The following is a 72,089-nucleotide window of genomic DNA, read 5'->3' as shown; positions in this document are numbered from 1 at the left end:
AGATCTTGGCAAATGGATTATAGTTGAGAATTGATACGTTGTACACTGTTGCAAACAATGTTAACTGTTTTTGTGGACTTCATAGATGTTATAGAACAGCTGTTTCCCTCCAATGGTGTCCTCCAGATATTTTGGACCATATCACTCCATCAGCCCCAGCCAGCACAGCCAAAACATCCACTGGGTGAAATTGGGGGAAGCTGCTATAGAGGACTGTATTATTATTATTCTTATTATTATTATTATTATTATTATTATTATTATTATTATTATTATTTTAAGACTACAATCATACCTCATGTTGAGTCTGCTGCAGGTTGCGTCTTTTCAAGATAAGAGTGCGGCAAACTCAGAAGTGTTTACTTCTGGGTTTCGCAGTGCGCGCATGCGCAGAAGTGTCCTGCGTGCTTTTACGCATGCGCAGAAGCGCGCTATCATGCTTTCACGCATGGATCGAGTCTGTAACTAGAGGTACCGCTGTATTAATAACTTCAAAGTTGACGACTTTTGCTCTGACCTCAGTGCAACTCAAAAGCCTGAACTAATTTTCATTACAGTTTAATACATCATATATATATAGCATTCAACAATAAAAAAATTAAAGTTACCTTCCAGAAATCCAATGATAATTCAATAAGACAAAGAAAATATTGGCCTCTCATATGGGACACTTTATGAAATGTTTTGATGATTGGAATCAAAGGTTGCGGGGATTACGTTAAGCTGCGTCTTGAGTGTTGCCTCTCCTTCTGTACCGGTGCGGCATGGTTCTAATACACGATTATACTCTTGGCTTTTAAATTATTCATGCCCTTTTTCATTAGCAAACCAAAAAGTCAATTGAAAAACTTAGTAAAAATTTCATGAAAGCTGTAGACCACAATAACTTTGACTTTGCATTCCAAGGTAACAACCTTGCGCCCGATACTTCCTGCTCTCAATAAAAGCAAATTTAAAAATTTACATCTCTTAAAGGAAGGCGCTGCCTGCAAACAAAACATAAGTATGCATAGAGCTCTTCCAGGTTGGGTGTCTGTCATTCAAATTATTGTCATGCCGCAAGCAAGCCTGATACAATCAGGAAGGAAAATGGAGTTAGTTAGATGGGTTTATAGGATGATGTCTGCATGAGTGACAGATGTTTTTGCTCCAGCAACATTTTGTGCATTCAATTTTTATTACAGAACAATTGCTTCTAATAGCTTTTTGTTTATGTTCAACATGTTGCAAATTCACCTTCGTTTCCTGCGCCCCAAATGAAGACTGAAATCCTAAGCCATTTTTTGCCTGACCCTTCCTCCCCGCACCTCCCGGCAACAATTGCAATTTTCTTAATGAAAAGTTATCTGGGCAGCTGGCGTATTTGGGTCTGGGCACCAGTCTGTGCACTGTCAAACTGCTACATATTGTGTCTTCATGGTTCAAGGAAGATATTCCATGACTCTTGCAAATTATGATCAATCATCAAGTGCACAATATCATCTGCTATAAATTGGGACGCCTGATTAATAACAGTGACTCAAGCATGTCCATGAAAAAGGGGATCTGTATTGATGATGCCAGGCTGGCGACTCTACTTTCATGTCATTTGGCACTAAATTTGTGCTTCTTTCACTTATTGACACAGTAGGCAACACTTATCTCTCCTTATGAATCTTTGGCACATTATATAAAGTCAATAGCCAAGCGTCAGATGAAGCAAGTAAGTGTTTTCATCCATTTTTCTACAGGTCTTCTACAACTCATTTCATTTTCACCTTTGCTTATCGGCAACCTGTTCTATTGAGAACATATTTGGGTATCTTGAGACAAAGCCCTACATTGTTCTTACACCTAGAAATCCATGGTAACGATTTAGCGCAAAGTTTAGCAATCTTAATACCATGGTGTTACCCAAGGTCACTTTTTTTTATTGCGCTGGTTCACCCCCCCCCCCGGATGAATGCATAATTTATTTATTTGTTTTGTTTTGGCTAATAACAATGAAAAAAATAATAATCTGGCTTGTGCTCTATCACAAATTTTAGTTTGAATCACCTGCCAACTGTCAAATGAGCATAAGAAGAGGTTTGTAACAGAAGATGTACTTTAATATTATCCCTCAGTCTCGGGTTATTGGGCCTGAAATAACCCCACTTTAAATTATTTTACTTGTTTTGGACCAATGAACCGTGAGAGGAAGGAGAAGAATTTTTCCTCTGCATGCTTTTGCTTGCACAAGATGTTTTAAGCTCTGGCACAAATGGAAGAGCATCTTAGATTTTAGTTTGAATTATTATTATTATTATTATTATTATTATTATTATTATTATTATTATTATTATTTGCACAACACTGTAGCACTGAAAGAATGGAAGGAGGACCATAGAAAAATGGTAGATGGTGTACTTTGTAGGTTGAAGGACCCACGTTCAGTCCCCAGCACCTCCAAGTATGGCTGTGGAGATGCCTGTCTGAAACCCTGCAGAGCCACTCCCAGTTGGTCTAGGCCAGGCATCCCCAAACTTCAGCCCTCCAGATGTTTTGGACTACAATTCTCATCTTCCCCGACCACTGGTTCTGTTAGCTAGGGATCATGGGAGTTGTAGGCCAAAACATCTGGAGGGCCGCAGTTTGGGGGTGCCTGGTCTAGGCTGTAGGCCAGGGGTCCCCAGACTTACCGGCGTTTGGGCCAGTTCCCACCGCGCCGATTGCGCGGTGGGCCGGAGGGCGGGGGAGCGTGCGCCTGTGCGGGCCGGCGGGCGGGGGAGTGCCGCCCGTGCGCATGCGCACGGGTGCTTACTGGCGTGGCGGCGCGCTTCCAGGGTGGGAAAAGCGCCGAAAATCTGTTGTGCGCATGCGCGTGGGCCTCCCCCGACCCGGAAGTGCACCAGAAATGACTTCTTCCGGGTCGGGAGAGGCCCATACGCATGCGCACAAAGGATTTTCGGCGCTTTTTTCCCAACCCGGAAGAGCGCTGTCGCGCTGCGCGCCGTAAGAGTGGGCGGCGGGGGTCGTCGCGGGCCGGATTGGCAGGCTAATTGGGCCGCATCCGGCCCCCGGGCCGTAGTTTGGGGACCCTGCTGTAGGCAATACTAAGCCAGATGAATCAATGACCTGATTTAGTACAAGTCCATTTTATTATTCTGTGATGTATGTTAGGCTGAAAGTTGGTGGCTAACTCAGCGTTGCTCAAGTCAAGTTGCTTCGTATCTGAAGAAGTTTTGAACCTGAAGTCCAACACGATAGTCACCACACCGTCTCTTCAGACTCATGGCTGTATCCTTCACACCATCTGGCCTCCCATTTTTCTGAGGCATCAGAGGATCAATTGGGGTTTGGGCTTGGACCTTATGGCACACAGCTCATGGAAGCTGAGGCCCTAGTCACAGGCCTGAAAGACTGAGGTGCAAACACCAAACTCCTGGCACCATATAACTTGACACAATTACAAATATGTGTAATATGTGCTCCACACCGGAAATGGCTTTTGATATAGCAGAGATGTCCACTAGTGTAAGAGATGTGGAGAATACTTTTCCCTGCTCCCTTTGCAAGCCCTTGCAGCCCATGAAATTCATTCCAGAGGGTCTGGGTTATTCTCCAGAACATCAAGAAAAGTGGCATGGTGAACTGTGAGGGAAAGGGGGAATCAAAGAAAATTGCCTCCTTTTACATTACTAGAAGCCCATGTTGGTTCAAAAGCTCCTCGACACAAGTAGAACAGCAACACTTGATTTCACCCAATGGATTATTTACTGTATATTCCAAACAATTCAAAATATTTCCCCTCCAAGAATGCTTAGCAAAAGGGATTTTATGCCCATACTCAAGTTTTAATTGATAGAACTGCATACTGACCCCATCGCAAAGGCTCTGCCCTCTTTTCCTCAGATGAAATGTGATAGTTCTAACAAGTTTTATTTACACTGAAAAAGACACAGAGAAGTTATAAAAATGTCAGTTGCTTTTGCCTTCCTGTGCCTTTGGGGTTACATTGTCATTGCTGTTGGGAAATAACTGAAACAACTGGATGATTTGGAGACAGCTAACAGTGGAACCCGTCCTGGGAGAGTGAAGAAAAGTTCCAGGGGTTTGAACAGAGATTTTGTGAAGAAAAACATGGCAACCTGCAAAATGAAGCTATATTTCCACCTGAGACAAGTCACGGCTTCACTGGAGAGCCTATCCATTTTATTCACTGCTTTTTTACAGTCTGTTGACAGCCACACACTGCTCAATGCATTTCTCCCCAAAATGCCCAAGACTCATCCTCCCTTTTGCCGTATCAGAAACTAAATGGTCCTTATGGCTTTTGAAAATCAGTATTGCCTTTTAAAAGTTATCTTAAGAGCTCGTTCCACACCGAACCCCCTAAGAGTAACCTCTCAACTTTTATTTTAAACTTTGGTAAAGTTTGGTAACATGCCACAAAACATTTTCCTCTAGCCAGTGGCACATGAGAAAAGTTAGACCAGTGTGAAATGCAATTCTTGTTTAAGGAATGTTCCAGGTCCAAATTCTGATTACATCCCTTGCATTCTTAAAATAATAATGTTCACCCTGGTACTGATTTTAATATCTCCTCTCATCTCCAATTTTCCCTGCCCCCACCATGTGCTATTGCCCCTCAGTTTTTCAGTATCCAGAATCCTTAGATATTCCTTTCAATCTCAACCCATTTTGTAAGTCAATGTGTTCTTAAATTCTTAGAATTCCTAATGGCCTTCTACACTGCAACCGGGTAAAGAAATTCACATGGGGTGGTATTCAGCTTTACTCAGAGTAGACCCTTTTAACTTAATGAACATGACTAAATTAGGTCAGTTCATTTGAATAGTTCTACTCTGAGTAAAATGTAGTTGTATACCACTCAGTGTGTATGCTCTGAATATGGAGTCTTTCAAGCCCAATGATATTGTTATCTAGTGGCACATTATTAACATTAAAAATACATTCAATTTTTAGTAGTGACAGCAATAATTTGAAGATAGTGTGTGCTTAACGCACAAAGACCCATTCGCACCTAATAACCACAGCCATTAAAGCTCTTAAACTTAGTGACAGGAATGGGAAGAAATGGATCATATCATTTTACAAGCCTATACCAAGTTCCAGTAATATCCTGACTCTATATGCTGCATTGTGGGATATGGTATACTACAACATTTACTAGGAAATAAGATCTCTATAAAATATTTAATCTACCCAATATGATATAATAAAGATACAATATCATAAATCCTCTCTGTGGAATTCTTTGTGATGGGTTACGGAATCTATACGGAGGAATTCATACTTTATTGAAATCCAGACAAGCATTTCTTTCCAACATAATTGCTTTCATCCCTGTTAAATTTGACAAGTTTTCATATACATTTTTCCTCAGAAGACACAAAAGTATTTAACATCTTCGCTGCTTCCTCCTTCTCTTCACCAGCTCCATGACTCTCTATGCTTTCACAAATGTGTGGATCTGCTGAGTAAACATATTCTTCCAACCAGTCTCTGATTCCCCCTCCCTCCCTCCCTCCTTCTTCTCCTTCTCCCTCCCCCTCCCCACTTCTTGCTATGTCTGTGCTGCTAGCAAACATAAGTAGTGCTGGGACAAAGCCTTTTCTTTCCTCTGCATGTAATTTAATAAGCTCCTTCTGGAAAATTTAGGATTTCTGGAGACAATTCTGTACAACAGATGTATGCCCTCCCAAATGAAAAACATGCATCTGCTTGTGAGAAATCTAAACACCAACAGAGAAGCAATCGCACAAACAAGTTGGGATTTGTTTTTCTACAGATGGTTCTTGTTTGGATATAAATGAAGTGGAGGGAATCCTCGGTGCTGGCAGATAAATTAGGTAATAAAGCACCATTGTACAAGAATTTTCACATGTTGAGAAAGGGAGGGGGTGAGATAATAGAAGGGTTTTGCTCCCAATAAAACCTCCACCGATTTATTTATCTGGTTCCACTTAGTCACCATTCTCAGATCACTTTATCAAGGTCTGCTTTACCTGAAGATAATTTGATTTGGTTCCAGTTGCTTGCCTTTCTGGTTAGTATCCAGGATGAGGTCTATTAATGGCATCTCCCAGACTCACATGCACCTGTGAGATCCTGCTTTCAAATTCCCAGAATGAGTCTGCTCTCGATTCTGGGGATATTTTACGCAGTGACAAAGAGGAGAGGCAACTCAATAAGGTTACCTTGAGGGTCAATACTTTGACAATTGCAAAAATATTGTAATGTAATTAAGCATTAGGATTAATTTCTTAATCCTTGCATTTGCCAGCACCCATTGGGGAGAGGGATCTCTAATTAAATTTCCCTTTGGTCCCAACTCATGAAAACAATATCATAGAGACCTCCAGCCATAGCCAGCAGGTGTGGATAACAGTGATAAGTTGGGATAATTGGAAGATTAATAACTGGTCTTTGATTTTGCCTGAAAGCTATGAAGCTCTGTGGATGTACCGTGAATTGCCTGAAATTGCAGCCATTCCTGAGTGAGGTTTTTTGTTTGCTGATCACATCTTTTTTTCTTGTGCTTAGAAGCATAAAAGCCACTGACTTACAAGTAGGATTCAACTTCATATAATATTGTTTTAACATGGGTAAAAAAACCCAACCGCCATACGTTTATGAAGAATACACATATCACGTCCATTATGAAGCATGCATCATTATATGCTTTTGGCCTATCAAAACTGTCCATGCTAATTGTGGGCAGAGAAATTGGTGCGCCCATGTTATGTGTGCTCTGCTTCTTTAAACGAGATGCTTCAGGGGCAGTACCATTCATGGTAGGAAAACATGAGAGACTTGCTATGAAAGCAAATGACAGACTCTGCTACAAGGCAGCAGACCCTATATCCCACATCCGATGAGGCCTTGTTTCTTTAGCAGATATGTATCTGACGCAAATTAAACAGAGTGAGCCTTTTCTGGTACTGTATGGAAATATAACTATAGGGAAATCTTCATGTGCTGATATTTATGTCGAACCTGGTCCTGAGTTGCTTGCTGCTTTATATGTAAAAAAGAAAGAAAGACCTTAACTATGGCCTTGCCAATAGGGTTTATTTGCATCCAAGCACGAGATCAGTTTCAAATACATTCACTTTCATATAAGAAGGCTGATCCTGGAATACAGAATACTGTATTTTCATGAAGCCGTTCATCAGAATAATCAAAGTATGAATCTACTGATCATGCAGAGAAGAAGTAGACCTTAGTACCAATGTTCTATTAAATATGAATACGTGCTTTCCATTTCTGAGACATATTCTATATGTTCAGTTCTTACATAATGTGTCCATGACTAGATTCAGAGAGCATAGCAGGGTGCCTTTGGGTAAATGTGTTCTTGCTAGCTTGACTCCTTATTGCATGAATGAGGCATTTTTATTTGGATTTGATTGCTCCTTGACAATACAAATGGATGTATTATAATTATTCCAGCCTTATAACTACAGAGTTGCTTCTTGTTGAATTCTGAACTCTCTTTTTTTAAAAAAAATATCCTTTTACCCCTTATCACAATGTTCTGTGGGGATTCCCCCTCCATACATCCCTTCTTCATCAGATTATGGACATTTGAGCAAATGACAGCTGCACTCTCTGATTGGCCTATCTCTTCTTTCTGATTAACCTATCCTATGATTCATGATGCACCAAGAGAACTCTTCATGAGTGATGGAGTAACTGAACATAAGAAGGGTTAGTTTCCTTCAGGAGCATAAATCATGCAGTTACAAGGTCAGCCGAGCCAGTTGCTTTGATAATGACCCATTGCCCCTACTACATATGTTATTAAAGCATGTCAGCTAAGTCGTGCGCTAGTCTGTTCATTTGTGAGTCATCAGTCTGTTGGTTTTACTTGCCCAGTGTTATCTGTTTAATTGCAGACCTTATTTAGAGCAATGGAGATACTTTGAACTTGTATGTATCTGTATATATCTGTACTGTATCTGCAAAACAACAACAACCACCACCCTTCAAGCTGCATGTAGTCCAGAACTGTTTTACTGAGCCTTATCTTTTGCAACAGTAAACTATCTAAACTTTAAGCTGGATCCATGTGATGACTGGTACTGGGTGGAAATTCTCTTGTGTGAGGATCTCACCTGAGATTGTGTGGCGAACCCCGATGCCTCCCCAGAATGAATAATGACACAGGACACATGGCGTAAGGTTAATGGGCATAATAGGCCACAACTTTATTGATTTCGGATGTAGAGAGGTATTGGCATAGGCATTGGATCTAACTGTCTATATCTGACTCCTGCCCGCTCTGCTGGCAGTCTGTGAAGGGTTAACCACCGTTGGATGAGCCCTGCGATGCACATCAACTAGGAACTCATCCTGGGGCCACCGCTAGGGGTCGTGCCTTTAGGCCCTCACCTACCACAGTTTCGGACTTGGCCACGCCCCGGACTCCTTAAGGGAGTACCCTTCAGCATTTTGGGGGAGGTGATGGCAGCAACCTCCCCCCCACCTGTAACCTTTCAGAGATAATCCAATGCCTACCACCAAAACCAAAGTTGTGACGAGTTGCTATGAGGTAGGCGAAAACCTGTTGTCTTTGTCCATGGAGTTTTCTTGGCAGGGATACTGGAGTGGCTTGCCAGTTCCTTCTCCAGGTGGATCACGTTTAGTCAAAACTCTCCACTATGACCTGTCCATCTTGGGTGGCCCTGCATGGCATAGCTCATAGATTCTCTTAGTTATTCAAGCCCCTTTGCCACGACAAGGCATTGATCCATGAAGGGGGGATTGGTCCATGAAGGGGGGATAGTTCGGATGACTATCATATCTACTACTGTGGGCAAGAATCCCGTAGAAGAAATGGAGTGGCCCTCATAGTCAACAAAAGAGTGGCAAAAGCTGTAATGGGATGCAATCTCAAAAATGACAGAATGATCTTGATACGAATCCAAGGCAGACCTTTTAACATCACAGTAATCCAAGTTTATGCACCAACTACCGGTGCTGAAGAAACTGAAATTGACCAATTCTATGAAGACCTACAACACCTTCTAGAAATGACACCAAAGAAGGATGTTCTTCTCATTACAGGGGATTGGAATGTTAAAGTAGGGAATCAAGAGATAAAAGGAACAACTGGCAGGTTTGGCCTTGGAGTTCAAAATGAAGCAGGGCAAAGGCTAATAGAGTTCTGTCAAGAGAACAAGCTGGTCATCACAAACACTCTTTTCCAACAACACAAGAAATGACTCTACACATGGAAGTGGTCCATGGGGTCACGAAGAGTCGGACACGACTAAACGACTAAACAACAACAGGCGAAAACCACCAGGCCAGAGCCAATTTGCCCAGTGGGAAAATTCCTACCAGGCCCCTCAATGGCGGCCAACTGATGTCCATAGCAATGTCAAATGACAGACCTGCCTAAAGGGAGGGAGGGTGGGTAAACGAAGCAGTTAGAGTTAAAATGAGAAGAGAGGCAGATTCCTGGCCGCGGGCTTGCTTAAATCAGCAAGCCGCGCCCCCTTGGAACGTTCTGATTGGACGCGCCAAGGGAGTGCCACGGCCGGGAGCCAGCCAATGGTCTGGGGGAATGGCAACCATTCCCCCCCCATGTGTTGGCCTCGTGGGCCCACAACCTCCACTCTTCCTTACAGCGGAATGGACTTTCCCAACAATAGGATCCTGTTTATGGGTCTAATCCCTGCACATATGCAATCCTCGGCCTAATTTCATATGCGTGGGGGATAGCTCGGCTGGTAATGTGGGCAAAGAAGGGTGGGAAGGCAGGAGCCCTCTGCAAGTGATCAGTTCAGACCTCTGCCATGCGTGATCTTCCCTTTCCTGGTGGCTGGCTGAGTGTGGAGGAGAAAGAGAAAGGAGAAATAGCAAAGAGAGTGATGGAAAGAGAAAGAGAGCAAGGGAGAAAAAGGAAGTGATTGAGAGGGGGTGGGAAATGGTGGCAGAAAGAGAAAGACTTTTAGATTTGGCTCCACCCATTGCTGGCTCTGATGCAGCCTCTGACAAATTACCTCCCAGGTCAAGGAACATGACCCTCAAGGCAAAAGGTTTCTATTCTGACATAGAGGGATTTATCAATCCCCAGTGCTAGACTTGATCCCAAGCCAAAACTGAGGGCTTATCCACACTTCCTTTCATCCCGTGATTTCTAGTCATGCTTTTAATTTTGTCCCACCATGGGAAAACCCACTGTTTACTGCTGAATGCAACAAACATCAATCCACAGAAATCCTGATTGACGTTTGTTCCAATTCAGCAGTAAAGAGCAGGATTCCTGGGGTAAGTGGTGGGACAATACTAAAACCTCTTGGAGTCGTGGCTAAAAATCATAGGGCAATCAGAAATGTGGATGATCCCTACTCCAGACCACCTGTGTAGTGTGCCATGAAAACAAGGAGTCCCTTCCACTGTATATCATTCCATGATGCATGTATATGTGTGTTTGGCCTCTAAAGTTTAGTGTCAATTAATTTACACCAATTGGTAAGGATATTCCTGGGAAGAGAGGATGAACCTCAGACAAAGCTGTGCAGGCTTCTCCTTGTCCTGCAATAGGTAAGAATATCCCATGGTAGGATCACACTGTTTTCTCTGAAAAAAAAATGTTATCTGAAAATTCTCTTTCTCTTATTTGACGAAGTCCCCACCCACTTAATAGCCATGCTTTTGTTGCTGCAGCAATTATTTTAAGAGACTTCCAGTTCCCTTTGTTAATTTTCATTTCACATCCACAGCTCTCTGTAGAAATAGTTTTGCACCTGGAAACAGCAATATAAAAAATATGTATCATCTTTACTCAAGAAAGAAAGCAGAATGCCACACTCCTAGCAACTGAGGCCTAAAATATCGCATGAGTGCTTTACAGAATAACTTTGAAACTACAATTTACTAAACAAATATTAAGTGTAAGCTCTGAAAATTGGCTAGGCTCTGATCTCAGCTGCATCATGGGCAAAGCTCCAAAGTAACTAAGAGCCAAACATAGCCCAGTATGCCCTGTAGTCATCATTCCCCCCACTTTTTAAAATCTTTTGGATAACTGAATAACAGCTTGATAACACATGCACTCTTCAGCCAAAGTTTAGTCATCAAAGTGCTTTCCAAAACAAATTGCCCCTCTCTTGCCTTATAAACATGGGAAGGTTTCATTTTTTACGATCATGCTAAAACGGTTCCGTTCTGGCTCCAAGCATCTCTGGAAAATGACCTATTGAAACACGTAGGAAATTAAGGCACTGTTGACTTCCTGGTAGACACCAAACAATTAAATGGCTCTCCTTGGAATGTACGGTCTGTACTCGCTGGCTATTTGTATAATACATTACCCTTTACAGCCAGCCTGCGTTAATCGACTCGATCTGGGGAACTCCACCCTTGGCAAAGGTTTTCTATGAAATAAAAATATGGAGCAAAGGATAGAAATGCAGTTTAGGAGGAACCGAGGGGACTGCCATCTCCCCCATGTTTTGTATCTCATGGGGTTGTTCCGCAGGAGGACTTGGGATATATTTAGTAAAAAGTATCCGAAAGCTACAGTGTGAAAGCAAGTATAGAGAAATTGTATGCATGTTTATTCAGAACATTATATAGCAGAACTGTAATCAAAACCTCAGCCAGGGAGCAGCAGGGCTAAGTACTGCACCCAAAGCCCTGCTGTTCACACCAGCTGGGGCAGAAAGAGGGGGAAGTCAAATCATTCTGGCAGCCTGGAGCTGATCCACCAATCATTTCTCTGATGACAATAGGGTCGTCCTAATGAAAAGCAGGACATTCCAGGATCAAATCAGAAACTGGGGTGGCTTCTCTAAATCAGGAACATCCCTGGAAAATAGGGACACTTGGAGGGTCTGCAACGAGGCTGTCCTGACATCCTGCACCTCCTTGACCAGCTCAGCCAATGACCTATTTGTAAGCTTTCTGTGGGCTGCTGGCGCTTCCCCCCTCCTGACTGTTCAGCAGGCAGAACAGGAAGTTTCATGCCAGCAGAGTGATTACTGGTATCCAGTGCTACTTTTCTAGAAAAAGAGGTGCATGGAACTCACCATGAACACCTCTCTTGTTCTCTTAGAAGGGCAATGGCACCCACCTGAGAGGTGCCGGAACTGAGTTCCAGTGAGTTCTGGCTGAAGAAAAGCCTTGCTGGCAGCAATCCCCAGGCTAAAAGGGCTAAGTGGAATACCATCACCACCTAATCCAACCCCCTTAGAGCCCAGTGCAAAAATAAATAACGCTTCAGTGTATTTAGATATTGTCAGGGGTTCTTGCGACTACTCTAGAGTAACAACGCTCTGCATGCTTGTCTTTAAACAGTTTTTATTAGTGCAGTCTATTTACAGTGAGACAGGTGTGTAAAACATGTCTGCTCATTCCGATGCAGAATCCGGCACTGCCCCCCCACGTGGTGTTCTCCAACATAGGAGTCTCGGGATAGTGAATCTCCTCCCTTTCTTTCTCCTGCGTAATTCCGGAACCGGAGGAAAGGGTCTACGCTCCATGCTTTCCTTTCCCCCCCTTCTCCCCTTCTCTTTCCTCCCTCCTGTGTAGCCGGGGCTCTCTCATGCTGCTGGAGCCCTGGCCCTCTCTCTCCACTTCCTGACTAGCCTCCTCAGAGCCCTCGCTTCCATCGCTGCTTGGGGAGGAGCTACTTCTGATGCAAGGGAGAGGTTCTCTGTACTTTCTTCCCCTTACAGATATGTAGTCTTACAAAAAAATCTGTCTTTTCAGGAATAAGTTTTGCTAAGTTCAGTAGGTTTTACTCTCATGTAAATGAGTATAGGGTTGCTACCCTTTAGTTACAGCACAGAGAGCTGAAGTTGCTTTTTTATTACAGTGGTGCCTCAAATTAGAAACACCTCGGGTTACAAACACTTCGGGTTACAGACTCCGCTAACCCGGAAGTAATACCTTGGGTTGAGAATTTTACCTCAGGATGAGAACAGAAATTGCGTGGCGGTGGTGGCACGGTGGCAGCAGGAGGCCCCATTAGCTAAAGTGGTACCTCAGATTAAGAACAGTTTCAGGTTAAGAACGGACCTCCGGAACGAATTAAGTTCGTAACCAGAGGTACCACTGTATTAAGAAAAACACCTGAATAGGAGACTGTAGGGTCCTCCCCAGTATGAATGCCCCACCTTTTCTACTTATTTCTGATTGAGAGAATCCTTTGATGACTTCTTGTACAAGAGTTGTCCAAATCCCAAAGCTGGTCCTCTTTCTTGCTGTTCCCCAATAAAATCTCTTCTACCCCACTCTATTGAAATGATTGCTCTGTTTGAATGGTTCCTGGTTCCGGGATCAAAAGGGGAATTGCACAACAGGGAACTAGGAAAGGAAGTCCAGAAGTACTGGAATGAATGGGCAGCATTTGCCTTGCTGAGCAGTGGAATCTCTTTCTTACAGGTGCCGAATTATTTGGGTAACAAGTGGAATGCACTCTGGTAATCTGGAAAATAAAGATGGAAAGAACACTTGATGTATATATGGACGATCAAAATTGGCTTCCTGAGTGTGTTGGAACTGCTACACTAAATTTCCAGCAGGTGGGTTGCTGTTGCTTACTGAGAAGGAAAGGAGCAAGCCAGTGGAAAGATCATTGTGTGTGGTGGAAACACACCAGCAGGGGCATTGGGTTGGCTCTGCCAGCACATTTGCTCCCTGGTAGGAAGCTGGTATAAAAAATGACCCACCCATGAAGCCCCTTCTGTGGATAATTTACTATGCAGTGAATTTTGTGTATGTGGAATGTAAACATTTCCTTATACCAACTTAGGAGAACATAATATTCCTAAGGTGCACAGGGCCAAATGTAGCTTTAATTGAATGCAGAGGCTTCCAGAATTCACAAAACTCATCTGTAAATCACAGTGGTATGACCACATACCTTTTAAAAAAAATTGCACTGTGTTTATTTGCAAGGTTAAACCTCTCCCACAGATTCCTCTGGCCAATTTAAACCAAGCCAAGGTCAATAATATCAAACAAATCAGATTGGGGCTCTGGACATTTGTTACAAAGCCTGAACGTTTTAATTCTGTGACTGTTAGAAACATCACTGTCTGACATGTTAAGGCTGTGACCCTCAAATCCAGCCCTGACCCAGCAAGGTCATGGTGACAATTCTTTCTGAAGTGTGTGTTCCCAGCTACTTAACTTTAAAACAGGCATTAGTCACTGTGCTAATTTAATGGACAGGAAATTAGGGGGAGTAGAAAAAGAACCAAGACCTTGGCTCAGATGTTGCCTTCAGCCACTGATTTCACTTTAAAGACAGTACTTGTCTTGCAAAATGTTGTGCCCAAAGGGACAGAGGGATGAATGGACAATATTTAGTAAAATGCACAAGCAACTAGACGACAGACAGCTTGATTAAAAAGAACCAAAATATATTCTCCATTCAAACACAGAGGGTTCAGTTATAAAAGCTGTCTTGATAACAAGCCTCCTTGGATGGAAAGATTTACCCTCAATCAGGCCTTAATTTGAGCAAAGGTTTAGTCCTAAATGCTGCTGTGTTGTTTGTGTTTGCTTGTAGGGAGGGCATGAAGGAGCGTCTCCACTCCCATTGTTCTGCCCAGACACTGAGCTCCAGTGCCGAGGGCCTTCTGGCAGTTCCCTCGTTGCGAGAAGCCAAGTTGCAGGGAACCAGGCAGCGGGCCTTCTCGGTAGTGGCGCCTGCCCTGTGGAACGCCCTCCCATCAGATGTCAAAGAGAACAGGGCCGTCGTAAGCATACCGGGCGCCCTGGTGCGAAGATCCCTCCTGTGCCCCCCCATTTCCCAGAGTTGACCCCCCCACTGGCGGTAACGGCGGGAGCTGCGTGGAGCTGGAACCAACTTCCTCTCTCCAATGCAAGCCCTTCTTAAACTGCTCTTTAACACTTAATTCACTCTTGTATACCTGCATGGAATGATCACAACAAAAACAAGCTGCATCTGTAAACAAGGCCCCATGCCTGTTTGGAGTTGTAGCAGCCAGTTCTGTCCAGGCTGGCATCAGGAGCCAGCATTATTAGGCACCTGCTGAGGGCCACATCTATGCAGCGGCCCCACAGCTGACTCCTCATATGTGAAGTCTCCAGGCTCTGTTCCTCCCCCTGTGCGCTCCACTGTCCAAACATGCAAAGAATGACTAGCATAATGAGCAACTTCCTCCTCCTGTTGTGCACACTAATTCTGGAGGGGTTGGGTAGACTGAATCCAGAGGAAGAGGGGAAGGAAACAGGCAGTTGTGACAGTGGCAAGGAGGAGATGTGCATCCATGTGAGGGGACTACCTTTCCCAAGCCCCCATCCCTGCCAAAACATGGAGCCTGCATTGTGTTGGGCAAGTTGTATTTTAAGGGCCAGCCCAAGACATTTTGGCATCTGAGGCGAGTCCCAAAATGGTGCCCTGCCCTCCACCAGGGAAGACGTGTGAGTGAAAATCTATGTTCAGGAACAAAGGGAGAATAAAGATATACATTGGGACCTGCTGCCCCTGTGGATGCTGCTGCCTGAGGCAGTCACTTCACTTTGCCTTATGGGTGGACTGGCCCTACTTAGGATGCATACATGAGCAGGTTCAGTGTTTCGGCTGCAGGAGGATTTGCTGTTCAGAGGAGGGGGAGGGGGAAACCATCCATATTCCCACCCACAGTCAACCGTATGAGGGCAGGGCTGGGGGCAATAGTGGGCAAAGGAAGAAATATAGATGTTACCTTTGTATAGTAGTCCAGTTTATCAATGCCACCCATGCCTCTGCATGCCTGCAATGGTAATTGATGTGCATGGATCTGATCCATGTCCTGGAATGAAGTTGGAGCTCTTTGGATGGATTAATGCCAGAGCTGCCTCAGTCCGAACTCAACTCAGTGGCAGCTTAAGTTGAATAAATCTAATTGTCAGTTTTGAGCATTCTCTTGCTAGCCAGTATTGGATGCATTAGCTTATTTATAGATACTAGGTCTCTAATTTCATTGGCAAACATGTTTTATATATCAATCAGAAAGAGACAAAAGCTCACTTTCAAATGCAAATGTGAAATGTTGTCAATTTTGCATAACACTTAACATTATCACCCTAAGCATTTGTTTTGCTGTATTGTATTTTAAATCACTGCAGAATAACTCCCTCTCCAGATATTAGCATACTTCTGCCAAGGCTTTGCAGACACCACTGGCACATGTTGAAAAGGTTTAATATCTTGGAGACAATCCGATCTTCACAGAAAAGCTGTCGCAAAAGTGGAAGTAAGAAAAATCCAAGCCACACAGTATTTTCTGATCTGAATCCAGTTTTAGAAACTTTCAAATACAGGACAGAAAGAGCCCTCTTTTGGTCCTTCACTAATCTCCTGCCTTCAGGGGTGCCAACTTAAGGTTACCAGATTTTTTCAAAGAATCTGGGGACACTTTTTTAAAAAAAGAGAAAAAAGTCATTAAAAAGTTATTAAAAAAGAAGTAATATCTTCTCTTCTGTGGTCTCCTCTGTTGCACGGCCTTTCCTCTGGCCCCGGCCTGCTCTCTTGGAGCGCTAGCCACCATGGAGTAGGCTCGGGTCGAGCCTGGGCTTGGCCACATGTCCTTGCCCTCCCAATGCTCTCCCACCTCTCCTCCTCAGAGTGGCAGCGATGCGGCATGGTTGGGGCTCCACTCGTTTTTCTCCTTCCTCTTTCTCTCTCTTCTTTCTCCTCCTCTCCTCATTCTCCCTGCGTCGGCTCCGGGTTTTCCTGGCCCTGGAGCGCCTCTGGGCAGTCAGCCAGCTCAATTTGGGTCACAGGGGGTGGGGATCAGTGGTTCCCCCAGTTGACGCGCCGGGTGTTCCCGGTTTCCCCTCGGCAGCTGCGGTGGCAGCGGCAGTCTCAGCAGCCTGGAGCCAGCCTGGTAGCGCAGTTGGCTCTGGCTGACTTCAGGAGCTGCTCACTGCCATGGCGCCTGCCATTTTGCCTCGCCGGAAGTCCCCATATGATGTGCCTTGTGCCATTGAACCAGTCAAACAACATCATTCCCTATTAATAAATCTACAACACTTAAAATATAAATCTGGGGACATTAAATGAAATCCGGGGATGGATTTTGTCCGGGAACAGATTTGTAAATCTGGGGACTGTCCCCAGGAAATGGGAACGTCTGGTAACCATATGCCAACTTGAAGAAAATACTGAGGAGGCCGAAGTAAGCCCTGTCCTGTATAATCAATCACATGACAGACACAGACACCATTTGAATGACAGTGTCAATCAATCTGGGGGGCGGCTAGCACCCTCCAACATTTTATTGGGGGCGATGACCCCTCGGCCCTTACGAGTTGGTGCCTTACAGATTTTGTTGGCCAGCGCGGCCACTGATCAGTGCTGATGGGACTTGCAGGGCAACAACTTAATAAGTTAGTGGGCTCCTTGTTGATTCAAAACGAGCAGCCCTCAAACTGATGTTGCAATATTTAGAAAATTTCATTATGATGCATTTATATTCAGAGAGAGAGAGAGAGAGAGAGAGAGAGAGAGAGAGAGAGTTCATGGCACCCATGGGCCTATCAGGGACCCCCTATGGTGCCTGCAAAAACTCTCATAAATAGCTCATCAGAAGTTCCCAGGAGACCACTTGCTTTTCCTGCTCAGTTCTTATTCACAATGACTCAGCCTCTCCTATATCAAACACACACCATTGCACATGCCCACCGTAGATGCCAGGATGGGACACTCACTCTTCTCTATGTTACTGTGGACTTCAGAAACCCTTTGAAAACTTTTGGCTCTGTCCCCTGAATTGCTTCAGGGTGGATCCAGGGTGGTGTGGGTGGCTGATGTGGTGGCACTTGATCTAATCTACAGGGTGGGGCCACAGGGTGGGGATGAGGGTGTCTGTGCACAGCCCTGATTTAAATGAGATCTCCACATTCCTGACAGTGGTGGATATATCTGAGCAAGTTCAGGGTCCTCCATTGCATCTCCCGGATCATAGTGAGTCATGCCTGACACTGTATTTCCTCTTCTCCACTTCACAAATGGGCGGGCGGGGGGGGGGGGAGAAAGACTGGGAATAGTGGGTGTTGGCAATCCCTCCTTGCCTGATCTTTCTGGGCTTCAGAGAATTTGCAGCAGAGGCAGATTTAGGGCAGCATGACTGGTTCCACCACACTGGGCACCAAGCCACAGAGCATCACAACTATGACATAGTGAACTGAGAATGGAAGGTGAGGTGTGCACACTGACTTTTGTACTCTTACAGGGTGCAGCTGAAATTTGAAAGACCAAAGTCTGCCCCTGATTCCCAGAAAATACTCAGAAATGCTAGACTACGCATTCCAAATTAAGAGGGTTTTGCCTATCTCTACAGGACAGGAGTCTGCAGGGGATTGCTGATAGTTTACCTGCAAAATGTTGAATGCAAGCCCAGTGCTGCTGTTGCAGTCATTTCTGTCAATGAGCCTTCTAGCTTCTTGTGTTGTATCCACGACACATAACATCACAGTGTGCTCATTTTTGCCCATGTTGCTTGATTATCTTCATATAGTAATTACTATTAAAACTTCACACCTGTCATCTTTAAGGATTTTAGCACTGCTCTGCATCTTTTGCAAATAAATGTGTGAGAGAGGTTAATTAGTTGCTGCTAATAACAACACTGGCTATTAGCACTGTGTAGCCCTGAGGAGGGGAAACCCATCTCTAGAAGAGAGATCTGGACTCTGAATGCCAGATTTATTAGTTTGCAACTTGTAAAATGAAAAGAAAAGAGAAATATGAACTGCTGTAGGTTCCCCCCCTTTTTTATTCGATGACAATAGAGACAAACACCTGGAGGCCTGTGATAATTGCTACATGAACAGGAGACATCTTTGAGAAGTTCAAAATAAATCTGGCCGTGTTCTGAATGTGTGTGAGAGAAATGGTGAAGAAAGGTGTTAAAGGCGCCACTTAAAGACATAGGAAGTTCTTTCCACTGAAGTGTTGAATTGGTCCTACAGACAGACCGGCTGTGAGGCTGGGAGGGGTACACGCCCAAGGCCTAAGCCAAGGTCTTCCTACATTCAGAAGTTTAAGAAAGTTTTGGCCTAATTTTAATTCCATAACACGTTGCCAGAGTCTTTATTCCTTTCTTGTGATCCCTGGGGGCTGGGGCTGTCGCAGCCTGGTCACGCAATGTCCCTTACAAGGTAATCGGGGAGGAATGGAGACATGTCAGAAGTTCTCCTGGCATTTCGATCCAGTGATGGGTGTGGTGTATCTCATATGATGCAATCGTGTCCCAATTCCATTTTATGCTAAATTGTTTTCAAGGCCTTACATTTTTCCAGCACACTACAAAGCTACCCTTATTCAACTTGCTTATTGAACTAATTCCCTTTGTAGACTCTTTTGGAGCTGTAACGATCTGTCCACATTTTTTGCTGGAATCTTATAAAATCAAAATGTTATGACTCTTGTGAAGTTGCCTGGCGCACAAAGATCATTTAATGCTTTTGGTTTCCAAATGTTATCCAGTTTTTACTTTTATTTTATTTCAAGCAGCGACAACTATCCCCTCACAGCCAATGTGGAAAGAGTTCATCAGCTTGCTAAAAGTTATTGTGGGCAAGAGCCTCCTAAAGAACAAGCTTATGATACATTTTAGTGCAATACATTCTATATGATATCTCACTTTCAAAGTCACAGCGAAACACAATGTTTCCAAATGGGATTTTGCTCCAAGATTGGGCAATGGCCAATTGGTTACGATATATGCGTCTACTTCCAGCTACCAAAACCTTTGTGTACGTTCTAATTAACTTTTCACATTCTCTCGTTAAATGAATCTCAGTAACAGCTTCCAATGCAGAGTTTAATTACCATGCAAATGGAATTGTCATCATGGTTAGTCACTTGTGTGATCTGCAGCATAATTCTCTCCCAAAATGAATACTGTCATTCTTTTATGAAGAGGGTAAGAAAACTTGGAAATGTAATTATTACTTAAAAAAAGAGAGGAAAATATCTAGCTGATGGCATGGTGTTTTAAAGTATTTGTTTCAGCCAAAAATATGCTACCTTGTTACAACCACCTCACATTTTAGATTAATCATGAGGGTTTTAAAATAAGCTAATGAGGAAAAGTTAAGTAAAAGTTAAGGAAAGTAAATAAAGTTAAAAATAAAATATGCTGCAGGCGTACTAATTTAATCTATCAGTACAGCAGATAGTAGGTCAGAGAGATAAGCCAGCAGAACTATGCCAAACAAAATATTTGTTAAATGGAGAGAAACAGGAAGACAAATACTCCCCCACCCCAGCCTTCTCCATGACCAAATACACACATGGACTCTGTAAATACAGGACAAAATATTAAAACCACTCTAGAACTATGGCTTCTTGCTCTGAGGGTTTCATTTCTTTCTTTCAATCTGAAGGTCCAATTTTTATTTCATCCTTAATGTATTTTTGGATACCGGGCCTTGCTTCTGTACTGCCTTTCCAGTTGGTGTTTCTCTATAACTTCCATCCCTTTATCCAATCTTTTTTTTTTTGCTCCCTGTTCCATTTAGTTTTATCTCACTCTTTTCTTGGTCCCCTTCTTATTCTTCTTTCTTGCTACGAGAGTGCCAGATTACAAGAGTACTATCTCTCCAGAAACTCTGGAAATAAAAGAGTTGGATGAGAATCAGAGAAATGGGAGTTGGTATGAACAAGGCTCTTTAACCAATATTATTGGGGCTATTTAACCAATCACTTAATTACTAAGGATTAGTAAATTGGGGGGGGGGGGGGAGATCAGAAGGAACCTGAAAGGAGGGAACCTAGTTAAGAGATGGCTCACTAGGTGTAAGGGAAGCACACAAAACTGTGGTGTTTTCAATTAGTGGCTGCTATGGTGTATGCATACCTGTATCCTTCTAGGGAAAAAGAGAAACAAGGATCCCATTCAACTCTATGGAATGTCTCCAACTAAGTTGCACTCAGAGTAGACCTACTGGAATTAATGGCCCTTAATTAGTCTTGTGTTATTCATCTCAATGGGTTTACATTGACCAGGACTAACATTGGATATCGCTCTAAATGAATGTTCTCTCATAACTCTATAAAGTTATCTTAACATGTTTATTTTTGTCGTACAGGATCTGTAAAAATGTGTTTGTGAAACTTTGAACATACTGGATCATTTTAAAACTAAAGCTAAACTTTGACAGCAGCTTTGTATATTTTCTTTTTGCTTGGCATGTGTGTGAGAGGGGGGTGGGTGCTAGGAATTGAACTAATGTCATTTTTGGTCCAAGCTCTATCAAAACACTTTCAGAGGAACTGGAGAATCCATAAGTTCTAGTGAAAAGTAAGAAACCATACATATCACTCACAGCATTTTCTTATGTGCTCACTGGCCTTAGATGTATGAAGCAACCCTACAGAAGTCCATTGTTCACAGATTGTTCTGAGAGCTCCAGCCATGCAGACAACACACAAAACAGTGAACTTGACAGAAAGCATCTGCAGGTCTTCACAATGAATTTGCTCCAGTTTGTCTAACTTGACAAATTTTCAAGAAAATCAATGTCTTGTCTTTCTGAGAGAAGCCACCTGAAGACCAGTGCTGGCTGATCCTATGCAATAATGCAGACTCTATGCTGCAATTGTGTCACTGCTGTTTATTTCAACCGTAACCTTCATCATGTGTTCCTCATATGAAGGGACAATCTCAATACGGGGCTGTGAAGTTGTTGGGTTCTTTTTTTACAATGCCCGAGGTTCATGGCTCCTTCTGACCCTTCATATGTTGAGGAATAACTTCTGTAGTGGAAGCTGAAACTTCTATTCTTGTAGGTTCCCCATGTGATTTAGGATCTGAGGCCCATCTGTATCCATGTTGCCATTTCATGAAAATAATACATGAAGAGGACTAGTGACTCTTTGTTTTGTTCCAGAAAAGGGTATCTAATCTGTCAGAGACTGGCTGTGGTGGTGACCAGGCAAAAACATTCCTCTTTTCCCAGGCCTTTGGTGAATTAAACAATTTATGGCCCTTTAAAGTGTTTGTGAGGTATTGTTTTTGTTTGTTGTTATGGTATGCATTTTTGTGTTCTTATATTGTAAACTACCCTGTGATTTTTTTTATGAAAGCAGTGCTTTTTTTTTCTAGAAAAATAGGTGCCGGCACTCACCATGAAGTTGTTACAGTAAGTGCCACACTTTTTAACAACAACAAAAGAGGTGCCAGTACTATGTACCCTTGATTACCCCCTGAAAAAAAGCACTGGGTGAAGGGCAGTATAGAAATTTAATAAATAACAATAATAACTCCTTCTGAGTGAGCCAAGGAAGTAGCCCTCCTACAGGAGCAGGTATTGAGGGAGGGGGAGAAGGAATTTTACACAGTAACCCCAGGGAGGATTCAATGATGAGAAGAGTCTCAACCCACCTATACCAAGAGTGAGGGCCCCCCCAGACCTCTCTGAAAGAAATATGGCTCAGAGAGCACTCATGAGATTGTTGTTCTCTGAAGAAGGAGGGTGTTATGGTATCATTTTTTCTTATTATTTCTGTAGCCGGATTCATTTTGGAAAGTGAAGTGAGCTCTAAAAGTCCCGAAAGTCTTCATCTCTATCCCACTATGCTAAATTCAGCCTGATGAATTTTGCATCTCTCAACACACACATAGGAAAAATACACACATACTCGTAGGGGAAAAAACCTTTGCACATGGTAATACTGGGTGACAATTGCATACAGAAGCTTGTGCTTGTGTTCCTAGACTTTTTTGTTTGAGACTGTAAAAAGGATGAGAGATTTACAGTGCACTGTCTTAGCTCTCTTTTGCCCTGGCTCTGCTAGTTTGACCAGCCTATTGGGACTGCAAACCACTGCTGTTAAAACAACTGCCAGGCCTTCAACCAGTTTTACTAACTACAATAAAAAAGTATCTTCTTAAGATGTCAAATAACTTATGTGTTATGTAACATGTTGTAGTGAATCCGCCCGATTAATACCACCAATTAATAATGCAGTGGATCCACTCCCACTAACTGCCCCCAAATAAATACAATTCACCCACCTCACGGTACGCCAATTACACAAATTTCTACAATCTACCACAGATTATCTAGTGGGGAACTTGTGAGAGGGAAAACTTAATAATTAGAGTCTCAGGCAGAAAATAATACAACAAGAATAAACAAAACAAAACAAAAGGTTTATGAGACAAAGTGGGTCAGGAAATGCATTCTCTCAGGTAGAAGTTAACTTATCTACTTTAACTAACTATAAGATCTCTCAGGCTTAAACAAAATATAGGCACAACTCTCCCGAAACTTCAGGTCATGAAGAGATCACGCATGAGAGAATGGAATTACTGTAGTAGGGAAAGCTGATATAATTAAGGCACCAATAAGTGTACTGTTTGTAATTCGCTTCTACACAAATGACACATCAAGAAGAACACAGAGAAATGTATGAGGGGAATTAGTGCAATGTTCACATTAAGAAGTGGTTTAGCTTTTCAGCCACACACGCAAAAGCAAGTGTGAGTGGAATTAATGTATGTTGGGTTAAGTATATCAGGTCACTAAAATAAAACCCCAAGTCCAAGAAAACAATTAGATGCTGTTATGGCAAGGAGAGCAGGAAATGGAATCCATACATGAGAATGATCTACAATGGACCAGGTGGCCTTTAACCCTGTTCTCCAAAAAAAAATATGCCTCGCCTTCCACTATGATTATTATAAATGAAACATTAAAGTGGTGTCTGCTTTATAGTTCATAGTATTTAAATGCAGCTTGGAGCTCTAATTCTAGAGGCAGAATTTTTTGGATTTGAAGTCTCTTGAAACAGATGGAGAAAGGTCAGACCACTTTAGAGCTGTTCTGTGCTGTAGAACTACAGTGCCACAGATCTACTGCAATTGTTCTGTTCAGGGGTTGGAGGGAGGCAGGATATAAACTGCTCCTCATAATTTTAGGGCCATCAGCCTTCCTATCAAGACCTTCAGAAAAAGCTGTACAATGTGATTATGTTCCTAGATCATAGGGCATGTCATAAAATCAATGAGATTGGTTTCTGAGGGCCACCTTCCTAGACAAGCAGACAGTCCCTTGGTAATGGATGTCTTTCACTCCTACAGAACTGGAGAAAATTGCTCTTCCCCAAAGGAGCAGGCAAGCAAAATTTCGAGGAAGTGGGCCAGAATTGCTGCTTGATTTCCCAGTGAGAAACACTCCCTTGCTAGGCCCAGCACACTCCTTGTAAGTGAAAGGCAGTCGTTCATTTATTTGTTCAAAAACATTCTGAAATTGCTCAATATTGTAAATCTCTAAGCAGTGTGCCAGAAGTAAAATTTCTACAGATGATCAGACAGTTCCTTCCGCTCACCGGGTCTCAAGTTGTTCAAGGCTTCATATGTTAGTCATAAGACTCGTGCATGACCCAGTTTCTCCATCTTTCGTGATTTTAACCTAAACATGTAACATGTCCCCTTGCACCAGCAGGGGAGGCAGGATGGAGATACATGGGAACTGTTTATATTTGTAAAATTGTTCAAAAAAAAATTGCATTCCCAAACAATTTTACAAATGTACAATATGAATATCACCAGACCAACCAACAAGATCACAGGATGCAGCAGTAAGGAATATCTCATACATATGGGAAACAAGGGACCGATATTATGTGTTTTCTTGCAGATCAAAGCTCAGAGTTCAATTTTCTTTGGAATATGTTGTGGTTTTTTTTCTTTTCTTGTAAGCAAGAGATCTGAACCTAAACAAACTCTTTACAGAAAGATTCAGATCCTTTCCTCTTTTACCCCTACAAACTTGAAAAGCAGAATATGGGATTTCTCCATTTTTTTTCAGTTGAACGAGTATGCTAAAAATTAGAGCTGAGTGAATAATTAGCCACTGTCAAATTGTGAAATGTCTGCAGGCACAGTATGATTATTTTTTCAAACTGATTGATTACTAGAATTTACAGGTCTCTTCCCCCCAACCGTACCACAAACAATGTGTTAAAAAGTGTTAGATTTTTGGTATTCACAAGCTGTGGCTCTGAAAAATTTGTTTTTAAAGGTCACCCAGAGTGTTTTTAATCCCTGACTAGATGAGTCCAACTCTCATAATAGGGGGAAAGGCTTTTAGACCATTGCTGATTGAGAACAGAATATCCCATGAAATAGCAGAAGTGTACGATAAAGCAGCATGTTAGGCATATCACAGAAAGAAATTAAACTTTTCCTTTTCCTGGCCCTTGCTGAGCCCTGTTTCTATCTATCAAAGAGCCTAATCAAGAATTTCTATCAAAGAGCCTGATGTGAGATTTATTGGCAGAGTAGAGATTTTATTCTCTTTCATCATGGTCACATAAAGTACTTACAGAAATGTGAAGTTAAAGTACCAGTTACTTATCCCTGTCTAGTATAGTTTCCTGCAGGCAACAAACTGATGGTGCTGCTGCTTCTGGGACAGAAGCAAGGCTTACAACGGACATCTACTAGAATAATGTATAAATAATTTTTAAAAAGATTATCACAAATGCAAACATGCTGTTTATGATAGGGGAGTGCATTGGGTCTGTGTGCATCTCTAATTACGAGGTGAATTGGGGTGATTTTAATGTTTTCAAGTTGGATTGCACTATTAACAAGGCATCCCAAAGGTGGGTCAGAAACCCCTTAAGCTTTCGAGTCTTTCTGTGGCCTGTTATACAAGCACACAGAGAGAGAACAGAACAAAACCAAGCTGACTAGGAAAAAAAGCCCAGAGCTCAAGAAGGAAGAGGGGAGCCGGAAGAGATCTTTCATTTGGCAGACAGGTCTAAGTTCACACTGATGGGTTAAAAGCTGTGCTTGTCTTTCACACGAATGATGACTTTCTCAGCGCAAATCAATGGAGCTCCACTGTATCAACAAAACTCCATGGGGGTAGAATATGTACACCCCACCCCTGACCCTTAGGGTACCAAGTCAACACAAGCCAGTGAAGAGGTTTCTCTCTCTTAGGAAGAAGAGGATATATCTGAGGGTGGGGTGGGAGAGTGTGTGTGGTAACAGGATCCTTGCTGGGATGTATGTGACATTTCCCCCACCCCCTGTCTTCCATAGAGATCTATGCCCTTTCCCTCCAATCAGGCAGATGAGTGGGGTGGCATGGGGGACCATTGAGGAAGAGGGATAACACCATGCCATGAACTAAATAACATCACCGGGTGCACCAGGATCTTATTTGAGTTTGGAATAAGCTGAGCTGTTTCTGAATGTGGGGGGGGGGGGATGGCTAGGTAATCCTGAGTGCAGTTTTGAACCTGACTACAGGTAGGTAGCCGTGTTGGTCTGAGTCGAAGCAAAATAAGAAAATTCCTTCAGTAGCACCTTAAAGACCAACTAAGTTTATATTTTGGTATGAGCTTTCGTGTGCATGCACGAAGAAGTGTATCTGAAGAAGTGGTATCTGAAGAAGTGTGCATGCACACGAAAGCTCATACCAAAATATAAACTTAGTTGGTCTTTAAGGTGCTACTGAAGGAATTTTCTTATTTTGCTTGAACCTGACTGTGTGGGTTCTCTCCATCCCTAATGAGAAAAGCAAAATATCAAGGCATGAGTCAGTAGGATTAAAGCCAATGTGATGCATCAGTGCTGACATATTTATTCCCGTTACTGGTAAACCACTTGCTGCTATCCGCTAGCAAAATATTTCGAAGTGTTGCAGTGGGTCAGTTGTTGCACAGCACACAAATACAATATGCGCCCTTGTTCAGAGAGTTTAAGGACTAGAGAGGCTGTGTTTTGTGTGAAGATCCAGTGGATAAGTTTGGATATAGCAACAGAATCTGTTTGTTGTACAGTACATTTTGTTTCCAATTTATATTGGAGTCCACGGTTCCCCTCAAGGTTATGTTTCTGTTGCAGGGATGGTCTACTGTTGGACATGTCATTCATTTTGTCTATTTAGTGTTATTGTGTGATTGCTGTGTGCTCCATGGGCAAATTTTCAGTATTCTTTTATAGATATGAATGATGTACTTCACATCCCCATGCCATTTTGTAAAATCTTTCTCTTTCTTTCTTTCTTTCTTTCTTTCTTTCTTTCTTTCTTTCTTTCTTTCATTTCATTCTTTGGGTGCTGGTTTCCAGTCCTGTGCTAGACAATGTTTGTACTAGAAAGCCCTTCCAGAAAGGTACAACAAGGAGGGTATGCTTCTGCAGCAACACGATTTTGTGAACATTTTATCTGTCTGTAAGTAGTGAAGAAAGATCTCCACGTTGCCAATAATCTGAGAAGCCATCAGATTTAGACATCCATGATCCAGGAAAGAGATATGCACTACTGTCCAGTATCTTATTTACTCTGGTGTGCATGTGCAAAGGCTCTCAGAACATGTGAAAGCATAGAAATTTTGCTAAACGCAATATTTAGCAAGATAACCATCACTTTGGGTTTTGTCCCTTGCCACACAAACCATCCGATTCATTGAGTGGCTGAACATCATTAGCTAGTTTTTGTTTCCTGGGAAAGTGGATATAGGAACCTTCCACCTGAAAAGAAATCATTACTTTGCCCATAGAAAGAAGCACAATCCATTTAGAGAGTGCCAGACAAACAAATGCAGAAACACCTATAAATAAATAAAAGAGCTGGATTAAAACCATTAACTTCCATGTGGGATCAGTGCTAATGAGTCTCTGTAGAGGTGGTGAGAGAACCATTTGCCATAAATAATAATAATAATAACCCTTTTCACATGTACAGCAGCACGGAAAGTGTGAGAATTATTCATAATGAATAATTTACCTGGGCAAATTGAGCTTCCTTTGCTGCCTAGGATAAATTGTCTGAAAGGAGATCAGTTTCCCCAGGACTTATTCATTAGACTTGTTTTTTAACCTTCTCAACAAAGAGAATGTTATCTATACAAGTGATCTTGCCAAAACCTGCATTTCGTGGCTCAGAATTATGCATGTTGTGGGGCTCGTAATGCTCCAACATTACAGTCCCATAATTCAACTCCAGCTTGGATTTTAATATGAGCTGGAGATGAAGTAAATGCCTTTCTTCTTCCCACCCACCAGGCTCCATTCCTCAGTCCTTCCTATCCCATTGCCTGGCTGTAGTGTTCTAGGCATAAGGAGGCCTGGGAAATACAGATTTCCCAAGGATTACCTCCATGCAAGGTAAAGGGACCCCTGACCATTAGGTCCAGTCGCGGACGACTCTGGGGTTGCGGCACTCATCTCACTTTACTGGCCAAGGGAGCCGGCGTACAGCTTCTGGGTCATGTGGTCAGCATGACTAAGCCGCTTCTGGTGAACCAGAGCAGCGCACGAAAATGCTGTTTACCTTCCCACCACATTTATCTACTTGCCCTTTCACGTGCTTTCAAACTTCTAGGTTGGCAGGAGCTGGGACCGAGCAACGGGAGCTCACCCCATCGCGGGGATTCGAACCACCGACCTTCTGATCAGCAAGCCCTAGGCTCTGTGGTTTAACCCATAGCGCCACCCGCGTCCCTTGTTCCATGCAAGGTAGTCTTGTGGAAAAGCACATGGGCCAGGAATACTTGAGTCTGACGTAATTTTTGGCAACAAGTCAAAGGAAAGAGGAGACCATATGTAAATAAGTGGGAGAGACTGTGGGCGGTTGGGAGGGTAGGTAGGGGAGTCTTGGCAGTTCACAGATCAGTAGGGAAGGAGGAAGGAGGGGTGAGGGGGGGTCTTTGATTCCCATTGGGGGTAGGTTGGAGGAGAGATCAGGGCACAATGGGAGTCAGATGACATTGGGGGAAAACCCGAGTCCAGTTTGGATCCTAATTCCAGTTCAGGAAGGGGGGGGTTGTTTTCCTTTTCCCTATCCCAAATGTCTGCTCAAATTCTCTTCCTTGAATAGTTAAAAAGGCCAAGCTAATATGGAAATCAAAAGTGAATAAGAAATAAGTTACTTTTTTAAAAAACAACAACAACCCAAATACATTCAACTGATTCAGTGCCTGAGACCATCAAGGAGGAGTACAAGGTACAAAATAAAATAAAATACAAACACAAATTCTGAACCCAAATAAAACCAATTCTATGAACTCTCAGAACAATGAAACGATTTCTACAAATTCTGAAGACAATAAAACCATAGATATACAGTTACTATTTCATAAGTGCCTTGAGGCGTATACCTCAAGGAAGGTCTTTGTACACAAAAGGACTGGAGGGAGGGTGCCTGTCTAAGTCCAGTTGGCTGGCAGCGTAAGGCAAAAAGCCTCATTTGTCTTACAAACTAAGCACACCTCTGGGGCAAGTGGCACTCTCAGCATTGCCCCACGTGAGGACCACAGTTGCACGGCAGAGGTATATGGTGTGAGGTGGTCCTTTGGGTAACCTGGTCCCAATTGCACCCTGCTTTTACGTACACTTGCATATCACATGATGGCCTTCAATTGAACATGGGAATGGTTTGCATTGGGAAGTACTGTTCTTGAGGTGATGCAAGATGTTTTGACAGTACAGCCAGTAAGCAATGGTTATGGCACTGTAGTTATAAACAGAAACCAATTTTTAAGACCTTTTAAATAAGGGACATTTTCTTCCATCTACAAATGTTACAGCAACATTATATTTAGGCTCAGTAGCACCAATGAGAAACCACCAGTTCAAGACAGTTGCCATCTGAGGTGAAGGATAGTAGCCTTATTACCACCCTTTCATGCGCAGAAGCTGACTGGACTGGTAGCTGAATCTTTACTACTGCCAAGAGGACAGCTTTCAACAGGCAGCAGTTAGGGGGTGCAGAACAGGTCTTGAGATAAACACTGTTTTATCTTCCAGTGGAAGGGATAGTAGCTGGGATAGACTCTGACAGTACACCTGTGACAGTGATGAGTTACTGGGAGGCCAGATCCATTCTGACGTTCCTCTCTATTGGCTGATCTTGTCAGGAGGAGCAGGCAGGCAGGCAGGTAGGGATGGGGGAGAAATTCAACTCGTTTTGCATTTAAAGGCAAACCCACTAAATCTGCCTTTAATCTGCAGAACAATATGAGGCTCAAAACACAGCCATCCTTCAAAATTCGCACTATTTCGAATTTTGCAATTTAGTTCTTCAATCAAGCAATGTGCGCAAAAAATGCAAAGCGTGCATTAAAGTGCATATATCAGTGGGGGTGGAATGGGAAAAAATACATTTTAAAAAAGTGTATATTAGGAGGAATTGGCACTATAATGCTGTTGAATTCTCATGAGGACTCCAGAAAAATAATAATCACAAACCTGTTCTGAGAATGTGTAGAACTGGGTTTAAGTCTGGGAAAATGAGAAAATAAGATTGCTGCCACCAGCAACTGCTGCCTGGGGCTGTTCCCTCACTCTGTCTAATATTAGGGTCAGTCCTAGTCCAATCATATGCATGTTAGTCCCACTGTATTCAGTGGAGATACATTTCTAGTTTGTTCTTTGTAGTTTTACTCTCTCGCTCTAGTTGTACTTTGCAGAGCAGCCTAAAATGCCCTTTAGACCAGTCAACTTTATTTACATTTTCAATATAATGAACTCAGCAAACTGAAACAAAACAACAAGTGTGGCTACATTCTTTCCTAGCATGCATTAATACATCTACAAGGAACAGTGAAACTAAATGGAAGATAACAAGGTGCCATTTTCCTCCAATGCTACAGTATTTTATCATTGATACACAGTTTATCAGATTTCAGGACTGCTTGATTCAAAGGCTTATTATACAAAACAATACTTTATCTGTGTGTAAACAAATGCTTTATTTAAAAAGAGCAAAAAACCCCATGGTGTTTGATATAATGGCTTATCAAAAGGAAACATGTGCTTGTGGATACTAGAATTATTTTTAATGTGCAAAGTCACACATATTAAACATTTTATTATACTGCTAAAGTGTGTCCTTCTGCCATGATATAGATATATGGTGTTCATATCAATTCAGAAATGTTTTATTGAAAGAATGGCTTTTTTGCAGCAATGTTTGAAATAAGTTAATTTATTCAGCTCTATTCACCAACATAATCCAGGTTTTATTAAGTTTTTTTTTTTAAAAAAAGGAGTTGATAGACTTGCCAAAGGGGTCAGGCAGTGTTATGACAGTGGAAGATTTGCCCACTGAGAAGAAGCCTGAGAGAGGGAGATTACTCAGTTTATCATTACAATCACTCACAAATGTCCTCAACCCAACTGCAGATTCAAGCCGGCTCTCTGGTACTATGGAGAACTATAGACAATTAAGCAACTGTGTTGATAACTAAAGCACAGAAAACTAATGGGGAGTACAACCAAGCACAGGTAATAAATTATTATAGGTCTTAATCTGTGACCAAGAAAGCTGACTTCACCACCATTGCATTTGTTGCATGCTGGGAAGCAGAACACGTTTGAGAAATGGGTAATAAAAAGGTCTAGATCATGGTAGCTGACATTTGGTCTTTCAAATGTTGGGGTTCAACTCATAGAAGCTACATCCAGCACGGTCAACTGATTTTTTTTCTTTACTTGCATTACAGTTGTATGAATAGATTAGGAAGAGAGAGAGAAAAAACTGCTTGATATTGTTATGTTAAAAAGGAGTGAAATATTGTTTTAAAATAAAATCACACAAGCCCTATTCTGCTGTACAAAAATATGGGGCCAAGAGGATTTTCTAAAATGAAATTAAACCACTTGAAGATTCATCCAGTACTAACCCTTCATTTAAAAGGGAACGTAAGTAAGTATAATCTATTGCAGTACTCTGGAAAAGAGGCATAATTTGATATTCTTGTAACATGATTCACTGCCTGAATTTCTATGGTTGCATTCAGCAGTGTGTTTTTATTCTTACATTTTAGAGCTTACAATTTTATATCTGCAGATTTCTAATTAGGACCATGTGGTTGAGCTTTTTATTTTTACATGCAGAAAGGGCTGTGTGATTCCTGTAGGCTCTGCCGATTGTAAATGTGTCTATCTCCCATCTAACTTGTGGCCCAACTGTGTGCAATAAGAAGCTAATTCTGAGAATGATCTTTGGTTACATTAGATTGCTGTAAATTGCTGCTGTCCTCTAATGGCTTCTAAAATCTAAAACTGAGCCAGTTATTCTGAAAAGCACTAAAATGATGAGTACAGCGCAATGGAAACATCGTTATAATTAGTGCAAGACAGACATATGGTGTTTCCTTCACATCTATAACTCTTTTAACACCACTGCAGGTCAGGCATTCGCCCCATGACGCATCTTCACTTTCCTACAACAATATGAGAGCTGAGCTTCTCCTTGGTCGAAGGAAAGTGAAATGGAAAGAAGATAATAGCAAGCTGATGAGGTTGCCCTAGCAACTGCATCTTCACAAAAAATATACAGGGGGCGCTATGAAGAAATAAATGGATTATTGTATAAGTTATGTTCTGGCAGTTCCAAATGAGTGCCTCTTGAGTGTGACTTCAGATGGTGTCAATATAACCCATTAATCCGTATGCATTTTGTGTTGCTCTTTTTCATGGCCCATCTACAGAAACATCAACCCTCTTATATTTCTCCTCCATGTGGAGAAACAGGCCTGGCTCATACACTTGCCTACAGCGGTCCCTCCATAGGCACGGTAAGGATGCAAGCTCTTGTCACAACATAATGGTTAATACATAGATAATTTAGACCATCCTCTTCAGAAAAGGATTCGCATTTCCCGCACCATGCTTGCAGAAGGGACCCTTAAGTAAAGCCACTCCACTTCCTTGTGGGGCTGTGTTGCGGGTATACCATGTGGTCTCCTGCTCACAGTAGGGGTGTGCCTAAGCCCCTGTGTCATGTGGGAGTCCCTGGCCACGTCATGGCCCCTGGCCAAACAATCAGGTTGGCCAGGGGCATGGCTTAGCATATATAAGTAGCCATGCGCCTGGGGCAATCTCCTTTCTTGTTTCCTGCTCCCACTAAGCATTGGTAAAACTTGGTTCTGGGGAGGGGAGGTTGTGGCCATCACCTGCCCCTCCACTTTAAGGATATTCCATTAAAGTCATCTAGGGGTGTGGATCTTATCCGAAGCCTGGGTAGGGGGTTAGAGCCATGCCATGACCCCAACAGGGACCTTGGGGTAGCTCTTAGTTGGTGTACATCAACAGGGCTCCCCCCACTGGTGGTTGACCCTTAGTGGACCACCTGCATGGTGAGCAGGAGTCAGTTATAGTCGGTTCAATTCCAATGCCTAAGCCAATACCACTCACATTCTGTAACCAATAAAGTTGTGGCCTTTATTTGTCCATTAACCTAAAATACTGTGTCCAGGTGTACATAAGGGGGAGGCCTCAGGGTCTTGACATGCAACAGTATGATCTGTGACCACAATCTGCTAATCATGCAGCTGCTTCTACCTTCTTAGAAGTGACATGCAAATTCATCATTTGGCAGTTGATTAGTTGCTGCAAATCCACATTCCAGTTTCTAATGCTGCAGAGACTTGTGGCACCATGCAAATCAAAGTTCTCCAGCAGCATGTCCAAATTTCCCTGGACTATATATGTAATGAATTCAACTTAATAATAATAATAATAATAATAATAATAATAATAATAATAATTGAAGTGTGCTTGATGTTCTTTGTTCTTACAACAAACCTGTGAAGGACATTGTTGAACCTGTTTCGTGGAGGCTTAGCAATAGTTACTTGCTGAAGTTCTACCGGTAGCTAAATACTATTCAGAGACAGAAGCTGAGGTTATATATTAATCTGTGTCTGAAATATACCACTTTAGGTGGCAGTCCTGCACTTTAGACAAGTGAATATTCCTGCTTAATTTAGAAGAAGAAAAGAAATCCCTACATTCAAAAAAATTAACATATCAAGGAGAAGGCAAGGATAGAATCTTTCTTATTAGTTTCTAGTTTCCCATGTGAGAAGTTTTTCTTTTTTTAATTAGAGGATCATTCAATACTATCTAGGTACAACCTAGATAGACCCAGTCTGCCCATCTGATTTGCTGTTGATAAGAAGTAAGCCTATGGCATTGGAGATACTTGTGTACAGTGATATTATATGTTGATGGAGACCCTTTTCTGAAAACTCCCCACTCCTGAAGAAGTGGGAGGAAAGGTGTGTACACAGTATGGGAGATTAGAGAGAAGTGGACTGCTGGGAGGATGGAAGGGATGCTACTGCCTTCTTCTTCCTGCTAGCACAAAGGAAGACACAGGTGACATGAATGGATCACAGCTGCTGTGGAGCATTACCCAGACACTCAAAGAAACGGCATTAAAGGCAGGAAGTTGTAACATTGGGGAGAGGTCCATGGATGGATGGATATTTGAAGGATTTACAGACCATGAACAGGCTACAGAGCAAGTGAAACAGAGAATCTAGGAGAAAAGAGACAGATTGCAAGGAGATATGGTATGGGGAAAGATAAAGAAACAGGCTTTACTTAGGAAGCTCAGTGGTGTGCCAAGAGAGAGAGAAAAGGAGATGCCACAATTAGCTTTTGTTTATCCTACTTCATTACTCCTCTGAGCGCTACACGGGTGAACCAAAGGTATGGCTGTAACAGTATACACAATTACCTGGAAGTAAGTTTCATTGAAATCAATTGGCTCTAAAAAGGTTTGCATAGGATTGCACTGTGGATCTTTCTCTAGAGTGATAATACATCTAGTGCAAAATAAAACATTTGCACATGATTTGGAGTCCTAACCTAGATGGAGTTAATACTCTCAATTAAATAGACCACAAGTCAAAATAGGTGCATTGGATTTCAGATTTCAAATTTTATTGTGGCCACAAGGATAGAGCATTTGGCTCAGGGATAGATGGTTTTGCCAGAACATAAGACTGCAAAGCCTGAAGTTGTCAAATGGGACAGCGCAGCCAGAAGGATTGTGTCAAAAATCAAGATAGCCGTGATGGTACACAACAGCTTGATTCATAGTTACCGCTAGCTCCATCCTTCATTTTTCGACATCTTTGTCAGAGCAATTTCAATAAAAGCACACATGATCGAATGTTCTTTTACCAGGTATCTCCTCCAGAACCAAGACAGGTGAAAGAAATGAAAAAGCACTGGCTGCCTAAAGATATAGATACACAGCTGGATCACCTGAGCATGTTTATTATATGGCGCTCTCTTTCCAGATGCTCTCATTCCCTTTGGTACCAACTATGTTTGTGGATTCAGAAAATGAGTTATTCCTCCCTCCAAGGGAAAACTATGGTAGTTATAAAGAGGTGGGAAGTGATGCTCAGAAGTGATGCTCAGAAGCAGAGGTTTGTGCTACCAACAGCTGAAAGGAATCTCCTGTTGTGCACCTGGCCAGATGTGCCCTACTTTTCAGCTCTCCCCTTGATAGACTATCTGGGTAGCTTTTGAGAAGACAGCTTTGCAGAGTTGGGGGAAAGAGCTGGCGGCTTTGATTTCCTCTCTGCATGTTGCTGTTCTATTCCCTCAATTCATCTTTGCAACTGACACAACTCTGGCTTAAAGGAATTCCTCCTCAATGCTTGTGTTGTAGAAGGGCCTCTGTTCTCACTGGTGGAGCATCTATTTCACATCTCCAGGTAGACTGGGAGAGACCCCTGCCTGAAACCCCAAAGAGCCACTTCCAGTCAGTGGAGACAATACTAAGTTAGGCAGACCAATGGACTGATTCAGTATAGAACCGCTTCTTGCGTACCTAGGTGTCCCCTGTCTGATGGACAGTCTTAAACTATGGGCCACAACAAGTTCTGTTGGGGGGTCAAATCAGGCCACAACTTTATTGACAACAGATTTAAGAGGTTTGGCATAGGCTTTGGTTAGACTACACCCCTTCCGGCTCTCTGCCAGAAGTACTTAACATGAGGTCAACTAGAAGAAAGGGAGTTCTTGACCTACATCAAAGAGTAGCTCCCTCTCTGGATTGCACCTGGGGAGTGCTGTGCCCCTAGCCCCCACCAGGGCATCTGGACAGAAGCATCTCCCCTGGATAATTTAATGGGATATTCCATTTTTTTTGGAGTGGCAGGCAGAGGCTACAACCTCCTCCCCATCCAAGACTATGCCTAAATCTCCAAAGCTGTGACCATTGCTGTGAGGATGGCTAAAACCAAATAGAAGGAGCCAATTAGCCAACTGGGGGAATTCCAACCTGCTCCCTAATATGGGACCAGCATTGTTCATAGCAAGAGGTGGGAATGTGTGTGATCCAGAGATGAAGTGGCTGCCAAGGCCAGTCACAGCCTTCATTAAATCCTCTGGGAGAGAACCTGAGCGAAACCAGCAGGCCCAGCCAGGTCTGCCCCTGCCCCAAGAGTGGCTTGTGCCTAAGCCTGCTAGTGGTTGGCCAATTGTTTGAGCAGGCTGGGTGGCAAGTATGTTCTTTGCCACCAGGGAAGTGGCCCAGAAGGCAGGGCCTCTGCCACTGGAATCGCAATGGGTTGGAGGAGCGCAGGCCCACAATGGCACACGCCTAAGAGGGTAAGTGTACTCAGGTGTAGCTGTATGAATGGATGCTCCTGGTGTAGCACAGAGGTGGACTGTAGCACTGGAACAAAAACAAGGTGCCATGACCCTAGCATTTGATATTATGTACCACTCTGTAGATTTAAGATGCTTCTAATAAGAGGAAAACTAGTGCTCTGTGTTTGTCTCCCATTTCTAGACCTGTAAATTATACCAAAGCAATGCCTTTCATCCCAATGCGAGAGTTCATTGTGTTTTGAAACATTCTTTCACCTTTTCTTCTAGATATTCACCTCTGGATGGATTGCAGGTTCAGACCTGTGCTCAGAAGGGACCAGCAATATTGTTTTAAGGTTATTGATTTTAAAGATGGCAAGGGAGAAATCCAGGGTCATTATGCTGCAAGCACCTGAAGTGAGAAAACCTGTGACAAGGAAACAGGCTTCTGCGAAGATATGAAAGGGCTTTGGAATTGATGGAGAGCCACATCACACTAAGGCTGTGTGAGCGCTGGAAGACACTGAAGCATTACAGTTCGGCGAGCTCAAATTGTGGGCCTGAAATCCAGCATTATCTTTAATGACTTGAAGAAGTGAAAATATTCAAGCCCAGGTGTCGAATCAAAATTCCTTGCAAGGCAGCTATGGACTAATTCCAGATGTTTAAGTTGCTTTACCTTAATGCAATTCATAAAACACCACTGCCTTTTCTGCTTTTGGGAATAAAGTACTGGATAGGGACTGTGTGTATTTCACTTGGCATCATTAATGTGATATAAAGTATAAATTCTCAGTTGTATATAAATAAATGTTGTTGTTTTTTTAAAGCAGAACTGAGAGGTTAGGCGCCTCTATCCCCTGTTCTTTCACAATGCACCACAGAAGGACTAAGTGCTTGTAATAATACTTTGGGGATCAGGAACTTTTGGGATCAGGAACTTTGAGTTAGATTGAGGTGCAGCCTTCTACCTCTAGGTGACAGCCACCAATCTTCCTGTATGTGTGACCTTAGGTCACAAGTGACTAACCTGTGACCATCCACTTGCTATTGAATGCCAGTTCCCATCAGCCCAGCCAAGATCAGGGACGGTGGGAACACATTGGGGGGGGCACAGTTTAGCCACCCCTGCTTTATCATAACAGACTCAAGGCCACACAGAAATTGTTACTTCTATTCACTCCTCCAGCACTTATTTGTCCTGCACACTTAAAGCTCTCAGTGCTGAATCCTTGCATCACCAGGACAAAACAACAGGGGAGCCTCCGGGTACTTCAGGTTGCAAATGATAAAAAGATTGGTATTCAATAGTGCTAAGTGGCCGAGATTTACACTGCCTTGGGGGCTTTGCCCTGCCAGACCTACAACTGTATTATGAGGTGGCTTGTCCATGTTGGTTAAGGGAATGGATGGTATTGGAGGATGCACACATTCTAGATCTGGAAGGCCACAATATGAAATTTGTATGGCATGCATGTCTTTGGTATGAGAAAGCGAAAATATATAAGAGTTTTATGAACCATGTTTTTAGGGAAATTTTATAGAGAGTCTGGGAGAAACATAAAAAAATTGTTGGAAAGAAAAACACCCCTGTGGTTATCACCAACTTACTCAATTACAGTTAAGAGAATAAACATGGACAGACGGTGGGTGACTTTTCTTGGACTTTTGTTGGACTTTTCAGGGAGTGAACCTAGAATGAAACCAATGGAAGAAGTAAGGAGCCATGTCACTGATTGCTTAGAGTATCATCAAATATATATATATTTAAAATAGATAATAAAAATGGTCTTTTGGACCATAGCTCACAATATGAAAGAATTTCTGAATACGGAAAATTTATTATCTAGAATATATAAACTATTATTAGAATGGAAAACAAAAGACAAGGTGGTTGAAGCGTCAATGACCCACTGGACAATGGGTATAGGGTACAATATAGAATTAAATCTCAGGGGGAAACTTGGGAACAACAACGACCAACCAACCAGCCAGCCAGCCAGCCAACGGTTTACTCTGTCTCATCATCTAAGCCAGGGGTTCCCAACAAAATTTTCTCGAGGACCCCTCATCGAGCCGCTATTGTGACAAGGACCCCCATTAATTCCTATTCCTAAAATTAAAAAGTGAGAGCCAAATTAAGAGTCTTTTTATATTTTATATTTATACGTTTTTTACAGTTGCTTGAACATCAAATGCATTATCTTCCTCTTCATCTGTAGGCCTTTGTCGTTTTAACGAACCACTTTTTAACCAACGGTCCATTTTTAACTACGCGAACTGTAGCTTCCGCGAAAAACAACGCTTTGTTTACAAACACTACTGTTTTGCAAAGAGGCAGCGCGCGCCAGGGAGGAGGGAGGGGAATGGAGAAGACAGGGTACCTGCACAGTAGCACACAAATGAAGCCGACGCGCGCAAAGCATCTTGGGGAGGTGAGCGTTAGTAGAATGCGCGCACTGCCTCTTTGCAAAACAGTAGTGTTTGTAAAGCGCCACCTAACGGCATACAGCAGAACTACTGCCTCTATCTAATTCTAGTTTTGCGCTAGACTCTGCTCATGCAGGAAGCGGCCAAAACAAAAAATCTGTTATCATACGAAATATATTTAATATATTTTTTATTCTAATAGCATCTTGCGGACCCCTCTGGCATAGCTCGCGGACCCCTGGGGGTCCCCGGACCACCTGTTGGGAACCACTGATCTAAGCATTAGAAGACCTGACAAACCAAGAGGGAAGGGATCTCAAAGTAAGGTTCCTGCAAGTATTCAAGTTGTGTGGCTATTGCTGCCTTGTATTTTAATTGGTCTGGAGATAAGCAATGGAACATGGAGGCAGCCAATGGAACCTTAACACTTCTTGTGGAGCAATGTCTGAAACATTCTATTCTGCCCCTTCTGCATAAGAATATTAGAATCTAATGGGTCAGGCCAAAGACCCGTCTCGCCTAGCACTCTGTTCTCACTGTGGCAAACCAAATGCCCATGGCAAGCTTGCAAGCAGAACCTGAGCACAACAGCACTCTCACTACCTGTGATCCCAGCAGCTCGAAGTCGGAGGCCTACTGCTTCAGCAACAGAGGCTAGTAGCCATTGAAAGCCTTATCCTTCTTTTAGGCATGGGTTAAGACTACCTACCTCTTAATTGGGGAGGGTGGGGATACCAGAGTGGGTTGTAAGAAATTTATGTCAGAATATGAAACCAGAAAATCATTTTGACTAGAAGAAAAAAAGGTTTTAACCAGCCAATGAATCCATGTCAGAAACCATTTCTTCTGCGTGAGAGGGGACTATTTCATCTAATATCAGGCTTGATGAGAACAATTCCACCGTAGCTATCCGAGAAGTCATGTCACTGTACATCAAGAGACATTAATTTTGCATTGGCATGAAGTAATGTAATTTCATAACAAATCTAATTTATAGTGCGTTGCAGAAATTAATTATGTTAAAGATATTTAGAGCACATATTTGTCATGCTGTGACAAACTGACAGACTACATGTCATATTACATAAACACATCCCTTTTAAACAGCATATTTTGATATTACATTTTCCAGTATTAAGAGCATCGATGAAAAAAGATTTAAATATTGCCAAATATACAGAAAATCAAAAAAGAAGAAAGATTTTGCCAATGTTTAAAGAGTGGCAGGTTTTATATACATATTGTTGTTGTTGTTTAGTCATTTAGTCGTGTCCAACTCTTCGTGACCCCATGGACCATAGCACGCCAGGCACTCCTGTCTTCCACTGCCTCCCACAGTTTGGTCAAACTCATGTTCGTAGCTTCGAGAACACTGTCCAACCATCTCATCCTCTGTCGTCCCCTTCTCATGAGGTGGCCAAAGTATTGGAGCTTCAGCTTCAGGATCTGTCCTTCCAGTGAGCACTCGGGGCTGATTTCCTTCAGAATGGATAGGTTTGATCTTCTTGCAGTCCATGGGACTCTCAAGAGTCTCCTCCAGCACCATAATTCAAAAGCATCAACAACTGCTTCATAGGGGCAAGACCTACCAAAGACGAGCTGCTGTTCCCATTACGTACTTCACTCCAGTGTTAACTCCAACTTGCACAGTGTGATTTACTGCTGGCTCGCGCCTGACACATAAAAATCTATATTCTATCAATGCTTTGTTTTATCTGTCAAGGAAAAAGACAGAATAAATATATAATATTAGTAATAATTATAGATAACACGACTGTGATATTGCTTATCTCCTGTTTTTATGTTTGCACATGTATTCAGCCAAGTAGTATAGCATATTTCCCATCCACTTGTCCAAAATAATGCTTACCATTCCCAGTCACTTCTCCCACACTCAAATTTGGCTTTTTTAATATATAAATTGACAAATGTCGTCTAAAACCTTAACAACTGGGAGTGTGACTATGTGCTTAAGTTCATGAAAGGGTTGGTAGCAGCAGCTCTTCCTCCATCCATCCCTCAACAGCTGTTTATGTTTTATTTTAAATCTGTACAAACACCTCCTTCTAATCCCTTGATCTGTACAATAATTACCCTTTGTTCCAAGATGTTAAAGGTGCCTTTGAACTACTCCAAAAGGCACTTTTCATCAGTTCCCTTCAAGGCAGCGCCACTTTCATCACTGAGATAAAAAATGGACAGCATAAAAATGCACACTGAAATCAAAGGAAGAAAACGAAGGTGAGTGAGCAGTGCCTTACAACAGGATACAAGTCAGGATAGCCATAGAAAACGATCAGTCATTATTGCTGTAAATTGTTCTTGATTTGAATGGGGGGGGAGGAGACCCCACCGTACTAAAGTGAATATCTCCCTAGTGTTATCTTTTGTGTTTATTGGCTCCACTCTGGCTTTCTGAAAGTTGTTCATTGTTTAACGCAGCCGGGAACAAGCATATTAAACCCCCATCTTCTTGATAAGTAGGCGTTGTTACTTATGGATATCCTGTTGTGCTGGCCTCCTGTAGGCTTGAATTTTACCGTTGTTCAAGCTACGCTGATTTCAGAGCAGCATTCGGGCTGGAATACAATGCCACTTCAACAACCTGTCAATACAGGATCCAAAAATAGTCTCGGTATTAGCAACTGCAAATCGCCCCCTATCTCTGTGTATGTTTACGTATGGCAAAACACAAAAGCAGCTGAAAATAACGCTTTTAAAATGTGTTTTTGAGCTGCACTCGAAAACCATAGCTTGCTGGATAAATGACAAAACAGACATAAACAAGGATTAAATTAGATGCATTCAAATCCGTGGCCAACCATCAGACGTTTAACGCATAATTCAGACTCCGGTGTAAGCCAAACAACTAAATAAAAGTGGGAGGACATAAAGCAAGAGAATGCAGAAACCCCTCTTTAGATCAATAACGTAATTTTATGGGCTGACCATTAAATTAAATTAAAGCATATTCAATTTAAACTGCACCCTTTCAGTATTAAATGGCAAATTTCTACTCATTTGTCCTATCAGAACAGCTGTGTTGCATGAATTTCATGCTGGTTTAATTTGGCATGTGCCCTCAACACAGCTCCTTGCCTTTAAACCAAAATTACCTGGTTAGCTGTGCAGTGAAACAACGCTCTTCAAATTTTCCTCCTATAAATAAGTATCTCTCTGATTGGCTGTTGCTGCTTATTTTTTTTTTAAATTGTGCAGCCACATCATAGGAAAAGGAGATGACAGATGGACTTGAGTACTGGAGAGCTGGGGAGAGAGGTTATGCTTCTCTGTCCAAAATGCAGAATTAATAAAATGAATTTCCAACCTAATGTATATCAAAGAAAAACCATGTCACCATAGCTTAGTGACAGACGACATATGATTTGTATGTAGAAAGTAAATTCAGGTTCAATCTCTGGCATGTCCAATTAAAAAGACAAGGCAATGGAAAAGACCCGCCAACTGAGATTCTAGGAAGTAGCTTTCAGCCAGTAACGACAGTATGAGGCTAGATGGACAAATAATATTGGTTCGCATAAAAATGTTATTTCAGTTCTACATATCCACCAGTAATTTAGCAGCTTCTGAATGTATGGTGAGATAATTTCAAAGCAGGAACCTGGAAATTGAGCTTCCATCAATGTAGGGATTCATCAACCCATGCTCCTGGCTTTATGAGTAGCTCCTATCTCACACTCTTCTAATCCTGACCATTTTTATTGTCCTTAATAAAACAAAGCCATACACTTTTACTTTAACCTGAAAATGGAAAAAAATAAATCTATGTATCTTTGTAATGTGAGACATCTAATCCTGGGGCTTAGCCATGTTCCTGCTTTGAGCAGTATAAGAATAGCAGGGCTCCAACATTTCTGAATGTGTGTTCTGAAATTAAATGTACTTTTTTTTTTAAGTGAGTGGTGTTTGTAGTAGTTGAGCTTCCCTTCTCTGCAGTTCATTTTATGCCATTTTTATGTGGTTCTTCTGCTTCACTGCATAATGCCTTCTAGTCAGAGATCATACCATGCACAATGCCATTGTGATGCTGTGTAACCAAGCCGCTTTGGCTATGTGGAAACAGCACAGAGGGAGAAAAAGGAAGCTGGGAAAAAAAATTATGCCCCTGATCAATGCACTGCCCCCAAATTGCTTGGCAAAGGACACTTTTGCCATGACACCCATAAAGACAACTCAGGAGACCACTGTGATGGGAAATATTATATCCCATTCAAATTATAGCATCTTGAAGGTTTTGAAAAAAAAACCAAATCAACCAGATTAACCAAAATGAAACATAGTCCAGGCAAGTAATTTCCCCAAGGCAGGAAGAACCAGCTCCCTCCACACTCCTGGGCACATCAACAAGTTCATCCTGTGGCCTTGCAGCACTGAAAGCCTTGGGTAAGTAATTCGACAAGGACACCATATCTGCACCAGTTTGGTGTTCATTCAGATGTGCATGGAAGCCTAAAGGACACCTCCAGGCCCCAAAGCCAAGCCAGCGGTAAACAACCCAAGAATGCCCTTAACCCAATAATACCACAGATATTAAAGGTAAAGGTACCCCTGACCGTTAGCTCCAGTTGCAGGCGACTCTGGGGTTGTGGCGCTCATCTCACTCTATAGGCTGAGGGAGCTGGCATTTGTCCGCAGAAAGCTTCCGGGTCATGTGGTCAGCATGACTAAGCCGCTTCTGGTGAACCAGAGTAGTGCACGGAAACGCCGTTTGCCTTCCTGCTGGAGCAGTACCTATTTATCTACTTGCACTTTGATGTGCTTTCGAACTGCTAGGTAGGAAGGAGCTGGGACCGAACAACGGGAGCTCACCCCGCCACGGGGATTTGAACCACCAACCTTCTGATCGGCAAGCCCTAGGCTCAGTGGTTTAGACCACAACGCCACTCGCGTCCCTACCACAGATATTGCTCCACCAGATCTTAAAATTCTCTTGATTGTCCAGATAAAAAGCCAATTAAACTGATTTTAAAAAGCCACTCCAGCGCAAACAACTGCTGACAGTATAAAATAGGGAAAGAAAAAAGTGTGTCCCAAGGTCATTCAGGGGCTTCCCACAAAATTCCTCCTCAGACTTCTCAAACGGGAAATTACTAAAATCCCATACTACAGAGGGAGGGAGAGAGGCAGCAACAGGAAAACCACCTAAGATGTTGTTGTTGTTTTTCTGAGGCAATCAAATGTACTGCAACAACATTGCTTTCTGCCGTGTTTTATTAACATGTCTCGGTACATTGGTAATATTTTGTACACCTGTATAGAGATATTTCTATTTGAGTTTGCTGTATAAAAAGTACTTATCATTATAACTGTAATAAAGAGGGAGAAGAGACACAAATGAACTAAAGGAAACGAAAATATCAGAAAACTAATTCCCTACCCAAAAAGAAAAAGAAAAAGGAAAGGAATTCATGAAGAGCATCATCTAGGGCAGAGCTAATCAGCGGGAGAACAAAATGGAACTAAAGACACCCCTCGTTCCTATTTTTGAGCTGCAAGATTAAGTCTGAATCCGAGAATAATATTATTTTATGGAAAGCACATAACTCATTGGTTAAATACAGAGGAAGCTGCCTTATACTGATTCAGATCATTTGTCCATCTACATCAGAATTCTCTACACTGGATATCATACAGACTCCGGACGACTTATCCTCTCACAAGGACAGAGACTTCCAAAAGCCGGGGGAACAGACAGAGCTCCCAAACTGTAACACTGATCTGGAAGACCCTGATATCCAGGGAGAGACCTCGCCAGGCCTATCTCCTGATGAAGCCCTGGAAGAGTTCTCAGAATGGGTCCATGCCTCACTGTTTGAGCTAAATCGCCTCCCAGACTTACAGGGTATTGACACCAAAAGCTCCAGTCTCTGACAACACATCAGAGAAGGAGCAGGTGTCTGATAGATCAGACTCTATCAGATAGATAAAGGGTTCATTGGGAATAATTGCACTCCTCAAGAGTAAAATTTTCATAGAAAGCAGGCTTAAGCACTTGCAGCAGATTATGTGAGATCAGGATATATAAACCTTCAGTTTAGGTCTGCTAGTTGTTGTAGCAGCACCACTTGGCCTTCAACTACTTGCAATCTAGCTTGCCTTCTGGCTGGTTGAGAAATGTGAACTTTGTGAATCCCACTGATCCACAATTCCCAGACTAACGTGCCACACTGGCAGTGACAGATCTTGGGGTCTCAAATTTCAGCTCTGCCCTGTGCAACACCCAAATTCAGTGCCCTGTCACTTCTAAATAATATTTGTGGCATCCCAGGCAGCACCCCAAGACTCTGCACCCAATGCAACGAACCAATTGTGCTCCCCTTAATCCACTTCTGACATTGAAACTTAGCTATCCACTGGATTTCACCCATTCCAAATGTTCTGATGCACATCTTGGCTCAGCCAACATGTCAAAATGCATCACACACACCCTATTTTCACAGAAAACGTTTTTGAAATGCACATTTTGGGAAGAAATACACTAAAAGAACTTTATATATATAGCAAAATAACTTCCTGAGATGATGGGATTAATTAACAGTGTCAGGGTGTGAAGTCTATATTACTGTTCTAGTCCTCCCAAAGTTTTGAAAAGCGCTCACAGTGAATATACTGTACAGTCACACAAAAATATTGTAGCACAGTCCACCCTAGGGAAGAACCGTTTTGAGTTGCTTTTTCACATGATGGATGTGAGTGATTTCGTGAGCAAGAGCCACTGTCTTTTTTGTATTACATTTCAGCAATCCTAGGAGAAGGAAGTAGCTAAAGGCGTCAATTTTGATACATATATCCTTTAAAGCCTTTAAGTTGGCTACTGTGATTTTAATATACCCCACACCTGGTTAAGATTCTTGCTCTGTTCTGATCATGCGGCTGTAATTAGCCCCGAATATCAGGCTGAGAATATGATCAGAACAATACAATCAATCACCGGACCGTGCACAATTTTGATAGCACGAAAAATGCATGCAGTTATACTTTCCAGCGAAAACTAATATTTCACGCAGAAGAAAGGGTTGATCTCTGAGCGCAGAGGGAAAGAGTTTGCAAGCTAAAAAAGCTGACAGTCAGCAGGGCCACATGAAGGTGAATGCATAAATCAAATAACTATACCATCTGTTATACAAAAAAAAAACTTAAGGGGAATTATGTGGCTGATATTTTCTAAAAATATCTTTCTTCACAGTGTGCAAGAATATATCTTGAGAGCTATCTGAGGAGAACCTAGGCATTGGGCTAATTAGCAAGTGTTGGACTCTGAATTCATCTGTATTAACACAAGTGAGTCACAAGTAGAAGTTATTAACCATGCAATCCAATTGTCAACTTGAGAACACCATAATAAACTCAACTTTCTGTCGGACACCAGAAAGCCAATTTGAAAATACTGCATAATGTAAATGTACTTATACACAAATGTATTTGCACACAAATCTAAAGAAATGAGGCTGGATCTGCATTATCATTTGTAATCAAGAGGGATAGATAAATCTTCTGGTCCGTGTCGTAGAATTATAGAATTGTACAGTTGTAAGGGACAATGAGGATCATCTAGTCAAACACCTTGCAATGCAATTATTTCAACTAAAGCATCCATGACAGATGACCATTCAATCGCTGCCTAAAAACCTTCCATGCAGGAGAGCCTACAAGCTCCAAAGGGGGTCCGTTCGATTGTTGAACAGCTCTTACCACCACAAAGTTCTTCCTAATGTTTAGTCGGAATCTCCCTACTTGTAACTTGTATCCATGGGTTTGGGACCTACTCTCAGGAGGAAGTGAAAGCAAGCTTGTTCTATCCTCCAAGTGACAGCCCTTTAGATATTTGAAGATGGCTATATCACCTCTCCTCTTTTTCAGGGTAAACACACCCAATTCCTTCAACTGTTCCTCATATGGCTTGGTTTCCAGGCAACAATAATAAATAATAATAACAATACAGCATCCTTTATGTGATACAGTGGGTGCCCACTATTTCTTCCAATTTGTTTTTATTAAAGATTTTCTGGGGTTAAGAAAGTACATACAGTGGAACCTCGGTTTGTGAATTTTCGGTTTACAAATGCTGCGGACCCATCTGGAACGGATTAATTCACTTCCCATTACTTTCAATGGGAAAGTTCGCTTCAGTTTATGAACGCTTCAGTTTATGAACAGACTTCCAGAACCAATTACACCCATGCTTCGGGTTAAGTACGCTTCAGGTTGAGTACTCCGCGGACCCGTCTGGAATGGATTAATCCACTTCCCATTACTTTCAATGGGAAAGTTCGCTTCAGTTTATGAACGCTTCAGTTTAAGTACTCTACGGACTGTCTGGAACAGATTAATCCACTTTCCATTACTTTCAATGGGAAAGTTCGCTTCCGTTTATGAACGCTTCAGTTTATGAACAGACTTCCGGAACCAATTGTGTTCATAAACCGAGGTACCACTGTACATTGTCTTTATTTTCAGATCGTAAAGTCTTTTATACAGATCAGTTACATTCAATGTGAGACTTTGATGTTGTATACAGTATATAACAGATATAACAGGGGACGTTCAACTCACAAGAGACTGCAATCTACTCACAAAAAAAGAAAAAAAAACTGACAGTGGTCTACCCCTTTTGGGAGGGGGGACTCAGGGCAAAGCTGCTGAGCTTTTTTTTACGGAGGGCAGTTCCATTTTTTGAGGGTGTGTGTGTCAGGCATTAGTTCTTGACCGTTTTTTAGGGAGGAAAATCTCAGAGTGCAGTAAAGGGGGGAGGGGATTAGTCACTCACCAAAAAACTGCTATGGAAACAATCCGCCTCACAGTGAAAACTGTCTTCCGTTCCAGCAATCATGCAAAAATGGAGGGTGGGGAGAGGGGGTGGGGCCAGCGGTTCTTAGGCAAATGCAAATGCAAAGGAGCCCGTGATCAACAGCAATCAACCAGATCGACCAGTCGATCCTGACCCACCTGTTGGACATCCCTCCAGTATAGGTTTGGAGGAGGTGAGGATAGAGTGCGGAGGAAGAGAAGGGAGATAGTAAACTTGCATTATTTTAAATAGTATATGTGCAAGGTTTTTGTTTCGGCATCAGATGGGCAGGTTCTCTTTCTATTCATTTATTAGTATCAAAAATTTTATTGGCATCACATGCAAACATTCAAAGTAAATAGGCCAGTACGATCTTGTCGCCATATCATAGTACTGTACAGTGGTACCTCGGTTTATGAACACAATTGGTTCCGGAAGTCTGTTAATAAACTGAAGCGAACTTTCTCATTGAAAGTAATGGAAAGTGGATTAATCCATTCAGACGGGTCCGCAGAGTACTCAACCTGAAGCGTACTAACCCGAAGCATGGGTGTAATTGGTTCCGGAAGTCTGTTCATAAACTGAAGCGTTCATAAACTGAAGCGAACTTTCCCATTGAAAGTAATGGAAAGTGAATTAATCCGTTCCAGATGGGTCCGCGGTGTTCATAAACCAAAAATTCATAAACCGAGGTGTTCATAAACCGAGGTTCCACTGTACTATAGATTTATTAGTTTTCATTGGCATTGAGAGAGGTTGGGGGGACCAGGCCATGGTTGGTTGCCTTCAGCTGACTGCAGTGTTTTGTTTCAATGTATGTGGCAGGGAGGGCTTTTGGGGTCAACGTACCCACATCGATTTGTATTATGCCTTGTTGTTGTCTTGTTGTGCCGACTATTTTTTATGTTTGGGAAATGATTGCAGACATTTTTGTTTCAATAAGCCTTTCCAGCTGGGTGAATCTTTAATTTTATTATTTAAGTCTCTGCCTTGAGTGTTTATTTTAATGGTTTTGACACCTATTTTTAATTGTTTTTGTTGTACAATTGTAAATTGCCTTCAGATTTGTGTGAAAGGCCATTCACATGCTGCAAAAACAAAAATCACACGAATAGTTATTGCAGCTTTTAAAGGTATCTTTGCCTTGAATTAATTTCTTTTCTTTTCCTTTGTGTCCTGTGTAGGTGGAGAATGAATGATGAATAGCCTATCTACACACATTTGGAAGCAATAAAATGGGTTGAACTGAAAGGAACAAATGCTTTGTTAACATTGCTAGGAAGCTCTGTTGATAAGGGCAGTCCATGATAAGAGCAGTCCTTATCCCTGCTCTATTTCAACACATTTATATTATACTCGCTGGCCCGGCCACGTGTTGCTGTGGGTTTTTGTGTTAAATGGACCTTTTCCTGTTAAATGGACCTTCAGAGTCTCCCTTTAGAGTCCCCTCACCTACCCTGTCCCAACCCTGACTCCCCTACTGTAAGTTTCAAAAATAAGACTCCCCCACCCACGTGTGTTCCTGAAAATGTCCCCACCCCCCACTGCTTTGGCTGACTCAGGGTCCTATCTCCCCCCCCCCCTGGCTATGTGTTTTTCCCCCTCCCTTTGTTGTGCCTCATCCCTGTGAGCCCCCTCCCCCATTGTGGTGCCTCATCCCTGTGATTTCCCCACCCTGTGAAAGGCCCATATTCTGTTTGGTTTTGCCTGTGGCATACTGGGCAATGTTGCGGCCTACTCATTATTCCCTGCTGGGCAATGCTGCGGCCTGCTCAATCTTCCCTGTCCCAACCCACCCCCCACTGCTTTGGCTGACTCAGGGTCTTCCCCCCCCCATGGCTATGTGTTTCCACCCTCCCTTTGTTGTGCCTCATCCCTGTGCCCCCCCATTGTGAAAACCCCATATTCTGTTTGTTTTTCCCTGCTTGGCAATGCTGTGGCCTATTGAAAAAGCTGGGCCTTGTTGCTGCAAATGGACTGTTTTCAGTTGGTTGCTGTGGAATTTTGTGATGTCATCTGGTGGCGCAGCTTTGGAGGCGGCAGCATGCGATTTGCCTTTCTATTGGATGCTGCTGGAGTCTTCAGAGCTTCTGGTGGTGACGTCTAATTTGGGTGCGACTTTTTTGTGTTTAATCATTATTTTAGGTGTAAAAGGTGTGGTTTTTTTGGAAAAATCTTTTATGCCAGATCCCTCCCTGATGGGCATGGAACATTGTGGCCAAATTTGTTACATTACGGTTCAGCAGTTACAGAGAAAGGCTGTGACCTCTGCATGCACAATGCCTATATATATATATATATATATATATATATATATATATATATATATATATGTTGGGATATTTATTCCACAAAACCAAGTACAGAGCTACCTTGGTTCTCAAACTTAATCTATTCTGGAAGTCTGTTCCAAAACCAAAGCGTTCCAAAACCAAGGTGCGCTTTCCCATAGCGAGTGATCCAAATTGGATCAATCTGTTCCAGACTTTCAAAAACAACCCCTAAAACAGCAATTCAACATGAATTTTACTATCTAACGAGACCATTGATCGATAAAATGAAAGCAATAAACAATAAACTGCAGTCACACAATCAATCAGTAGCTGTACTGGGCTTGACACAGTCCCAAAAACAAAACAAAAAAGCTGCAAAATCAAAAACGCAAAATAAATAGCAAAAACAGACAGACCTCAGTGTAACACTCAAAATGGATGTGTGGCACTCAAAAGGGAAGTGTGACAATCAAAATGGAGCACATTCGGCTTCCAAAAAAACATTCGCAAACCAGAACACTTACTTCTGGGTTTTCAGTGTTTGGGTTCCAAGTTGTTGGAGTACTAAGGCATTTGAGAATCAAGGTACCACTGTACCTAGCTTTGGGAATGCAGTGATCATCCAATTCCAAATCATTGTAGTAGGGATGCTCTCTTAACTACCACCTGTAACTGTCTTGATAGCATTTCAGCATGTGTACTTGATGGTGGCGGAAAAAGAGAGCCGGAGACTGTGAGACAGATAACATATTCTCAGACTTCCTGGCACTTTTGGACACTTAGACGCTGGGGTGAAAAGCAAACTCTGGTAGAAGGAAATAAGAAGAAACAGAACCATCTTCTAAGGTCAGGAAGTGTGTTCTGCTGAGCAAAATAACATCAGGTTGTTTTCTGAGTGAGCAAAATTTGACAAAAGTTCAAGTTATTGTGATATGGCGGGTGGCAGAACTGGCCTGAAATTAAAATGATTGGATGTGTAATAGTGTATATACAAAAAAGCAAGAAGAGTGACTCATAATGGATATTAAAAGTGGCTTTTTAAAAATAAATAAAAGGTGTGTATTAAATGCTTTGTTTAAACAGGTGCTGGCATTTCTTGTTCACATCATAATGCTTTATTTTGAATGCAGAGTAGCTACCAGAGGAAAGGTTTTATTTTATTTTCCCCTCTCCCTCCCCATAGGCTAGTTTGGGCATCTATTTCCCAAGATGAGATTTCTAGCGAGGCAGCCCAACAAGTCCTAAATTGGAGGAATCCCTCATATTAATGGATTGTTTAGGCAAACATTACATAGTAAATACGAAGCTCCGGAAAGGCACCATATTCAATTGCAGCAGGGCCAGGTAGATATTCTTCAGAGGGTCTGCCCGCAGAAACGGTAGGTGGGGATATGTTCAAATGATCACTTCAATGTGGCCTGACTGAAGGAACAGTGGGAAGTGTTCCCATCCTGCCCTTTCATGGCAGTGTTCAGACGCCCCCAGAGGTAGTTCTCAGCAGCAATTCTTTGTTTTCACAGCATTATCTCATGCTGTAAGATCGTGGGCTATGCAAGCATTCTTGGGCTGCCTGTGGCAGAAAACAGCATGAGCAGTTCAGAAATAAAAGAAATCATTTTTCATTGGAATATAGGTTTGGAAATGCTGTATTTACCAGGAGGGTTTGTGGAAGTGGAGGTGGGGGCTACTATTTATTCAGCTCCCGTAGAAACTTTATTTATTTATTTATTTATTTAAACTAGAAAGGTCTCCTCAGGTACTGCAAGTGAAATCCTGTAAAATACTCAAGGATGCCTCTAAAGTCTTGGGTGCTTTGCTGGTTTTGAAATGATGGCCATTTGATGCGGATTGTTGATTAAGTCAGCCTTCTATGGTACTTGAAAGGACCACGGAGGCTATTCACAATTGTATGTTGATTGATTATTTCATTTACACCCCATCTTTCCTCCACTCAATGTGACATATATACAGTTCTTCCCCTCCCAGGTTTAGTCTCACAACAAGCCTGAGGTGTAGATTAGAATGAGATATAGTTATTGGCCCAAGGTCATCTAGTGAGCTTCATGGCTGACTAAGATTTTGAACTCTGGTCTCCCAGGTCCTAGTCAAATCACTGTACTACATCAGAGCATGCCCTTAATCCCCTACTCCTCTGAAATATAACCAAAATAGCCATCACCTATGAACTGAAATAGCCATTTTAGTTCAACTCAAAATAGTGTTTGAAACTTACAACTAGATAGCATGTTCTCTCTGAGATTCATGAAGGAACTATTTTTTATTTGTGTGTACAAAAAAAAAAGCTGTAGAAATGGCATTCTGTATAAACTGAGGGATAATTGCAGTATTCCAGTCGAGTTAACCTCTTTTTGTAATTGCAATTAGCTGATAGACACATGATGTGACCATCAACATTATTAAGAATTTGCAACGTAGATTGCAATTGCGGAAAACCCAAACCCCTCTGCTATTCAATATTCAGGTTGCTGTTTTGCAATAGAGTGAAAGATGAGTCACTTTGCACTTTGTAGCAGCTGACACATACAACCTTCACCCCTCAGCCTGCTTTCTCTAAGCAAAGTACTAAAAGCATTATCTCCATAGACATAAAGTCTAGCTTTGTGTTAGAGGATGTTGCCAAGTGACATATTATGAGAGCAACTTCTAAGAAACATTTGACACTGAAATCAAGATAATTCATTATTGGCAGCAAGTAACAAATAGCTATATATCTACAATGCCAATACCATAAAGCTCAAACTGGAAAAAAATATAATTAGCTGACACACACTGCATGACACAGGCTAGCATTTTCTGTCTGTCTGCATCTATTTTTTAAACCACAGCTTGAGTTGTTGAAATACAGAATCCATCCCAGTGCTAAAATGAACACATTCTTCTTGTTATTACCACCTCTTTCCAAGAGAGAGCAGCAGAGATTTGTTGTATGGGCATTAGGAATTATCTTTTACACCAAGCACTTTGCCACTTACATATTTTCAACTTTATAACCTTTCAACCTACTGACCATGAAAAATGCTCCAACATAACGTGACACGTATAAATGTTTAAAGTCCAAAGGGTAATTATTTATGTTCATAGTAAAAAAAACTTGATTTCACAATAGAAACCATATGTTTCCCTCAAAACACTTTCAATAAGCTGAACAACGCCCAGATTAACCCTGAGTTAGTACACTGGTTAAAATAATAGCAGCATCTTCTTCTAATTCAGGAGTTCATTTATCATTTTGGATCAAGGGTCTCAAGGTGAACTTTCAATATTTGAAAGCTTAGCTTGGAAAATAAACCAAAAGCAAGGGCAAGAATTCTGCAGATGTTTGAATCCAATCTTTCTGTCATTCAGTGCTCTGGGTACGATCTTCGGGTATGTGTTATGCAGCTGAAAATGCTGCTACACTTTGCCACCACTTTTATTTTATTTTTTAATTATTCAATATAAACATTTGTAAAGTTCTATGAAGTTGGCAGGACCTCTCTGCACACAAATGTACTAGTCTGGATTGTGATGCATACAAACAAGAGCCCACGGGGTCTGCCAGGAACTCTTAAAATCGGGCTATAATCTCCTTCTCCTTGGCAAAAGACATTGGGCATGGCACAGACTTTACCCTGTCCAATTGCTAGTCATGACTTGATGACTGGAGGCATACTTCAGACTCACCCTCCCCCTAAAGGAAGAAAATGAGTTTTTAAAGCCACAAAATAAATACATTTGCTCCATCTTATTATCTCAGAAGACAAGTGGCTACTGTTAGACAAGGTTCTCTCTCTCTCTCTCTCTCTCTCTCTCTCTCTCTCTCTCTCTCTCTCTCTCTCTCTCATTTATTACCCACACTTCACTTAAAAGACCCAGAATGGGTAACAGAAAAATTGTTGTTGTTTATTCGTTTAGTCATGTCCGACTCTTCGTGAACCCATGGACCATAGCACGCCAGGCACTCCTGTCTTGCCATGCCTCCCACAGTTTGGTCAAACTCATGTTCGTAGCTTCAAGAACACTGTCCAACCATCTTGTCCTCTGTCGTCCCCTTCTCCTAGTGCCCTCAATCTTTCCCAACATCAGGATCTTTTCCAGGGATTATTCTCTTCTCATGAGGTGGCCAAAGTATTGGAGCCTCAGCTTCAGGATCTGTCCTTCCAGTTGAGCACTCAGGGCTGATTTCCCTAAGAATGGATAGATTTGATCTTCTTGCAGTCCATGGGACTCTCAAGAGTCTCCTCCAACACCATAATTCAAAAGCATCAATTCTTTGGTGATCAGCTGAAGAAAAATACAATGTCTAAAAATCACATGCAGCAAAAACAGCAGTGTATCAGTTCAGTGGAGGGGGTGGAGTCAGCAAAAACACCACCATCTCACCCCACCCTTCCAAAAGCCCTTTGTAAATAAATACTTTTTTGTAAGCATTTTTTTAAAAAAGATTTTATTAAAGCCATTTCATAATAGGTAAAGGTAAAGGGACCCCTGACCATTAGGTCCAGTCGTGACCTAATATACTATATGATAAAAACACTAATCCAAAGAAAAACAAAAGCGGGGGGTGGGGAGAAACACCAAAGGGGAAAAAAATAGAAGAAGATAAAAGAGGAAAAATAAAAAAGGACTTTCGATTTTCAGTTTGTCCAACTGATCTACTTTCTATGTTGCTGTCCATAACAGAAAGGAAATTATTTGAAATATTCACTCAAGAATGACATCCAGTGGAGGAGCATGGCTGATTGAAGACTTCTGTTTGCTGGTTGCCAACGGAGATAATTATATCACTCTAGTGGAAGCTCAAGGACTCCTACAAGCCCTTGACTTCCCCCCATGCACCCTCCCCAAATCTGCTTAGGAAGGTCAAGAGAACATCTAGAACATTGCATAGGGGAGGAGAGAGGATGCCATTCCTTCTGGTAAGCAGAAGTGATTGCATTGATTGATTGCACTGATGGAACCATCATCTTAGTGTGACATTCAATTCCACCCAGAGTCTTCCTAGGTATGTTTTATACTTCAGCACAGCAGCTTGTAACATCCTGAATGCTAGCATTCCCTGCCTCGCTCTAAGGATCATTTGGATAAATTTGAATTGAACTGTGAACTGAATGCAAACAGACTTGTTCATTTTGTAAAGGGAAGGACGTGAGCTGGAATTAGTTCCTTTTTGGACATGTTGAACTTGAGTTAGTTGCTAATGAAATTCCAACCTCTGCGCACATCATAAGCTAACCTAATGTAATCCCAAGCAGGAAAGTTTGGGGGGAGGAATGCATTGGGCAACAATGCACAGATATTATTTTATTTTATTTTGCCTGTGCATTGCCTAGCAGAAGTCAGTTTTTATTCAGCTCTTGACTCTTCCATAAACACCTTCAGCTGGTTTATACCAGAGGATGTAAAATGAAAGAGCAAGGTAAGGGAAACAAAACAAAAAAGCTTTTCACCTTAGTAACAAAACCAAGACATTTGGGCTATTGAAGGTATCTTAAATGGAATCTCATTTAAGTTTTCAAATAAGCACACTATTTAGATATATACATCCTCTTATCATCTGCTTCTCAGTAAGATAGAAAAAGATTATTTTGAACCTTGGAAACCACTGCAGCAGAAAATTGCAAACAGCAGACTCAATTGTATATTACAGGAATAATGAGAAGTCAAAGGAATGAGATGATTTTTTTTTAAAAAAAGGCAAACATGAAAATGACTTTTCAGAGAGTGCCAAGTCTGTTCACATTAGTGTGGTTGAAACCTCCTTCTCTCCCAGTCTGTAATGTCATAGTTCTGTGTCAAGCAGCAGAAGAGAACACTTCCAGCAAAAAGGCAAACATGATACGCAGAATGCTTTATTTTTTTTAAAAAAAATAATAATGTGAAAAAATGTGATCTTTGACTAAAAATTTCAATTGACATATTCTCTATGTACATTACAAAAGGAGTGGGAAGGCTGGATCAGGCAGTACTGTCAAGTTAAGCGAGGAAATCTCCAGAAAGTTGGCCTTGTTTCAATGCCATTATTGCACACAGATATCACTGCCTCAATCATAATAACAAACTATGACAAAAAGAAATCCCTTTATCATGCACCAGCTTTAGTACATTACACTGAATTTGTTCCATTGTTCTTGGCTATGGAACAGAAGAACAACTTTTCCCTGCAAGGAATGGTTGCAGATATATTAGGCTGGTGCCCTGATCCTAAACACATTTACTTCGAAGAAAGTCCAGTTGATTCTCAAAGGATTTACATATGCAGAAATGCATTTGAATGGACATGATTGTCAACATGGTTTTCTGTGTTGTCGACTCCACATATCTGCTTGGCTTTCTTTTACATCAAGGATGCTTCAAAGATTTCAGGAATGACATTTAATACCATTATTTAAAGGGTGGGCATTGCACATAGATTTTCATTAAACTGAAGAGATCTGCACAACCAGTGGTAAGGTTATGATTATGTTGTCCTCTTGGGATGCAGGGTCTGTATAGAGAATACCAACAACTTTCTTATTGCATCACGAGAAATAGTTCCTATTGCAGTAGCAACGAGGGTGTAAATAAAGACGTAATAACTGGGGATTGCTTGGGTGTTGGCAGATCTGAGAAAAATATTGTGAGAAATCTGAAAGGAGGTGGTTTCTGGTAGAGCAAGCATGGTGGCTTGCAATCTCCAAGAAAGGAGAAGCAGCCTTAGCAAAATAGTTACCTTTTAAAACACACAAAAACTGCTCACAGTAGTACATACATTTAGGCCCTTTCTGCACTTACTGTTTCTAATAAAATAGTGGCTGTTGTTTGAGGGCTTTTCTTGGCATGCTGTCACACAACTTTGTGATTATTCAGCTAGTATTCCAGAATAACATGTGGAATCATCATCATCATCATCATCATCATAAAAAAACCACTCTCTCTTCTACTGCAAAAAAAAAAAAAAACCACAAAATTTTCTGAAAATCTGGAATGGTACCTCAAGATTTTCATTTGAGTGACATGTATACAAACATCACTCCACTTTCTGTGCAGAAGGTGTGTGGAATAGGAGGTATTTGACCAGTGCAAGCTGTTAGTTTGTGAGCTCAGTTCAGAGGAGAGAGATGGCAGATGGAGATGATGGTACTGAGTCGAAGTCTTGCCTGTGACAGCGATCATTAACTGCAAACAAAATTTCATCACAATATGGTTCACCATAGCTTAGGCAGATACGTAGCTCCTTTTCTAATCTCCTATACTCCCACAAGAATAGAATTCCAGAAAACTTGGCATTCAATAATAATAATAATGACATAAAAGGGCTATCCTCATGTGCATGCTCATAACTCCAACGTTGGCTGGTTGGAGGAACACGAGGGTATATATGATATAATATATAATAATAATTTATTATTTATACGCCACCCATCTGGCTGGGTTTCCCTAGCCACTCTGGGTGGCTTCCAACAAAATATAAAAAATACAATTAAACATTAAAAACTTCCCTAAACAGGGCTGCCTTCAGATGTCTTCTAAAAGTCAGATAGTTGTTTATTTCCTTGACATCTAATGGGAGGGTGTTCCACAGGGCGGGTATCACTACCGAGAAGGCCCTGCCTGGTTCCCTGTAACAGAATACGGATGCTGTTGATACACTGCCAACCCTGTCGCCCAATGGCCGCCCTACCTGAGCTTACAGAGATGATCTTGGAGCTGGTGCTGAGGATTCACAGGAGGATTGCCCTGGAGTCTTCAGATGGGTATTGTCAGGAGTAGCTCTGAACTTCTCAGCCACTATGACAACCAGGGGGTGTCCCAGTGTGTAGTCAGCCTGACTCATGTCGTAGTTGGACATGGTGTTCCCATCTTAGTGTTTGTGGAATGCTTTTTCCAGGAAGCGCACCTGGTACCATTATTACCAGCTTTTAGGCTCCAAGTTATGAGGGTTTGCTTTGCTTGGGCATTTGGTTGTTAAACCATGCTGAGGTAGGATTTCTGCCCTATTTTATGGTATTCATCATGTGGTGGTGGGGTAGAAAATTATCCTTTTTATAGGTTTCGATGGATACACACCATGGGTTAGCTTTGAGTTAAACTTAGTACCCTCAATTTCCATGCTTGTTGTGCTATGTATTTTATAAATTGTAAGTTGCTTTGAGACTTTTTGTGTGTGAAAAAGTACAGATAAATATGAAAACCATCCCAAATATTAAGACACTCTTCAGAGGCCCTTCTCCAAAGTGAGGAGAATGGAGATCCAAGATGGCGTATTTCAGTTGTAGTGCATTGACATTTCAGTCTTCTCAGGAGGCTCAGTTGACATCATACCATCTTGAGCTCCCTGGAGGAAAGGTGAGATATAAAAGCAATAAATAATGATCAAAAATTGTATCCATAGTTGGTTTTGATTGAAATTTATTAGCCACACTGAAGAGTGAGATTAAAAAAAACCTTAAATATCTAGATATCCACCTGATCTCAATTGGCTAACCCAAGGGCAAAATAACACTATATACCAGGCACCCCCAAACTCTGGCCCTCCAGATGTTTTGGCCTACAACTCCCATGATCCCTAGCTAACAGGGCCAGTGGTCAGGGATTATGGGAATTGTAGTCCAAAACATCTGGAGGGCCAAAGTTTGGGGATGCCTGCTATATACAGTGCAGTCTTTGACCTTGGTCCAATACGAGCCCTGTTACTTATAATACTTCAGGGTACTGAAAGTGACTCTGCAAGCATAGATGTGTTTACTTGGAAGTAATTCCCATGGCATTCCATAAGCATACTCCTGAGTAATTTGTGTTTAGGATTTCAGTCCAAGACAATTTGTCTCTTGGACTGTTGTGGATTTTCTTTATAAAACTTGCTTACCAGTTTTGTGATATATACTATTTGGGAGCTAATTTATGGATCCATACTTTGCTCTGCCAAAACTTTTTGGAGCAGCAGCTCCTGGTTGTGTGATCATCCCAACGCTTCACTGAATAACAGTTCCAGTTATCAGCAGCCTTTCTTCCATTTCTCAATGCCACCAATTTTGTGCTTTTATATTTCAGAGGGAAGTGGTATAGGATTTCGGAGTCCAGCTGTTTGAAATGTTAATAATGTAACTGATTTTCAGATCCCTCTATAAGCAGAGTTTTATTTGCACAAACTATTTAGGCAAATATGCTTAAAAGCAGCACAAGTTGAATGTAATGGTAGAACTAGACTCCAGATGAATGGAAGCCAAAAATGTTTAGAGAGAGAGAGAATGAAGAGTAACAGAAGGCTACATTTTCGTTCCAGCATAAAGACAGGATGGACGTGATCCAGAGCCCTGAGAAAATGGCACTCCGATTGCATGGCAATGGCTTCTGGGAATAAGGGAACATCTTCCTCCTGGAGATTTCCTCTCCAAGAGTGGAGAGAAGGAGAGAGAACTGCCTATGAGAGCCACCCAACTCTCATAGGAAAACGATTCAATAAAAATCCTTGCATGCAGAAGTGCCACTGGATAATCCAGAAACAAGCAAGCAAACAAGAACTTTTGATTTGGACCTAACAAGGGGTATGGAAAGTTTTGCAAATAAACAAATCTGCTCCACAACAGGAGTGCGAGAAAACAGAGTTCAATGCTTTAGTATTCTGCGCCCCAGTACTTCTCAGAGGACATCACATGCCACAGAAACATCCCTATTGATGCTTACCGCACTGTCATGAGCACACTGCCCCAGTGATCTGTATTTGTCTGTTTTTAGTGTTTATTAAACCTGGTCAGGTTTTGTAGATTTGACAGATTCACAAAGATAATGGCTAAAATGATAAAATGATGGAAGCAATGTCACTATGGAATAAGCTGGTGAATCATGGATATCCTTGTTAAAATAATGATTGGTTGTTATATTGTTATTATTTATTCAAATACACCAAGAAAAGGCTAATCTTTATCATTCAAGCTTTGGATAGAAGGGAATAATTTGGAGCCATTAAGGATCTTTATAATGTATGATTGCTTTTGTTTACTATCAATTTAGAAGTCTTTCAGTCCACATAGATGCGGTTTTTGAAATCTAAGTCAATGTTACTGATCTCTAAAATGATGTTTCATGAGACACACCATCAAACCCAAATTGTATTATTTCTCATCTACTGCATTCATAGTTAAGCACTTAGTAATTCTCTTGGAAAAGAAAAAAGTAATTGCCTCACAAGTCTTATTATAGACAAAGCCTTTGCTGCAGAACTCTTTCTAATTTTAATACCAGGCCTGTTGTCCTCATTGTCCTTCTGCCGGAAGACGAAGTCTTTCTTGTTCCAAAAGGCTTTGGGGGATTGACTGTTTTTAATGAAAGGGCTGGTTTCTGTGTGTTTAATTGTTTTTAATGAATCTTTTTTCTATGTTTTTGGTGGGTTTTATTTTTATCTGTAAGCCGCCTTGAGCCCCTGTCAGGAAAATAGGTGGGATATAAACAAACAATAAAAAATAATTAGTGACTTTGCAAACATGTATGCAGATGAGTCAAATACTATGCTTGAAGAGATTTTGAAATGAATAGAATTTATGAATAGCCTTTATATACTCCCTGTGAAGGATGGCTCTTAGCTGTAGCATATCACCCCTCATTCCCCTGTAGGAAAATGTTGAGGGCCTAGTCAGAACATAAATACTTCAGCTACATTGCAAGCGGATGCGGCAGTGGGTGCACTTAATTGGTGGCTGATCTTGGTAATGGACTGGATGACAGCCAAGTAACTGAAGCTTGACCTAGACAGGACAGGGACACTTTTAGTAGGTAGCTCCCCTAACCACATGGTTGAGGTGCAACCTGTTCTGCTTGACATCACACTCTCCCTGAAGGCAAATGCACAGCTTGGAAGTACTCCTCTACCAGGTTGGACTGATGGTTCAGATGTGACCTCATCTGGATGGAGATAGTCAGGCTATATTGGTTGGCTATATTAAAAGCACATAGAACCCACACTGTCTAGAGAACACCCAGGATGGGAGTGTCTTCCACTAATTACAGATTCTCACTCTGAAGCCAGCTGACAAGCTTCTCCTATCATACAGTTCACCATACAGGCTCTCACCCTGTGCAGGAAACCATATGCTATCATTCTTCCCCTCTATCCAACTTCTTCTGAGCTGGAATCAAAACTGCAGGGAGTAATGCCCTCACCCTCAGTACTCCCAAAGGGACTTCTCGCCTCCAGTGGCAATCGTGTGTCCTGTGTTAATAAGTGAGTTATAGGGTGTATAAGCTCCACTGTCAAACAATCTATTCTTGCCCTTATAAGGATAGACCTTACTTGTTTAAGAATGCAGTCCATAAACCATGTAAAAAATCTAGAGTTGTGGTTAAAACCACTTAATTCATGGGTTTCCAGGCATGTTCCATTAGAAATGAGGAATTAAGAAGTGCAAATGAACCAACTTCTGAAATCTTTGCTTCTGCGTAATATTGAAATCACATTCTCTGTTCCGCTGAGTTGACTGTGGATCACAATATATGGCTTTTATGGATACTGAGCAAAAGGCCACCTAAGCCAATGGGTCTACTTTGGATTAGGTAATTTTGAGGATGATTTTGAAAACTCTTCCCTAAGACCTCCTTGTAAGTAAAGAATGGAGATTTTCCAAAAGCATTTAACACATTTAAGAGTTGATAATGCATTGAAAGTTAATGGGACTTGCACTCATAAATGACTTAGATGCTTTTAAAATTCTACCTACCATCCCTGTTCAGGAGAGCATTTAAGAATGTGCTTAAAGCTAAGCACAAGAATAATTGCTTTTCATAAATAAGGCCTTCAGGAATAAACCTAGCAGAACCAGCTCATATCAGCACATACAGTATAAAGGAGCATAGCGGTGTAGAAAACTTGAATTCAACCAAAAATCATTCAGCAAATGGAAAAGTGCTTCTTTATCCCACCTTTCTGCAGGATGCCATTAGATTCTTTCTGGTAGGCTGCCATGCTTTTTGTCTCTACACTTGCCTTGTATATTTTTATTATTAATTTTTTTCCAGTAAGGGAAAATTTGCTTCCCGGTGCCTCAGAATCTTTTTTGCATTTAAATTTCCAACATTCTCTCTTACTTCAGTGTTCCTATTAGGTAAAAAATACCAAGCTAGCTTGACTGTGTTTGTAGCATATTAGATTTTATGTATAGCAATTAAATTCCCCTCTGAGCCATCTGGTTTATTGGTAGTATAGATTTAAATTTTTCAGCTTGTCCTCCCAATTTAACTCCACTAAAGCAGGCTTGTTTAGCTCCCCTTTCCTTTAAAATTCACATCACAGCTATAATAATGCTTACTACTACTACCTGAGCTGCTTAATAATCTCAGACCTATGCTTTCAAACATTTGTACAGGGGGGTGGGAAATTACCTATACAACGAGGCACAGCCCTTCATACTCTTTCCAGTTTTCCTTGAAGATGACTCTAGATCATTCTATAAATGTGTTGTATCCATTATACAAAGGCCCCACTGACAAATGATCTATTTCTATAACTCTATAAGTCTAGATACTGTTTTCTGTAGGTATGAGTTTTAAGTTCCACTCTAAAAAGAAGAAGAAAAAGCCCTCTTCACAGTGGCTACAAAAGAACAAGCCTTTTCAACAGTGGCCCCATAACTATGGAAATCCCTCCTTAGTGATGCCTGCCTGGTGCTGACATTCATGTATATTTTGATGCTAGCTTAAGATGTCAAGGAGATAAACAAAAGTTTTATGGTTAACTTTTAGAAGACATCTGATGGCAGCCCTGTATAGGGAAGTTTTTAATGTTTGATATTTTATTGTGTTCTTATATCTGTTGGAAGCCACCTGACAGTGGATGAGGCAACCCAGTCAGATGGGCAGGGTGCAAATAATAAAATTGTTGTTGTTGCTGCTGCTGCTGTATTTCTCTCATGTCAGGCATCTCATTGCAAATCTTCTGCAGCAACTGAATATTTTGGGGGCTATTTGTTTGGTGGTTGGGTGATGGAGAAGGGTTTTTTGATCCCCTTTTCATCTGTATCATATCTTGGATTTTTAGTTTTTGTAAGTCACTTTAAGCAACATTGAACTCATTGTCATCTGTTAATCTTGTATGGAACTAAATCACACTCTTGAAATCAAGTTGATACTAACCTAAATTCAGTGAGTTCAGTGGATCTACTCTGAGAACGAGTTGCTCAGAAACCACCCTATATACAAAACAAATTAGGATTAAACTTCTTATCTGAGTGGATGGTTTGCAAACAAACAAACAAAGACCAAAGCAAAAATCCAAAAATACGCCAATGAATCTGTAAATTTTCAGTTTTTCTCTCACTTTCCAGTTTTAATTTACCACATTCTTGTGTTTGTGATTTTTTTAAAGTCCTCCTTTAAATTCACTAGCATTTTAGTTTAAATTTTCCTGATGTACACATTTAAATATCTGAGCTTTATCTGAGTGGATGTGGCAACCGAGTAATTTTGTTGTTCCTGCAAGGGGACAATGACAATAAAGATTATCTTATCCTATCTAAATGCAGTTTTGCTTTGTGTACAGTTTTGCAGGGAATTCCCCTTAATCCAGGCTTTCTCAACCTCGGCCCTCCAGATGTTTTGAGACAACAATTCCCATCATCCCTGCCCACTGGTCCTGCCAGCTAGGGATCATGGGAGTTGTAGGCCAAAAACATCTGGAGGGTTGAGGTTGAAGAAGCCTGCCTTAATCTAACGCATGTGTGAGTGTGTTATTTTCATATGGATACTTCCCCTTAATGTACACATTTTTGTACACTTTTTTTGGTAAGAGAACTATATAAGAGTGTAAATGGTGCAAATTTCAAAGGACAGCTTGCCCTCGAGTTCACACATTGTTTTGGATACTGTGAATTACATAGATCTGTGTTAAAATGTGAGCAGAACTGAGTTTCTCCTCCAACCATATTCTGTTATTTAACACAGAGACTGTGATCCAGAACAGCCCATGGGCTCTCATTGCCAGTTATGGCAGATGGAGTTTCACAAATGCTTTGTATGCTTTTCTCAGCCAGAGCTGACAATGGGAAAGATTGGCCTGTGTGCTTAATTTCTAGTCTTTGCAAAATTAATGTCCCATTACCCAGTTCCTGTCTCACTAAATATGCAATGTGGTGGAGTGTGACAAATTGAAGGAGGAGCTTAAAGACAATAAATTCTTCATTGTCCATGGATTCAGATTCAACGTTAAAAATATCACTGGAGGGCCAAGGTAAATATGTATTTATTTAAGCTTGCATGCAGTTCTTGGCACTAACAACAATGTTCTATGACAAGTTCTACAGACGGATGCTTAATATGTAAATTAATCTGACTTGGTAAGGATCATGATCTTCGATGGCAGTTGTAGTTATAGATGAGCCTGTCAACTTGCTCTGCAAATTTGTCAAACCAGAGAACAACTGTATTTGCATGGGGTTATGGAAACATTTTAATTATTTACTGTCAGGTTTCAGCATGCAATGAGAAACAGGGATGATACATTATGACTACAACAGAGTTGTTGTTGTTGTTACAAAAAACACTAATTTTAAAGAGATTAACAAAAGGATATATTTCAATTAAAGGCATAACATTGTAAGAGCTAACCTTTGCTTCATGGCATAAAATGGGAGTAAATGTGTGTCAAAGGACTAATTGTCCTTTATCATACTTTTACTCCATTTTATGCCTGATCTGCGGGGCTGAAATCTGTTTTCGAATTTCCTCACCTTTTCCCCTCCACCTCTGAAAGAGGCTTATGTTTTGCCATATCAATCACAGGGTGCTTTAGAATTTATTTTCAGTGCTTGGTGGCCGCAGATGTGCGGTGTGGATACTCTTGCAAGGTGGTTAAGTGTGTCGTCCCTCCCCTCCATTAGACATTTATCCAGGGTTCTGCAGTCTCCCCACCTGCTCATTCTGTCCGATTTGAAAAAGCACCCTGGAATTGGATGCTTCATAACATCTTTCCCTGGGTTTTAATTAAAACAAAGGAATCTGGAGAAGCTGTTTAAAAAGCAACTGGCTTCCAGTGGCATAGTGCGGGGTGACCCCACAAGGGTGCTTGCCCTGAGCGCAAAATTATTCACATGCAAAATTTCAACATCCAGTGCTGCCTCAATACAGCTGCATACTTCCATCACTGGCCCCTTTTGAAAATGGCTTCTCCATGCAAACCAGGAAGTGACCTCTCCAGACAACGGAACGGCTTATGTCTGTGGCTGCGATTTCCTGGGTGACACAGATGTCGTTAGGCAGTTGACTGCACATGAATAGTGCATCCATTTTCCTCCTGCCAATCCACCCTCTGCATGGGGCTACAGGTAAAGGTAAAGGGACCCCTGACCATTAGGTCCAGCCATGACCGACTCTGGGGTTGCGGCACTCATCTCACATTATTGGCCGAGGGAGACGGCGTACAGCTTCCAGGTCATGGCCAGCATGACAAAGCCGCTTCTGGCAAACCAGAGCAGCACATGGAAACGCTGTTTACCTTCCCGCTGTAGCGGTTCCTATTTATCTACTTGCATTTTGACGTGCTTTCGAACTGCTAGGTTGGCAGGAGCTGGGACCAAGCAACGGGAGCTCACCCCGTCACAGGGATTCAAACCGCCGACCTTCTGATCAGCAAGCCCTAGGCTCAGTGGTTTAACCACAGCGCCACCTGGGTCCCTGCATGGGGCTAGGCTCTGGCAACCCACGCTATGCCACTGTTGGCACCAGTGGGCTTATGAATTTTGTTTCTAAGGGAAGTTCTTCCTTAAGTGGTAAGTCAGTCTCCTACGGAGTCTGCCTTTTCAGTTGGAACCAATTCATCCTGCACTTCTCTCTTGCTATATCATGACAACAGTGTGCCACATACTGGGTTCATGATCCTATCTGTGCATAAATCTAAAGTACATCTTCTTACAAGCATGCTTTTCCAGCATGCTCCTTCAAGTATGTTGTCTCTTACATGTGCCATTTAACTACTTTGTTAGCATCTGCTGACCTTTGAAATGAGCAGGTATATAAGAGCAAGTGTGTATAAGATTCGGAACACCTTGATATATGGGAGTTTGCTGAAGAACATGCTGAAGGATGTATGATTTGCAGGAGAGAAATGTGAAAAGCTACAAGGAAATTTATAGTCTGAAGCTGAGGTTTCCAAAATAATGGGGCATGACCAGTCACACTCGCCAGATCCCTTTGGAAACAGCTTTTTCACAGCTCTTACTTCCTAACCTACTATTAGCTATACTCAGACTTAATGTACCTATTTTCCTCTCCAAATGTTAGAGGGTGTGAGATTATAGTGTGTCACAAGAAGCAAGGGAGTTTAACTACATTTCGGAAGGCATTGTCTGATAGTTTGCATTGGGCTGATAGTGGTTCACTTCCCCACCCCCAGCTCAAGACAGAGAGAAATTCAGCAGGTGAAGACTTCTGTATCACTGCAAGTTTGTGCTGGGAGGAATTGCACCAGTTGAATACCAGCCTGTTTTGAGGAGGTAAAAGGCATAGGAACCCAGTTAGCATGGGGAAAAGACCTTCATAGCCTTAACTGAAATTGTGTTCAAAGATGCCTTCCTGTATAAAGAATAAATCATTGAAGGTGAGCATAACTATAAGACCTGAAGTACCTTTGTTATATATCAGAGAAGTGTCTTGGATTGGAGCAGAGGTGGAACAATTTTTTATTCCAAGGGCCACACACTGGTGGTGGCAGCGACAGAGAAAAAATGAGCAGAACAATGATTGTGAATTTTGTTTTTGTACAGTAGGCCTGTTTCAACACCCACCCACCCACCTCTCTATTCTCCATCTAGGCAAGCAAGAAGGATTGGGGGCTAGGGAAAAACACTAGGCTGAAGTGGGGACAGGTGGGGCAACCACCTGGTTTTGACAGGCAGATCTAGCTTTTATTTACAGTGAATTATTTTCCCAGAGTGATTTGTGGGGTTGGAGGAAGTATGCTGAAGTAAATAAAGGTGTTTCTTTTTCACATGATTCTTCTATGGGTTGGTTTTTGGAAAACAGAGCATTTAGAAGAGCAGCTGGGGTTTAGCATCCTTCCCAAACTCTTTCCTAAGAAACAATTAAAAATCAGTGCTTCGATCCATTTTTTATTCATTCAGTTGCCCCCTGTGATGTCAAATTTGCATTAGTTCGGTTGTTATTTTTCAGACTTTTAGGAGAGAGTTATTTCAATTCCCCTTTTCATGAGTTCAGTTCGAATCACAGAATTGTAGAGTTGGAAGGACATGCAGTCCAACCCTCTGCAATGCAGGTAAAGGTAAAGGGACCCCTGACCATTAGGTCCAGTCGCAGACGACTCTGGGGTTGTGGCGCTCATCTCGCTTTATTGGCCAACGGAGCCAGTGTACAGCTTCTGGGTCATGTGGCCAGCATGACTAAGCTGCTTCTGGCGAACCAGAGCAGCGCACGGAAATGCCGTTTACCTTTCCGCTGTAGCGGTACCTATTTATCTACTTGTACTTTGATATGCTTTCGAATTGCTAGGTTGGCAGGAGCAGGGACCGAACAACAGGAGCTCACCCTGTTGCGGGGATTCGAACCGCCGACCTTCTGATCATCAAGCCCTAGCGCCACCCGCGTCCCCTCTGCAATGCAGGACTTACAGCTAAATAATCCCTTGCAGATGGCCATCCAACCCCTGTTCAGAAACCTCTGAAGAAGAGTCTATCACCTTCCGAGGTAGTCTGTTCCACTGTCAAACAGTGATTTTTTTTTTTTTTACCATAAAATGTCTATGCTGGCTTGGTCATGACCACAGAATGGAAGATAGTAGGATCCCCAAGGACATGCTCTATGTGCAGAGGGCTTCAGGCATCAGGCCTGTTGGCAGACCAACCCTGCATTAGAAAGATATCAGCAAACATGACATGAAGGCTGGCAACATCATCCCCTCTGTGCGGGAATCCCTTGCAGACAACCACAATGCTTGGAGACAGATATTCAGGTCATGCCTCCATAGCTGTGACCAGAGGAGGAATGACTGCTGGGAGGAGCGCAGAGAGGAGAAACACCATGGAGCATCTACAGTAGCACAGCCAGATGCCTTCATTTGCCCCAGCTGCAACAGAAAATGTCTCTCCTGTATTGGTCTCTACCTCTGTAGCAAGATGCACTCCTCCATGGTCTCACAAGACAGAAGGATGCCAACATACACAGACTACAAAGATCTTTCAAGGTATTTATTGATTTAAAATGTCACATGTAAAAAATGTGGGTGTGTATGTGCTCTACTTAGAATTTTAACCTACCATTGCTGAATGTGGATAAAGTGAATCAAATGGATGTGTTTAGTGCGGAAACAGGAATGGCCCCAAGGAAACCACAGCCCAAATCTTCACACTGTCTCCTAAATCCTCACACTCTCTTAAATGGGTAGGTGGAGTTGTAACACACTCAAGAAAACCTGGTCCAAACCCATGCACTTTCCTCTCAATGTGACGTGTGACTACAGTAAATGTATTTGCAAACCCATGTATTGTAAAAGTAACCGCCCCATTGAGTGATCAGTTAATGGCCAACCTATGTTTGTCTCTGCAAATTCCATCAAACAACCATTAAGAGAGCAATCTCCATGTGATCACTGTTAAAAAAGAGCCCAATTTCTTCACTTCCAACTTCTGTACAGCCTGCATTTCAAGAAATGCAGAAGTTTCAAGAAGAAATGCAGAAATTTCAAGAAAGTAACTACAGAAGAGGGCTGTGTCTAGTGAGAGTGAAATACACATGGGGGGGGGAGAGAATAGTTTTGGGTGATATGTTTAATCTTCAAGTTCAAACGACTGAACATTTTCTGAAGGGCTCATGCTGTCATCTGGCTGATCTCCCCACAACTGCAGAATTCTTAAATATGTTTACCTGGGTCCTGGATAGGTCAATAACTGGTTTCCCCACAAACTTGTCTCTAGGCTAGATAAAAACAAAGTATTACTTTTTGCTCATCTTCAGTTGTCAGCTTCACACCAGGGGGTATTCAGTGTGTTCATTCGTCCTCCCATTGAAAATGAAAGGAACAAGAATGTATTTGAAATGACACTCTTTGGAAGCTCTGATATAAAACCATATAAAAACAAAACAAAATAAGTATTTCATTAAGCCATAAGGAATCCTCTACAATAGGATTAAGGACACCTAACAGTCTGTGCACCTTGCACTCAGTGATAGTATTGAAAATATACTGTTGGCTGTCACTGCTTTCCACACTGAATGTGGGGTCAAAATGAGCTTAACTTTGATCTGTGACAAGTTTACAATAGTAATACATTTTCTAGAATTGCTGAACTCCACCTTGTATGTATAAATAGTTCCAGAGTGCTTGAGCAGAATGAATGATTTGGGCATGAATTCAGGTTTCATAGAAACTATAGCTGTTATCATTCAGAAATGTAACATTCCTGACTGAAGGCACAACTCTTTTGACACTTGAGAGGTCTGTTTAATCTTAATTTCTCTCTCTCTCTCTCTCTCTCTCTCTCTCTCTCTGTGTGTGTGTGTGTGTGTGTGTTAAATCTGCAAACTGCACATAATCTTAATTTCCAACCACTGACATATTCGCTCCTTTGTTAGACTTTGAGCATTTTTATTTGAGTGACATGCTCCCAGTGACTGGTTAATGACTCAACAAATGAAACAGATTTGTAAAAATGTTGCGAGAGACATTGCACATATGTTTGTAAATCAAGAAAATCTTTAATAATAAAAATAAAATGGCTGAAGTGTCTTGCTTAATGATATCACTGCCTCCCATGACATCACATCTAGGTCCCTGACCTGGCAGCCCTACGAGGTGTGGACAGTTCCCCATCTTCCAGATGCTAATCCCATGAGTGAACGTCTGGAAAGGGCCATTGAGTAGGGGTGGAGAATCTCAGATCTAGGTATCAAGTGCAAAATTCCAGGCCCCTTTGCATGCTACAAAGCCTCCCAAGCCACACCCTTCTGTGGTCCTGCTCAACACCACAAACTGGATTCTTTTACCTGCGTAGAACATGCCCTTCACCTGTGATAATGTCTCTTCCCTCACTGAATGGAGATATATAGGCAGCCCCACACACACACACTTGCATGTGATCAACTCACGTGTGACTGTGTATATGTGCAGTGGGGATTTTTTTATTTTTTATTTTTAAATTCATACCCGGAAATGGAGGGACAGAGCAGGAAAGTCCTTGTGTCTTGCAAGGATACCCTCCCTGGAGCCCAGAGAGGACCTAGTGAAAGCAGAGAAGAGACTGTAGGTGCATAGGGGCTTTGTTTTAATAATAATAATAATAATAATAATAATAATAATAATAATAATAATAATAATAATAATATATTATTTATACCCCGCCCATCTGGCTGGGTTTTCCCAGCCACTCTGGGCGGCTTCCAACAGAAAAAATAAAACACAGTAATCTATTAAACATTAAAAGCCTCCCTAAACAGGGCTGCCTTCACATGTCTTCTAAAAGTCTGGTAGTTGTTTTCCTCTTTGACATCTGTTGGGAGGGCGTTCCACAGGGCGGGCGCCACTACTGAGAAGGCCCTCTGTCTAGTTCCCTGCAACTTGGCTTCTCGCAATGAGGGAACCGCCAGAAGGTCCTCGGTGCTGGACCTCAGTGTCCGGGCAGTACGATGGAGGTGGAGACACTCCTTCAGGTTTTGGATGCTTAGCCTCCCTGCCTAACAGCTGATGTGCACAGTAGTGCAGCAGACACTGCTTTTCCACATAGGTAAAGGTAAAGGGACCCCTGACCATTAGGTCCAGTCGTGACTGACTCTGGGGTTGCGCGCTCATCTCGCATTATTGGCCGAGGGAGCCGGCGTACAGCTTCCAGGACATGTGGCCAGCATGACAAAGCCACTTCTGGCAAACCAGAGCAGCACATGGAAACGCATATCCTCTAGCCTAATCCCAGCCCCAGAGCTTCAATTCCAGTTGTGGATCTTTTCTGTACCATATTTTTTTTATTTTTTGCAGAGTAGTATTTTGGAGCGAGAGCAGCACAGAGGGCATTTAATGGGTGTTAACTTGTGTGATTTTCACGTATGTGTGTGGGGTACCGGAACGTAACGCCCGCTTAAGTGGGGAGTCACCTGTATGTAGAATTCAATGGATTTTGCAGGGCTTGAATGTAGCCTGCTGTGGAAAGGCAAGAGTAACCTCTGCTGCTCTGCCCATCCTTAGCCTCTGGCCATGCACAATATGTTGTTGCCCGGCATTGCTGCATTTCTTAGAAGCAGACTCCTGCCACATCAGTTAAACTCAGATTTATTTGAGAACAGTTGGTGGGGTGGCCCCCTTACTCCTTGGTTTCCAGGCCCACGTTGGCTTTCTCCTCCCATTCTTCACCTTGACCCACAACCAACTTTATACACATGTACTGTCAGGGACTGGGACGTGGGTGGCGCTGTGGGTTAAACCACAGAGGCTAGGGCTTGCCGATCAGAAGGTCGGCGGTTCGAATCCCTGTGATGGGGTGAGCTCCCGTTGCTCAGTCCCAGCTCCTGTCAACCTAGCAGTTCGAAAGCACGTCAAAGTGCAAGTAGATAAATAGGTGGCCAGCGGGAAGGTAAACAGTGTTTCCGTTTGCTGCTCTGGTTTGCCAGAAGCGGCTTTGTCATGCTGGCCACATGACCTGGAAGCTGTACGCCGGCTTCCTTGGCTAATAAAGCGAGATGAGCACCGCAACCCTAGAGTCAGTCACGACTGGACCTAATGGTCAGGGGTCCCTTTACCTTTACCTTTACTGTCAGAGACTGTGCTGAGGAGGGCTGCACTGAGGAGGAATGGTGGGAGCTCCCTGCTCCTGATCTGGACCCTGAATCTTCCTAGGAGCAGGAGGACAGTATAGATTTGGAACAGTGGTTTGCAGAGGGACATAGTGCAGAAGGCAGAAGCTGGGAAAGCACATAAAGCACAGAGGGTACAAGCTCAAATTACAAGACTTAGAAGTGATGTAGATTAATAGGGACGTAAGGGGGAGGGATCCTTAACTGGGAGCACCACCATTCCAAGGAGATGGGTTCTTTGTTCTCTCACTGTGATTATTAAAGCTTCTAACTGGTAAGAAGACTCATTTTCCTTTGTTCTCCTTATCCACTGCCACAAGGGTAGGAAGCCGATTCCCTGAAGACTGACATGTACCATTGGCATGCACCCCCCCCACTTGCTCATGAGAATAAGTTGCCCTTGGGTGGAAAACTCCCCCTTGATTATTCACAAACCCTCCAACATTTTTCCAATGAAAATAGGGACGTCTTAAGGAAAAGCGGGACATTCCAGGA

General features: G+C 42.0%; 2 long non-coding RNA genes across 2 annotated transcripts; both read left to right on the top strand.

Annotated features, from left to right (window-relative positions):
• Window positions 1-13,408: 13,408 nt before the first annotated feature.
• On the top strand, window positions 13,409-37,157 carry LOC148685025 (uncharacterized). Its single transcript, XR_015951001.1, has 3 exons — window positions 13,409-13,523; window positions 32,420-32,506; window positions 36,615-37,157. It is a non-coding gene; the product is annotated as an uncharacterized LOC148685025 (long non-coding RNA).
• Window positions 37,158-40,906: 3,749 nt separating this feature from the next.
• LOC148685024 (uncharacterized) lies at window positions 40,907-49,138 on the top strand. Its single transcript, XR_015950907.1, has 3 exons — window positions 40,907-40,997; window positions 45,964-46,058; window positions 48,750-49,138. It is a non-coding gene; the product is annotated as an uncharacterized LOC148685024 (long non-coding RNA).
• Window positions 49,139-72,089: the final 22,951 nt, after the last annotated feature.

This window comes from Zootoca vivipara, chromosome 7, assembly GCF_965207765.1.
Source record: "Zootoca vivipara chromosome 7, rZooViv2.hap1.1, whole genome shotgun sequence".
Taxonomy (NCBI): Eukaryota; Metazoa; Chordata; class Lepidosauria; order Squamata; family Lacertidae; genus Zootoca; species Zootoca vivipara.
The sequence above is the reverse complement of the archived record's forward strand: the minus strand, read 5'-3'. Positions and strand labels throughout refer to the sequence as shown.